We start from the raw sequence: 60,948 nt of genomic DNA on the forward strand, positions 1-60,948 counted from the left end.
CCAGCAGGACAATAATCCAAAGCATATGTCCAAATCAACACAAAAATGGTTTGCTGACCACAAAATCAAGCTTCTGCCATGGTCATCTCAGTCCCCTGACCTGAACCCCACTGAAAACCTGTGGGGTGAGCTGAAGAGAGTGCACAAGAGGGCTCAGGACCCTAGATGATCTGGAGAGATTGTGTAAAGAGAAAGGGTCCTCAGGTGCCCTGCTCTGTTTTCTCCAACCTTATAAAATGTTACGGGAGAAGCCTCAGTGTTTTTTTTACTGGCAAAGGGAGGGTGTACAAAGTATTAGATGCAGGGGTGCCAATAATAGTGGCACATGTTTGTTTTTATTGAAAATAATAATTTCTTGATTAGGGATTTGTTTTTCTCTGAATACGTTTATTTCAGTTAAAGCTTGGATTTTTCTCATTTATTCAGTGTGAGATGAAGCTACTTCACCAATAGGTGGATTTTTTCTCACCCTTTTTTTACTAATCTTTACAAGGGGTGCCAATAATCATGGAAGGCACTGTATAGATAACTTTACCTTCATGTCAATACTGTAAGTTTGCTTTGGTGTTGGGTTCTATAAAAAAACTGCTTGGTGCAGAAATTCACATCAAATCTGCACATTTCATGGTCTAGTTTCCCATCTCAAACAAGGCGATGAAGTCATGCTATAAATCCTGCAGAAGGGAAATTCTGCTGTTGTGAATTTCATTCTGACCAGTGCTACAGTTGAGGGATACCCCCCCCCCCCCCCATCAACCATCTCCATCAACCATCTCCATGTCAAGATGTTGTTGGGTTTTTTTTGTTTGTTTTTTTTCCCCTGGTAAGTAATAAAATTTCAGGCTTTGTGGACTGATATGGCCGAAGCTCAGGCTGTCTCAACCCACAATCTACAGAGAAAAGATGTGATCCAGGGAAAACCCCCAAAAGCAAGCTTGTGAACTGACCTAGCTGAGAGATTAACATTTCTTTTAAAGGAAAACTCCAGGATTTTTTTTTAACCTGGCCCATATTTTCCCATCTCTTTTGGGCCATATATTTACTTGGGACAATAACAACTGAAACCGGTCCAGTAATGAGTTGGAATGCTATAACTGGCAACTGGAAAAAGGCTATACAATATAATCCAACTGGGCAAACATCCGTGTCAAAGTAAACTACTTGTTTTCAAAAGGGATCCTTTGCATGTTGTCAGACACTCATTCATATTGTCATAATTAGCTAAATATTGGAGCATTACTTTGGAAATAGATTTCTTCACAAATTCTGTGTGATGACTTTTGTAAACATCAGCAAATGGTCTCTGTACAATAACTGACTACATGTAGGCACTGAATGAGGCACTGTGTCAGAGACCAGAAGAAAAGTAAAATAATGACTGTTGTATCACTGTAGGGATCCTTTCCATGTTGTCAGACACTTATTATAACATTATGAGCCTGTCAGTGGTGAAAACAAGTGGTTTACTTTGACATGGCTGTTTGCCTGGTAGGATTACATTTATATGGCCATATTGCAGTTATCGGTCATAGTGTTCTAACTAAATAATGGACTGATTTTCAATTATTTTTGTGCCTAGTAAATATTTGGATGTAAAGAGATGGAAAAATAGGGCCCAGGTTGAAAAAAAAATCCCCAGAGTTTTCTTCTAATGGCCAAGGGTTATTATGACCTGCTGAATCTATGAACAAAAACATGCATATTAATACAAGTTCATCTGGGACTTTTCATTGATCATATGACATTGTGTTTTATTCTGAATCAGCTTTACAGTAAAATGTTGAAATCCTAGAGTTTTTGGCCTGACTTGTGTGTGTGACTGCAGGTTAGATCCAAGAACAAAATCACACACTTTTTTTTCTTTCTTTTTTTCCTCATAGCTCCACCTCTGAAAAAGTTATTGCCATATACAAGAGGTAAATAGGCCATATATAATTTATATTCAACTAAAATTTTTAAAGGCACAATTACATAAAATTACTTCTTTTCAAATATCCAGAAAAGCAACTGACAAGGTTGATTTGTTTATGACTATAAAAAAAGACAATTCAAAGTAGTTATATTTTGTTTTGTTGTGATGCTCTATTGTACCACTTTTGACAAGCACCATCCCTTTATTTGAGGGAGGGAGAATAAACATTTACACAATATGGCCAAATGTTTGTGGACACCTGACAATCACTTCCCAGATATAAGTTTGTGTTTAGGCCCCTTAGTTCCAGTGAAGAGAATTTGTAATATTACAGCATACTAAAATATCCTATAGAATGTTTTGCTTCAAACTTTAGGTTCCACAAACTTTTAGTCATATATTGTAATTCTTTACACAGTTGCCTTTAAACTGTCTGTTTTTAACGTTTAACTGTCATCATCATCATCATCATTTTTTATGATGTCAGTTCACTAATGAGACAAAATAATGTAAATAAAATGAAAAATTCTTGAAAATATATGAAGACTTTCCTCTTTCTGAGCAGTAGCTCGCCTCTTGTCCGATGAATTGCCTGCAGATAATTGCATGTGATTGGATAAACTACAAAATCTAAGCTGGTTTATGTTTAAAAATTTGAATTGCTGGATTACAACCAGTTTTACACCAATACACACACACACACACACACACACACACACACACACACACACACACACACACACAAATTTACTGGTTCTCCTGTAGTATTTTTCAAGTAATTGGTATGGTCTATTGAAATACTCTGCTTGGTCTGCATCTGGATCATGATCTCTGAGTTGATGACTCCTGCCAAATATATATTTAAGTCTTTATACAACGTGTTTCTGGTTAATGGCAGGGAGTCTTTTTTTTTCTGGATAAAGTTAGCCAATTTGCATTCTCATCACCAGGTATCAAAAAGGATATTTTAGATTTTTAGGTATAATGATTTGATATTTACACTGGTTATCACGTACATAATATTCATTGAATAAATATTGCAAATGTAGGTCTGGACAGTTTTAAGCTCTTACTGAACCATCTATATCTATTCCCCAGGTAAGTAAAATACACACAACCGGCCATCCACATGATGCAAAAACGTGATTCATCAGGCAAGGCCACCTTCTTTTGTTGCTCCATGGTCCAGTTCTGATACTCATGTGCCCATTGTAGGCACTTTTGGTAGCCCCATATATAGCAAGCTGCATTGCACTGTTTTCTGACACCATAACCAGCATTAACTTTTTCAGCAATTTGTGCAACAGTTGCTTTTATGTGGGATTAGACCAGATGGGCTAGCCTTTGGTCCCCATATGCATCAATGAGCCTTAGGCACCCATGACCCTGTCACTGGTTCACCAGTTGTCCTTCCTTGGACCATTTTTGGTAGGTACTGTACTAACCACTGCATATTGGGAACATCCCTCAAGACCTGCTGTTGGAGATGTACTAAACCAGATGTCTAGGTATCACAATTTGGCCATCATCAAAGTTGCTCAGATCATTATGCTTGCCCATTTTTCCTGCATCCAACATATTTTTTTTCCACAACTCTGAGGACTGACTGTTCACTTGCTGCCTAATATATCCCACCCCCATAGGCGGAGTTTGACTTTTGCGTCGGGGGGGCAAAAATTGTCACGCGCTCTCACACGAATGGGCGTGCGCACACACACACATAAAGCAAACCCACAAAGCGCATTACACATGATGGCACACAAGTGACACTCACTGCCGGCAACCATAAAGTTAAACTTTTATCACGATTAGATGATGTTCAAAACCAGTTGTTACAATAGTGTATACAGTACACAGTAGCTGCTAGGCCTATATCTATTTATTTAAAGAAAGTGTCTTACCTAGTGCAGAAGTAAACGTCTTTTTGCGTCCTGCGTAAATATCCACAATCATCTCGGGTGACAGCTTGGCAGTTATGTCGCCCTCGATGTGAAGAACAGCAAGAGCTGAAAACTTTGCAGCTCCCATTGTTAACCGTAGCCAGTTCCAAATCCTTCTCATTGCAGAAAAATTTCTCTCGGATGTGGCAGATCCAACAGGTAGAGTCAGTGCCAACTGCAGCATCTTGTATAGATTTGGGTAGATGGCTTTTGTCACAGTTTTTTGAAGATGTTCACGTGACACATCTCCAACAGTAGAGGCTTTAACAAGGTCCATCTCTGCCCCAACAAGGCGATGGTTAATTTTCAGAGGCTGTGCATACTTTTGTATGAGAGGTTCGATTCCATTTTTGTCACATCTTAACACTGCTGCACAGGCCTGTGCGAGTTCAACAGCCTCTCCCGTGAATCGTCTGTCCAGTTTGCAAATGATGGTATCCAGCACTGGGAAATACAGGTGCTGTTGGAATCCAGGGGTCTCACTCTGGGACATTTGCACGGCATTTACATCAGTTTCTTCTCTGTGGCCCAAAGTCGTTGTTATCAGGAAACTGTCGAGGGAAGTGGGGGGTTGTGTGGCCCGTTTACTGAGAGGGAAACCACCACATAGCCAACGGAAACAGTCAACGTCACTATGTCACATGACTGCTGAAAAATAATTTTATCTCATCTCAGCTCATTATCTCTAGCCACTTTATCCTGTTCTACAGGGTCGCAGGCAAGCTGGAGCCTATCCCAGCTGACTACAGGAGAAAGGCGGGGTACACCCTAGACAAGTCGCCAGGTCATCACAGGGCTGACACATAGACACAGACAACCATTCACACTCACATTCACACCTACGGTCAATTTAGAGTCACCAGTTAACCTAACCTGCATGTCTTTGGACTGTGGGGGAAACCGGAGCACCCGGAGGAAACCCACACGGACACGGGGAGAACATGCAAACTCTGCACAGAAAGGCCCTCGCCGGCCACGGGGCTCGAACCCAGACCTTCTTGCTGTGAGGTGACAGCGCTAACCACTACACCACCGTGCCGCCCAAATAAATTTATTACAAAACAAAATATAATAGGATTCATATTAATTTCATACTAGCATGTAGTTTAATTGAAACATTTAAAATATCAGTACATTTAAAAACATTTATATTTTGCCATTTCCTTGACTTAATGTCGTTACATATTTCAGCCACCAGGGGGAGCAGTGCCCCCCCGCCCCCCCCACAAACTCCACCCGTGCCCACCCCATTGACAGGTGCTATTCCATCCATTCATCCATTATCTTTATCACTTATCCATCACTCTGGGAATGTCGCCAGTCTATCACAGGGCTAAGACCAAGACAACCAACCATTCACACTCGCATTCACACCTATGGGAAATTTAGAATAGCCAGTTGGTCTAATCTGCATGTCTTTGGACTGTGGGAGGAAACCAGATATGCCTGGAGGAAATCCAGCCAGGCATGGGGAGAACATACAAATGCCACACAGAAAGGCCCCAGTCAGCCACAAGTTTTGACCTCAGTGCGACCACTGCATCACCGTGCTGCCCACAGTGTGCTACCGGTATATACTGTACCTATGTGATCATGAACTCCATGCAAATCACATAGAGAAAGTGACTTTTTTTATTTAAAGCAATGTGACATGTGTTCCTGAGCTAGAACTCCCTCACACCCTCTGTGCAGCAGATCCGCAGCATGCTGGGGAGTATACAGTGTGGAGGTGGAGGCATGGTTAATTGTTAATGAAGAGTGAGGCCACTGGAGGGAAGTCAAGATCCAGCACAGAGCTGTATGTGTGTGCCTGTTTGTGTTCATGTGTGTCTCAGAGTGAGACTGTGAAGCAATAAAACACCTGAAAAGCAAAAGTTGAAAGCAAAAGTTGAAAGTAAAGTGAATAATCATTAAGTCGTCCTCAGACAAGCTTGACAGCGGAGTCTCCAATCGTCTCGATCCTCCATACATCTGGCCAGTTCCCCAGAACTCTCCACTCCTGCGTCTCTCCTCAGCACATCCATGTATGTTGGGGTGGGACGTCCTCGTGCCCGCCGCCCATGTGTTGGCTCCCATAGCACCAGTCTACTGGCTGGAAGCTCTCGATGTCTATGGCAGTGGCCAGCGAGCTTCATCCTCCTTGATGCCACTTTCTCACTGAGCTTTGGTAGCCCTCCATACAGCTGCTTGTTGGTGATATGCTGGTTCTGGTCGATGTTTAGCACTGCATGCAGCATTCTGGTGTAGCACCCATCCAGAGACTTCTGCCTGGAGGGCTTCAGGGTCCAGCTCTCATCCCGTACAGGAGGACAGACTCAACAGTCGCCTGGAAGAAGCTCAGCTTGATGTGTCGGGGGAGTTTGGAGTTCCACACACTGTTCATGCAATTCAGGGCCCTCTACGTCAGTGCCTTTCTCACCTTAAGGTCCTGTTCAGAGGAATTAACCCAGGAGCCCAGGTACTTGAAGTCACCAACTTCTGCCAGTGCACTGCCCCCTGCTGTCTCGAGAGGCGGGTGGTCCAGGGGGATGTTGTAGGTGATAACCTCTGTCTTTTTGGCATTCAGCCTGAGGCCCACCCTGGCACACTTCGCCTTCACTCTACTCAGGAGCTCCTGTGCCTGCTCCACGTGGTCAGACATCAGACAGATATCATCTGCGTAATCCAGGTCTGTCAGGACAACAGCAGGGTTTCTTCTAGACTTCTTAGGTGTAATCGTGAAGCCAAGCTCCTGCTGTCCACTGATGGCTTTCCTCAGCATGTAGTCCAGAGCTATGATGAAGAGGAAGGAGGCAAGGGTGTCTCCCTGCAGCACCCCTGCCAGGATGTTGAACTCCTTGCTTTCACCATCCGGGGTGACTACTTTGGCTCTTGTGCCCATGTACATGGCCTCTATGGCCAAGAGTACATTGGGGAGGGGGACTCCATAGGCCTTAAGGATTTTCATCATCATGCCTCTGTGTATTGAGTCAAATGCTTTTTTGAAATCAATGAAGCACAGGACTGCTGTGAGGTTGTTCTTTTTCACCTCCGCGATGATTCTCCTTAGGGCCAGGATCTGAGATATGGTGGACCTTCCCTTTCTAAACCTGTTCTGGTTGTCCCTCAGGTGGAGGTCAATGGCCTCCCAGATCCGGTTTAGTATCATGCGGTTGTACATTTTCGCTATGACACAGTTCAGGCTAATGCCACGATAGTTGTCTGGCTTAGACAGATCTCCAGACTTGGGCACCGGGATGATGTTGGAGATGGACCATATATCAGGCTTGATGTTCTCTATCAGAGCCTAGTTGCAGATCTCCAATATGATGTTGTCGAGATCACAGTTCTTGAGGACCTCTGGGGGGATGCCGTCCGGCCCAGCACTTTTCCCCTGCTTCAGAGTGGACTTCACTGTGGCAAACTCTGTAGTTGTGAAGGGGCCATCATCAATTTCAAGATTTGCAAGGACTGCAGGCATCTCTTCCTCATCTCCTGCCATTGTTGGGGGTGTGCCGAGGAGATCCCGGAAGTAGGTAAACCAGCAGGTCACTCTCTCCACTGGACTGCAGCCTGCGAGTTGTCCCTCCCTCAACCTCTTGTGCCCGCTTGTCTCATTGATGACCTTCCATGTATTGCCACTCACCATGCACAGCCTCCACTTTCTGCACTTTCTCCATCAGTTCCTCCCCTTTGATCTTGTCGTAGGTGCTGAACAGTTGTTGTTTGGCCTCATTCAACACCTCCCAGCTCTCTGTGGTCCCCTCTCTCAAAGTTCCTATGTGCCGCCTCCACCCTTGCCCATGCCCTCGTGACCTCCAGGTGCTTGGATCTGGGGGAAGCTCTGTTTCTCTCCTTCGTTGGCACCCACCTCCTTGTTGCCTCCTCGACTGTGGTGAGAAACTGCCCATAAGTTGTATGAGGCTCATCCTCCTCGGCCAGCAGGTGTAAGCGGTCTCTCATCTCCGCTGTGTAACTGGCCTGGAGGTCGGGGCTTCTTGCGAAGGCCTCCCAATCAGGCCGGGCCCTCAGAGTGTGTTTGGGGACCCTCAGACTCAGGTGCACCCTCATAGAGACCATACAGTGATCAGAGCCCACAGAGTCGAACATGCTGTATGCCTCTGCATTCAGGATGGATGTCCTCCACTTCCTCCTTACCAGTATGTAGTCCAGCTGATGTAGCAAACTGATACCTCGGTCCTGGAACGTCCATCTCGTGCCCATTTTCTTATGGAACATGGTGTTGGTGGCTAGAAGCTCGTGTTCCATGAGCATGGTGGCTAGGTGTCCTCCGTTGCAGTTGGTATTGTTGTGGTATGTGAAAGATGCATCTTCTGGTCCGAGTCTCGCATTGAAGTCCCCCAGGATTGTCAGGAAATTGTGAGCCGGCACGTGGTGGATAGCTGTTCTCAGGTTGTCATAGAACATCTCCACTTCCTCGACTGGTGCTGCGTTGGTGGGAGAGTACACACTCATGACAGTTGTTACTGGATTCCCCTCAAAATCAGTGACAAGGATCCTGTTGGTGTGCTGGTGTACCGAACGGAGAGCCTTTCACGCTTGAGGGCTCACCATTATCCCCACGCCGCCTGTCACAGCCTGGGCGTCATTGCGCCATGCAGATGAGGTGATGAACTCTGTGGTAGACAATTGGCTGGTCGTCATGCACTCTCTTGTGCTCCTGGACCCCCAGGATCTGTACTCCTCTTTCCTCAGCACAGTGTGCCAGTTTGCCCAGCCTTGCCAGTCCAGTCAAAGTAACCCACCTGTCTCCATCGCTTCAGTCTCACAACCCCCTGAAGTGTTTCACTTTTGCTGAAACCTGGGACATGAAGCTGAAGTGCCATCATGGATTCCTCGCCTTCACAGACTTCACCCATGCCCTCACCACTACCCACCAACGCCAAGACAAAGTGCTTATCACCATGCACATGAAGCAGGGGCAGCACTTCCAAGTGTTGTTCCAGGCCCAGTAGGAAGATCAGCAAGCGCTCCAGAGCCTGGTTGCAATGGTAGGTACCCCAGCAGCAGTTCCGGCTTCTTCCATGTTAACCTCACCAAGATGGGGCTTCAAGAATGATCACGTGTCACGGAGGCGAGCTCATGGCCAACCTCACAGTGGGTGGCTCACCTTTTGCCCTATCGGGAGAAGCACAGCTCGTGGGTCAGCAGCTCCAGACCACCAGCATGCTGGCATATCCAGACCTGAAGTGGGCTGTACTGCAACGGGTCAACTGCGGCCTTCTTGGAGCTGTTTGATCAAGCCACAGAGGCATGGGGTTGGCCAGAGTGGCTCAAGTAGCTTGGCTACTGCACATCCTATCTGGGGAGGCCCAGCTTGCAGCACAGCAGCTGCCCACTGCCAACATGCTGGAGTACCTGGACCTGAAATGAGCCATCCTATAGTGGGTCACCCATATATCAGAGCAGCACCATCAGTGGTTCTATACACTGACCATGAAGGTGGTCAGCCAGCCATTCACATTTGCCCAGCAGCTCTGTGGTGTGCTGGCACTGCAGGGAGCCTGGAAACTCCTGAGACCAGTGCCACATGATGGAGGTGGGGGTATACCACATACCTGTGAATATCCAAGGTAGTACATACCATGTTGTGGCAGCAAGGGTGTGGTCAAGCATCCGCTATAAACGGTGAGAAGTCAGGTTGAATCAGCAAGTAATGTGACAAGTTACACATGTGTCTAATTACTGGCTGTCTATTAATGTGTCTGTGTGTTTTTCAGGTGGCCAGTAACAAGAGAGAGAGCACTGTGTTCCAAGTGTGTGTGTGTATGTGTGTGTGTGTGTGTGTGTCATAGTATTCACTGAAAAGTGAAAGTGAGAATAAAGTGCACTTTGAATTGTCATGCCTGTCTCCAATCACTCATTGTTCAAACATAAAAAATTGTTACACTGGAGCCGAAACCAAGGACCTGAGGAACAAATGCCAGCATGGAGTCCAAACCAGTCAGGGAGCTCCTCCAGACCCTCACCATTGACCTTCAATGCCAGCACCAAGAGGTTCACACACTGTCCATCAAACAGGGGCAGTGCTTCCAGGCCCTGTGCAAGGCCCAGGTAAAGGATCGGCAGGTGGTGCAGAGCTTGGTCCAGTCAAGGGGTACTCCAGTGGGTGCTCCTGTGGCCAGTGTTCCTGTTCAGCTGGTGAAGATGGGGCCACAGGACAACCCAGAAGCCTTCCTCGAGCTGCTCAAGCATGTCGTGGACAGGGACGGACTGGGACCAAAAAACGGCCCTGGACTTTCCCCCCAAATAGGCCCACTATACTATAGTATACTATACTATAGTGCTATAGTAAAGTGCTATAGTGGTATATTGTCTGTCATAACAAAACCCACAGAGATGAACTATTTATGATTGTTTATTCAAGAAGTCAAGAACACCTAATATTCAAGAACGACTAAACATCACTTGCATCTCCTAAACAAAAATGAACATAGACATTGTCTTTTACACTGCTATTTTACAGTCACTTCTATGCTTACATTTTAAAGAGAGAAAAAAATCTGTATCACTGATATTTGTAACTGACTTTGCCAACAATAATTACACTGAGCAGTCATTCTGAATGTTGGCTATTAAAGGTTGGCACAATTAGTGCTGAGGGAGAAGAAGTTTCCTCAGAAGGTCACTGTTTTCTGCCACTCTGTCAATGATACAGTCACTATCCAGGCTGTAACTGTCTCCAGCCTGTAACTGTCTGAACTGGGGCGGCTGAAATATTGGGGCACTGATCCCTCATTCTGGCACTTTCCTGGACTCTCCCTGTCATCTTTTGAGCTGCCACTATCTTCAACCTGAATAAACAATTGAAAAGATGAAGTTGGATGCTAATGCTATTGTTGATTATATCTAAACTATGCAATGGCATCTAGGAAAACCCTTCACACTGTGCACTGACATATGCTTGATTAACATTTGTTTAATAGTATTATTTGGAATGACAGCCTTTAAACCTGTACTTATACCTCAAAATTCTATTTTTAAAAAACAGCCAAAACTTTGGATAAACATAGCATTTGATACCTAGGCTACAGACAAGAAGAATAAAACAGATTTGGAGGGTTTTCCTAAATCCCAATTACATTTTTAGCCTTTTAGGTCTATTCTGTGTAAGAATTAGCCTGCTTGACACATTTTATAGTTTTAATATTATGCTGATATTTTGGTAGGTAAGCCTGACAAACAGATCTAAAATTAGGCTATTAACAAATTGCACAATGCAATGCTGCTGTGATTAGTTATGATACCATTCAACCAATCATCCTTCAAACAACATTTGTAGCCTATTCCACAGACATTCCACCACGCACCACAAAAGATAAGACAAAGATAAATAGTGCCAAAATGGAAAACACTTCTCCTCCTCAAACTTTTGGTTAATGATAGGCTAGAGCTTTGGTTCTCTTGAACGTAAAGAGCCTAATCTGCATGAATTATGCAGAGGTGAACATATGAAATCGCGGCCATTTGTGCTTGCCTATCTATTTATAATTGGCTTGCTTGGTAGTTATGTGTTTGTTTTGACAGCAATAAACCACATATTTCTCATCATCACACCGCAAATCCAGTCAATAGAAGATTGGCCTACTATGAGAGGGGTCTATGAGTGGCCTTTACGTAACCTGTTTTATGCTATGGTTTTATGTTGTTGTCACTTACCGGTACCTCCTCCTCTGGTGAAATTCCCTCAGCTGCCTGCCCCTCATCATGACTATCATCATCAGCATGTGGTTGGTCAGGTTGGATGTCCACCTGGTTCTCAGTATTGCTCAGTGATAACGTGACATGAACGTTACTGCTGCTGCTTGCAGTTGCACTGCTGCCAAAAAGCTCTGTGAGCTTTCTACATTTTGAAGCATCTTCTTCAAGTGACTTCACTTTCTTTTGTTTTAACTTTTCCCATCCACCTTTCTCCTTACGTTTTCTGCTTGCCATCTTTTTGTTGACAGACACTAACGTTACTCTTCTTTGTTGGCTTTTAGGCCTATGGAATAATGATTGACGGATAAATTATCATCTTAGCGCCACCTGTTGTTAGTTGATAGACTGAAAATTTTGGTTATTGAACAGGGCTGATGGCCATAGACCAGACAGCTGTTCTGGACTTTTCCAGAATGCACAGATTGCCAGTCCGCCCCTGGTCATGGAGGCAAGTTCTTGGCCAACCTCACAGTGGGTGGCTCACATTTTGCCCTGTTGGGAGAAGCACAGCTTGTGGCTTGGCAGCTCTAGGCCACGAGCATGCTGGCACATCCGGACATGAAGTGGACTATACTGCAATGGGTCAGCTGCAACCCTGAAGAAAATTATCAGCGGTTCTGCACGCTGGCCAACAGCAAAGTAAGGAATGTACTGAACCTCTGTGACTATTCAAAGCAGTACACATCAGGCTTTGGTGGATTCTGGTTGCAATCAGACCTCCATGCATCAGAACCTGATTCAGTACAGGGCAATGGGAAATGCACAACTGGTGAAGATGAGGTGTATACACAGGGATGTTCACAAATATCTGCTAATGCCCATATTTCTTCATTTCTGGGGAGAAAAGCATAGTGTGGAGGTGGTGGTTAGCCCAAGCCTCACCCATCCACTTATCCTGGGGTCAGGACAAAACACTAAATCATCTCATGGCTCATTTCTATTGGCCAGGGATTTGCGCCAATGTCTGCAGGTGATGTGCAGCTTGTTACAAATGCCAGTTGGTAAACCCAGCAGCCACACCAAAAGTGCCATTGCACCCATTACCATTAATTGAGATCCCCTTCAAAAGAATTGGCATGGATCTTGTCAGGCCATTAGATTGATCTGCACACAGATACTGCTTTGTGTTAGTCATAGTGGATTATGTATCGTGATACCCAGAAGCAGTGCTTCTCCGCAGTATCTAAGCACATAGTGTTGCAGAGGCACTCTTCCACATTACCTCCCGAGTCAGGATTCTGAAAGAAATCCTGACTGATCAAGGCACTACTTTTATGTATAAACTGTACAAATTATTGGGAATTAAATCAATTCATACCAGTGTTTACTATCCACAGGCTGGTCAACACTGGTATTTAATCAAACACTTATAGCATGATTTGCAAGTTCATTCATGGGGACAGAGCCAGCCCGTGGCATAGGCAATATAGGCAAATGCTAAGGGCGCTGCGTCCATCCAGGGGCGCAGAAACTGGGGGAGAAAAATTATGACTTCCACTATTCTGAAAATGAGTCAGCATTATAATGTCTTAGCCTAATTTAATTGTACAGCAAAGCATGTAGTCAGGGTGCGATTTGTCAAAAAAAAAGCGGGGTGGGGTGGGGTGTGGTGGTGGTTGTTAATCATGAAACAATAAGCGCTCAACAGTGGTTCGCCCTGTCTATAGTGTGTCTTCGGGCGTGCAAGTATGCATCTGTGGCTATTCTCTGTTTTGGACATGTAATCATAGCCGGCGATTGCTATAGGCGACCTAGGCAATTGTCTAGAGCTCAAAGTGTGCCCAGGGGCGCCAAGGGCGACCAAAACCCCACCAAAAAGGAGGGATGGAGTTATTGAATGGAGATGTTACCAAGTGCATCAGTGGTATACAGTGTTTTCAACCACTGTGCTGCCGAACTCTAGTACCGCGGAACACTAGTGTGCCGTAGAGATCACCAAGTGTACCGTGGAAAATTATAGAATGACTGTATATTGTAAATATTGGCAACAGCGTTTTAGTTTCAGTCAACATTTTCTATTGGTGATGTGCCTTGAGATTTTTTCATTGAAAAAAGTGCGCCCTGGCTCAAAAAGGTTGAAAAACAAGTGTAGCCTATGCAGTAGTGGTCGGTGATTTCCTTATGCCTACTAAAAATGCACAATGATAGGTTATAAGGGGGGCGGGGGGAGCGGTGTTCATCAGGGAATGAGAATGGCTATCCACTGCAAAAAGTAGCCCAGACTACAAGTGCTTAAATGAAGAAATCCAAACTCTCGGGTGCGCAAGGGCGCAAACGAAGGCTACAGGAAGAAACAAATAGAGCCAAGTATAGAGGTAAGTCTGATCTAATCTCTCATATCAACCATTATAGTGGCAAAATTAATATTTTAGACGCCTGAATCAATGTCTGCCTAGCTAACTAGACGCAAACAGCAATAGACTTCAATAACAAAGTACCCATAATAGCACTTTTGTTTGAAAATACAGCCCATTGATGTCCTAACAGGGTGCTCAAGTTTGCACAATTTAGAATTGTAGAATTTTTTTATTCATTTAATTTGTTAATTCTTCAGAGATGACTTAACTTTTAATAGCAAAAAAGAAACTAAAAATAATTTCTTGTTTATTGTCCATGCACTACACTTTGAACAGGGTGCGGAAGAGTTTTTGCCCATTATATGGAGATATGTATTGAATTTGTGTGGTCATTTTACTTTGTGACACTTTGTTAATAATGATAACAATAATAACAATAATGAAAAAGATAAAAATGACTTCTTGTTTATTGTCCATACACCATACATTGTTTAACAGTAATAGAATAGAGTGATTAGATTAAAGTGTTATTTAGATGTTATTAGAGGGTTTTTTTTCTTGGGGGGGCACCAAAACTCAATCTCGCCTAGGTCAGCCAAAGACCTAGAGCCGGCCCTGCATGGGAACACTAGAAACTGGTATAAGTAACTAGACCCTCTGTTGTTTTCAGTGTGTGAGGTCCCACAAGCCTCCATTGGGTCTTCCCTGTTTGAATTGCTATATGGGTGTAAGCCCTGTGGCATCTTAGACATCATTAAAGAAAACTGGGAGGAGGAACCTTCACAAAGCAAAAATGAAATTCAGTACATTCTTGACGTGAGAGCAAGACTCCATGCACTGAGTCACATAACCCAGGAGAATTTGCTACAGGCACAAGAATGTCAATCCCACCTGTACAACAGAGGGGCACAGCTAAGAGAATTAACACCAGGAGATAAAGTGTTCATTTTACTGTCCATGTTGAGCTCAAAATTACTCACCAAGCGGCAAGGACCCTTTTTTGTTTTACAGACCAGAGGCCTAGGGGCCATTTTGTCCCAGGTGGTGGAGGGGGAGGAGCATCCAGTGCTGTACATCAGCTGCAAGCTCTAAATGTGAGAGCTGAAGTACAGCACCATAGAGAAGGAGTGTTTGGCCATCAAGTGGGTGGTCCTCACTCTCCAGTACTACCTGCTAGGACACCTTTTCACCCTCTGTTCCGACCATGCCCCACTCCAGCGGCTCCATTGCATGAAGGATGCCAATGTGCGGGTCACCCTTTGGTATCTGGCCCTTCAGCTCTTCAAATTCAAGGTGGTCCACAGGCTGGGGGTGCAGATGGTGGTGGTGGATTACCTCTCCCACTGGGAAGGGGGTCAGCTGCAGGCCAGATGGCTCCCCAGCCTGAGTCAGGCAGTGGGGTTGTGTGGTGGTGTGGTCGAACATTGGCTGTGAAAGGCGAGGAGTAAGATTGAACTAGCAAGTAATATGTGACAAGTTACACCTGTGTCTAATTACTGGCTGTCTATTAACACGTCTCTGTGTGTCTTTCAGGTGGCCAGTAACGAGAGAGAGAGAGAGAGAGAGAGAGAGAGCTGCATTCCCAGAGCGCGCACGCGTGTGTTAGTATTCACTGAAAAGTGAATGTGAGAATAAAGTGCACCTTGAATTGTCATGCCTGTCTCCAGTTCCTCATAGACCAAACATAAAATTTGTTACATGCATGTTGGTGGATTAAAGCTTTAATCACTCCTCCATCCACCAAAGCCAAGTTCAAGGTAAGCTATTGGGGGAACCACATGTGGTGAAGGTGTGGCGTATGAACATGATGTTCACGAATACCCACTGGTGTCTGTCAAGCTCCAGTACATCAACCCAGGTTGAATCAATTCGTACGAGAAGTTATCACCCACAGACAGACGGGTTGGTTGAACGGTTTGACCAAATATTTAAAAACATGATTCATATGTTTGTACAGGAAGACACACAGAATTGGGATAAATTGCTTGAGCTCCTTTTATTTGCAGTATGAGAGGCCCCACATTACTCTATGCATTATTGTAATATTGTATGGTCGCAAACTTCATGGCATCCTGGACATCATTTGGGAAAATTGGAAGGATGGACCTTCTGATAGTAAAAACAAAATTAAGTATGTTCTCGGCCTGCAAGAACAGTGAGTCTCATAACCCAGGAGAACTTGCTACAGGCAAAAGAATGTCAATCCCAGTTATATATGAGGAATGCATGGCTACATGAATTTGTACCAGACACCACATCAAGCTCAAAATTACTTGTCAAGTGGCAAGGGCCCTTTGGCATTGCATGGCAAGTTGGGTACATTGAATGTTAATATGAATAACAGATAGAGGTGGGGCGTGGCAGATATACCACTTCGATCTGCTTAAATTATGGAACAAGGTTGCACTGATGACAGTGGTCCCTACGAGAGAGGAGCTAGGACTGGAGGTAAGTCCAAAAATAGCCACTCATCCACCCCAGTCCCCTGTGGAGACCACCTTTCATCGTCCAAAATCACAGAGGTTGCCAAGTTGCAAGCAGAATTTTCCAACATGTTCTCACCTCTCCCCAGTTATACGCATATCATAGAATGCCACATCAGGATGTCTCCGGGGCAGTGATGGGCAGCTGTCCCTATTGCCTACCCAAGCACAAGAAAAATGTAGTTCGGGATAAGCTTCAGGCCATGCTTGACATGGGAATAATTGAGGAGTTCCACAGAGACTGAAGCAGCCCAGTGGTCTTAGTACCTAAGGCAGTCAGGATGGTCCATTTCTGTGTGGACTTCAGAAAAGTCAACATGGTGTCTAAATTGGATGCATACCCGATGCCTTGTATTGACAAATTCCTCAATCAGTTAGGTGCAGCACACTTTTATTCGACACTGGATTTGACGAAGGGATATTGGCAGATCCCCTTGACTCCACTATCCCATGAAATAAACAACCTTTTACACTCTGATCAGTTTACACTAATTTGTTATACTTCCGTTTGGGTTATTCAGGGTCTCTGCAACATTTCAGTGGCTCATGGATAGAATCCTCCATTCACATACTGCCTATACCAGCGTTTCTCAACCTTTTTTCAGTCACGGCACCCTTCAGAAGTATGGAAATTCTCAAGGCACCCCCATATAAAATATACGCAGTCACGCTGACCATACGCTGACCCCGGCAGTGACGTTGTGACATGGGAAAGGGGGCCATGAGACAAATTTTGATGATGCATGAGGCGGCAATGGTCTGCATTAGTGTAACTATCGTTTTTGGGAATTTTAATTCATTTTATTTATTTCAATGTTAGAATATATAATTTTTTGACGGCACCCCGGGGTGCCGCGGCACACCAGTTGAGAAGGGCTGGCCTATACCACAGCCTATCTAGATGACATTATTATTTATAGCAATGATTGGCAGTGGCACATGCAACATCTGAGGACAGTTCTGAAGTCCTTGAGATGTGCAGAGCTCACAGCAAACCCAAACAAGTGTGTGATTGGGCAGGTGGAAGTATGGTATCTGGGTTTCCACTTGGGTTATGTGCAGGTGCGTCCCCAAATTGATGAGACAGCTGCAACTGCAACATGTCCAAGAGCCAAGACCAAAAATGAGATGAGACAATTTCTGGGGCTGGCTAGTTATAATCGTAAGTTCATGCCTAACTATTCAGATGTCACCAGCCGACTGGCTGACCTCACTGAAAAGCTGCACTGTGTGGCAGGGTACTATTACACTCCCCTGACTTTTTGCTTCCATTTATTTTGCAGACTGATGCATTGTACAGAGGGCTTGGGGTCATTTTGTCCCAGATGGTGGAGGGGAGGAGTGCCCAGTGCCAGAAGCTCTCAGTGTAAGGGATGAAATATAGGATCATCAAAAAATTGTGGTTAGCCATCAAGTGAGCGGTCCTCACCATCCGGTACTACCTGCTGAATGCCCTTTCTTTCTTTGCTTGAATCAACACCCGGCTCCATTGGCTCCACCACATGAAGGATGCCAATGTGTGGATCACTTGTTGGTATCTGGCTCTTCAGCCCTTTAACTTCAAAGTGGTCAATGGGCCAGAGGCACAGAGGGCTGTGGCAGATTTATTCTCCCATCAGGGGTGTGGGGGTCGCAGTATCCAACTGTAGATGGGCAGTAGGGGTATGTGGAGGTGGAGATGTGATTGAACATTGGTTTGTGAATGGAGAACAAGGCCACGGAAGGTGAGTGGCAAAGTGATTACACCTGGGACTGATTAACAGGTGTGTGTGTGTTCTATCGCAGTGATGATTGAAAGCTTAAAAGAGGGGAGAAAGAGCCAAAAGGGGAGGTGTGTGTGTGTGTGTGTGTGAGTGAGAGAGAGAGACTTTGAAGTAATAAAACAACTGAAAAGCAAAAGTTGAAATTAAAGTGAATAAAGCAACAAAATAACCCATCTGTCTCCATTCCTCCATCTCCCAACTTCCTGAAGTGTCACATATGGCACATTGCAGCTTAAGACTTACCAGATCAGTCACTTATCAGTTACCTACAGCTGGTTGTAATAAAGTGTTGCACATCATTAAAAGATTGCCATTTTTTAAAAACTGTGCCATTGCTTGTCCTACTTTCTCATCATTTCTTCTTAACTGAATGACTGACTTTGCTTTACTTATGGATTTTAGTTTAGTAGTTTGATTCGTCACATATGTTACATAAAAAAGACAAAAGAATAAGTTAAGATATAACAAAATGACATGAAAAAAAGAAAAAAAAGAAAAGCGGTTTGTGACGGGGTAGAATACAGGACAAGGCCCAATTGATTTCCAACTCCTACATGTTACCAAAGAGTTAAAAATAAATAAATAAATAAATAAATAAATAAATCCTTACAATACAGAAGTGTAAAAATGTAAAAGAAAACCTAAATAAAAAGAAACAAACAAAAACATTTTTTTACAATAACCATTGGTTATGGGAGCTGGTATAACTGCAAGCTTCGCTTTATAGTGATTAGAGAGCAGGCTTTTTAATTGAGACAGATGAGTTGCATATTTTACAAAATGAGGGAGACTATTCCAGAGCTTAATGGTTCTAGGAAAATATGTGTATTGGAAATACTTAATTTTTAATAATTAGATAATTAATAGATTAGATAGATTAGCTAACAATTAGAATTTTTTGTTGCCATGCTTTATTTTATTTTACATTCAGTGTTTTTTTATTTAATGACATTCATATGAAATGATTGTGTTTCACAAAAGTATTAATTCACTTTGTGTGTTAACTGAAATAACTACACAAACTATTTAATCTTGATAGTATAACAAACTATTTAATCTTGATAGTATAACCTGTATATAAAAGTGCAGTTACTCAGTGCAAATTGTATGATTTGAAGCAAATCAAGTAGAGATCTTTCTTCTTAAATTCATGCACACTCAGGAGTATGAGCAGGAAAGAAAAATGTTCCTAAATGATGGGATTTTCATTAATACCGTATTTCTTGTGTAAAAGCTCATACAAATGATTTATGAATAAATCCATTTGTATCTGATAAATGAGGCCCAATGAGACTAAGTCAAAAAGAATTACATAATATTTTTTTTTTAAATGAAAAGAAACACAATACAGTTTTGTGAAATTTATTGAAAGATTTGTTTTAATGTTACCTTGAAGGTAATAATTTGGTTTGGAAGAGTTCAACTGACAAAAAAATTTGGGAACCCATGTGGTAGAACATCAGTCACCACCCAGCTCCAGATGATTCAGTCATTAGCTGTGTGTTCCTTCAGTGCTACACTGTAATTCCAAATATGGCAAGTCTTCATTTTATCATATACACAGTTCCACAGTGGTCTCTTCAAATGTTTTAATAGGAGTAAGGCAAACTCTCTCTCTCTCTCTCTCTCTCTCTCTCTCTCTCTCTAAGGCTATCTTCTCTTCAATTCTTCTGTTCTCTCTGTCCAACATTCTCTCAGCTCTGAAAGACTTTGATTATCACACACACATGCACACAAACTTACCACATTTCCTGTTTCTCTCTCCATCTCTCTAGTTCTTTTACCTCTTGCTCTTTTCTCTGAAACTATCTTTATTCTGTGGGTACTGACCAATTTCACAGGCCTTCTTTTTCCTCTCTGACCCTATTTTCTCTGTAGACTTGTTAAAGTGCAACAACATCATCCTCATTCTCCTTCTTTCCCTGACCTGTATGACATTAAGCTTTCTTTACTGCACTCTTTTTTCCAAAGCACATTGAGTGAGTAAACTGGATTTAAGGCTGTAAGACAACACCATTTACGATAAGCAACAGGAACACAAAGGACAGCAAATCTACGATTAAGTCATGGTTTACTTTAGCTATCTCTTTTTGTAAAGCATGGAAACTCAGCCTGTGTGTGTGTATATGTATGCATGATTTTCCATTTTCATATACCTACAGTACACTGAACATTATAAAAGACTGCTCCTCATGTTTTATTAGTCTCCTCCATGTTTTATGTAGAGTAAGGAAAAACAGAAAGGGGGGGTAGCACTTCAACTTTTCTTCATTTAAGATCTGTTTTTTTTAATGTCTTTATTGTGTAATGATCAACGAAAGGCTTACAGTAACAATACAAAGAAGATTTGTGAGAATTTTGTGTCTTCAAAGAACTGTAAGAAATGCACATCGAGCTCATGCACTTATTGAGCATGACTGTGACGCATGATGTCATTATTGTGGTGTTATGGATACCACACACTAGAGTACAAATGAAAGTCTGAAGCAAGACAGAACATACTGTTGTTAATGAAAAAGAACAGCTCACAATAAACCACAGTGTTTTATTTGGCATTGTTTTACAGAATGTCATTTTTGGTGGCATTCATATGTGTATCAGAAGTACACTGGAGGTCTGTCAGTTCTCTGTCATTGTTAGCCAATGTTATGGTTTTACAGATTATTCAAACATTGTAAAATGCAGGATTATTTGCTTTCTCTCTTAGATATATACTCTGCCATACAGGAAGAGATTTAAACAGAAAGATTTACACAATCATGGTGTAATGTAATATACTATGTAGTATAATACTGTATATAAACGCTATGTTAGCATAACAATAGCAGAAAGCTACATTATCACCTGCAGCATGCTGCTTTTATACTGGATAGTAACGTTTTACAAGGCCAAATCATTTCTCCAAAGTTCCTTACAAATCTAATTCTCTCCCACATTAAAGACATCTCATTCTCATTATCTCTAGCCACTTTATCCTGTTCTACAGGATCGCAGGCAAGCTGGAGCCTATCCCAGCTGACTACGGGTGAAAGGCGGGGTACACCCTGGACATTTATAAATAAATAAATAAAACACTTCAACTTTTTTTGAATACACTGGAAAGGCCCACAGTCATACTGTGTGATGTGCACATTCTGATCCCTCAAATGACCAATATTAACAGGAAATCTTACAGTCCTAGTTTTGTTATGATGGAGAATTAGAAAAAAGAAGGTTTTTACCATTTTTATCTTCATTAAAAAATTACTCCTGGGCTTCCTTTCATGATTTTAGCATCTCACAAAACACTGCACAAGTTTTATATTCTTTATTAGGCCAGAAAGAATTCATGTGAAACCAAACCTAGGGCCATTAATACAGGTTGATGATTATAGAGACTCCATAGTGAATTATTATATGCTTCATTTAATAACTTGCCAATGCTAACATGTTATTATGGGTATACACAGGGCAGAACCAGAATTACAAAAACCATGTGACAAACCAAAGCATAATTGCAAATGGAGTGTACTTTTCCTAAACAGATCCTCTGCCCAAGCCATGGTCATAAACACTCACAGAACAGAAAATAATTATAGTACCAGTCAGCCATGAACCAAGTAGCTCATTGAAACCATGCCTGGTAAATGAAAAACACTGCTGAAGATTTAGTACTCCCACTAAGATTTTCAGCATGCCCATGTAGGCACAATGTATGCACATTTGTACAAGCAAGATAGATATCAACTATAGTACCTTGAAACAATTAAACCTGGATTATGTATTTAAAATAATTTTCCTAAACCATGCACTGCATTTTCTGTAGACCACCATTCACTTGCAGACCACTTTTGCACTGGAGCCTTGGAAACAATTGCATCCCATTGTTTTGCAGTATAATTCAGAACCAGATGTAGATACTGTGGATGATGTGCATGGTACAGTACACCATTTTTGGCTTTGTGTGGATTCCCCCTTTTGCCTGTGGACCACACATTTGAAATTTCAAAATTAGGTTGTGACTCTGTGCCAAGGGATTTTCCTGCTGGTCAGCTATGTTGTGAAGCCAAGGGGAAACATAAAGCTGGAAATCCCAAGCACAGAGTAGAAGACAGCCAGAGAAACTGAGCTGGACCTTCTGGTGCCTACTGAATTGTTTCAGTTTGTGTTGAGGTTTCTTTATTGGATGTGAATAATTCTCATCAAAATGGAACATTCGTCAATGCCAAGAAAGGATGAGGTGTTTAAGAGGTTAAATCAATGATATTGCGAAAACAAATCTTTTTCGGAAAGGTGGAGCATTTCTTATGTATGTGAGTCATGCCTTTCCATCAAACCAAGTGAGCAAGTGAGTCAAGCTTACTTCCACTGTTTTGCATCAAACTTACTTCCGCTGTCCATGGTGCACTAATTTCCAAGTAAAATTGTACCAAAATAGAGCTTCATTAGTCTCTTATTTAATTTATTTTATTCTAATATTTTATACTCCAGTGGTATTATGACAAAAGAGGGTTATTAAACCAAATCAAGTGAGGAGCTGGACTGCATGAAAATGTCACTTGTGTTTGGCCACCCACATATTCATATCACACTCTTTTAATTCTGGTCTTATACATTGAAACAGTTCTTTTCTATTTTTTATTCCTTTGTTAGAGTCCCTGGATGAATTTCAGTAAAAAAATAGAAATACACTGCTTTTTGGAAGGTTTACATGCAATGCTACGCTGGCCATCAGAACAATAAGGCTCACCATAGTGTAATGCTCACCATTCCTCTATCTCTGCTAGCTGGTCCTGCGGTCAGTGGTTATATTGGATACAGATCAATCATTTGTGGTGTGACACAGACAGGCTGGGAGATTCAATCCCTTGAGGACCTCCAAACTGAACTGAGGATATGGAGCTATACCAGTGGCGGCTGCTGGTTTTTAAAACAGGGGAAGCCCATTTTACGCATTCATCGTAAAACCTGTAGGCCGGATATCAAAGCATAGAAAGGTGTGCCCCATTAGCATAGTGAACTAGACAACCCTACCTAGTGGCAGAAAGTATTTTTGCTTGTACATTTCATGTTATAGTCTGGCTTGCCAGGCTAGTGCCTCATATCCTTAATCAAAAATATCAAACATCCAAAAATCACTGGCTATTCAACGAAGAGCCTTGAACATCATACCCTGATATGCAACACAGAGTCTTTAACACAACACCCAACTGTGCAACACATCCTTGAACATCTTCTGCAACACAGTCTGGAAATTCATAACCAGGTAGGCTATGCAACACACAGAACCTTGAATATTATACCCAGGTATAACCTATAACACAGAGCCCTCCATTCTCTTAACATTACTGAACAATATACACACTTCAGATTCATGAACATGAACACTATTTATACACAAATTCTGCCCTCCACTCCTTTTCCAGAAAATGGTCTGTGACCCTGTCATACCAGCTGGTTGTGCTTTCCAGAGACTTCACCAATTTCTGTTAGCAGCTAGCACTGCAGATCCCAATAAGGCTCAAGCTAGCCTACAACCAGATTGAACTATAAATGAAATAAACGAGTGAATTCACGAATGATCAAACTGATAGAATGGATGAAAGTTAACGGAGCACAACGAGTAATATTTACATTTATTTACAGAGTAATGTACAGAGACATCAATGAGAAGAACCGTTTATATGAAAAGAAATTCGGACAGCACTTTGGCACACGACTACACTTTCTCGACATCCGCTAGGGACTGATCATGCTTCCGTGTTCCTCGCCGAAGTACCACCCTCCTCATGTCTTTCAAACACTACCTCCAATAATCCTATATCAGCCCGGCTTCTTGTCCCTCCCACTGTCTCATTTAGTCCCAGAGAAGCCCGGCTTCCCTGGAAGTGACGGTTTTGTTGCTTTTAACCAATAACAACTAGCCGAAATTGGCTGTTCATAGCCGTCTCATAGACTGCAACGGATACCCGGCTGCCAGTCAGTGTTGCCAGATACTGCTGACGTTTTCCATCCCAAAATATGTTCAAAACCCGCCAAAATGCACTTAAAACCGCCCAATCTGGCAACACTGCTGCCAGTCCATAGAGCCCATTGAAATAAGAAAGGTTACAGCCTGGCAGCAAAGGTGATTCTCGTAGCGAACTGCAAGTTCGTCAGACATCACTCAAATAAGTTACAGGATAGTTATGAACATAAATACAATCTTGGGCATATATTATGTTATGCAAGTTATTGTTTTAATGAGAATTCAACATCGTAGATGCCGCAGTTTGGGGAGAGAATTTTAGGGGAAGCTCGGCTTCCCTTGCTGTCTCTGAGAAATCGCCCCTGAGCTATACCTATTATCCAGTATTTTCTTTGTTCTGTTTCTTCCTGGGCATATTGTTCAGTCTCTGTTGTAGTAGGAGAACTGCAAGTCTGTGGAGCAGATCCTGAGAACCCAGAGGAACTGAATATGATGGTTTTAACTGATTGGAAGTATAGATTAATATTGTATCTGATCTGCTATTCCTGTCCATAGAGGTTTTTCTTTTGTCTCACTTCTCACCATAAACTTTAAAACTGAGGAGGATGACATGATATATGAGTAAAGATGATGAGTAAAGAGGAAATATGACACAAACCAGCAAGAGTGAGCTTGTATTTCCCCTTTTTCCCCTCCAGTGACTCTCCTCCACCTCCACTCCCCCACCCCTTCTTCCATCCTGTCATCCCTGGCAGGCACATTGACCTTTTCCCCTCATTTCCCATTGTCTCCGGATATGAGTAACATGGCAGGTCATGAAGAAAAGGATGTTATGAGGAAGAAGTGGAGCAAAGAATGGAGTAAAAAGCACCACCGCCCTTACCGTTCATCTTCCCAAGGGAGCTCACTGATGCAAATGACTTACCTGGCTTGTAGCTCCGAGTCACTAGCATTGTTCCTAGTAATTGCAGCCTCTAAAACTAGATACAGCTGTGAAACTGTGTTCTGTGGGGGGGTCTGTTTTATACTAGTTTTATGGTTTAAAGATTTCTGTTGGAATGCTTCACAGAGGGGGCAGTGCACTGGGTAGCATTGTTGTGTCACAGCAAGTTTAACCCTGACATTGGGTTACAGTCTGTGTGGAGCTTCACATGTCATTCCTTTGTCTGTGGTTTCCTTTAGGTTCTCCAGTTTCCTCCATGCTCCCGAAAACATGGATTGGCTATTTGCAGTGGACCAATATACTATTCAGAGCATGTTTCTACTTCAAACCCAGTGTTCCTGGAACAGGCCCTGGATCCATGGTGGCCCTGACTAGGATAAAGCAGATAATTAAGATGAGTGAATGAATGGTTCACAGAGAATATCTGCATTTTAATCAGTGTGATGTTTATATCGTTGGGTAATCCTAGAACTTATAGAACTGCAACTTTAAAGCAAGCACATATTAATGTTAGTACTAGCAAGAAAAGCACAGAGAAAGTGAGATATTGTGTTAAAAAAGAGAGAGAAAATGACAGGTAATGTTCAGAGAAAGAAATCCAGCATCTGGTCTAGCTGTGCTTTTTTGATATTCCAATCCCCTCTTAAGTGAGTCTGCTGATATAAAACATTTTTGGCAACTGACATGACAGTGCTTTCTGGTTGATGTAATACTCCAATCCAACTCACCACGCATAATGTTCAGGCCTGACACTGTTTTTCCCCAGTTATATATACAACCCCGATTCCAAAAAAGTTGGGACAAACTATAAATTGTAAATAAAAAAATTAGGAGGAGGGACACTGGACGCCTGGACAGATTGGTGAGGAAGGCAGGTTCGGTGGTGGGCATGGAGCTAGAGACCCTCACCTCAACAGCAGAGAACAGAACTCTGAACAGACTGGATTCTGTAATGGACAATCCAAACCACCCCCTTCACACCATTTTCACCAACCAAATGAGTCTCTTTAGCCAAAGATTCCGTGCCCCCTCATGTAGGACAGACAGGCTACGGAGGTCCTTTGTCCTACGGGCCATTCAACTGTTCAATAGCACACAGAAGGACAACAAGGACATCATCACTGGGGACTGGACTGCCTAACACCCATGTCCTCCATTTATTCCAGGCTTCTTTGCTTGTGTGTGTGTGTGTGTGTGTGTGTGCGCGCGTGTGTGCCTGAGCTGGCGTGTGTGTGTGTGTGTGTGTGTGTGTGTGTGTGTGTGTGTGTGTGTGTGTGTGTGTGTGTGTGTATTGTGCAATACATTTTTCACCGGATTTCTCACTGTGAAAATTGATGTCTGTTTTTGTTCACTGTAATCCGTGTGTGTGTGTGTGTGTGAGTGTGTGTGTGTGTGTGCATGTGTGTGTGTGTGCGTGCGTGTGCATGTGTGTGTGTGTGTGTGCATGTGTGGTGTGTATGTATGTGGGCGTGTGTGTGTGGGTGGGTGGGTTTTTTGACTGTGTAATACTTTCTTCACTGGACTTTTTACTGTGACAATTGAGAAGCATCCCCTCTATCATGGCTGACACTTGCTATTTGTTCACTTGTTATTTGTTCACTTAATGTTTCACTTTAATATCTCTTTTTGCACTATACCAGAAGTTTTTGCTCTTGGTTGAATTAGTGTAATTTAGTGTAATGTTGATCTAGTGTAATTTCTTCCCTCTCTGTATCTTAATATGTGTTTTTTGTACATTTGTGTAAGCTACTTGACACTTTAATTTCCCTCTGGGGATCAATAAAGTTACTCTACTCTACTCTACTCTACTCTACTCTACTCTACTCTACTCTACTCTACTCTACTCTACTCTACTCTACTCTACTCTACTAAAAACGGAATGCAATAATTTACAAATCCCAAAAACTGATATTGTATTCACAATAGAACATAGACAACATATCAAATGTCGAAAGTGAGACATTTTGAAATTTCATGCCAAATATTGGCTCATTTGAAATTTCATGACAGCAACACATCTCAAAAAAGTTGGGACAGGGGCAATAAGAGGCTGGAAAAGTTAAAGATACAAAAAAGGAACAGCTGGAGGACCAAATTGCAACTCATTAGGTCAATTGGCAATAGGTCATTAACATGACTGGGTATAAAAAGAGCATCTTGGAGTGGCAGCGGCTCTCAGAAGTAAAGATGGGAAGAGGATCACCAATCCCCCTAATTCTGCGCCGACAAATAGTGGAGCAATATCAGAAAGGAGTTCGACAGTGTAAAATTGCAAAGAGTTTGAACATATCATCATCTACAGTGCATAATATCATCAAAAGATTCAGAGAATCTGGAAGAATCTCTGTGCGTAAGGGTCAAGGCCAGAAAACCATACTGGGTGCCCATGACCTTCGGGCCCTTAAACGGCACTGCATTGCATACAGGCATGCTTCTGTATTGGAAATCACAAAATGGGCTCAGGAATATTTCAAGAGAACATTATCTGTGAACACAATTCACCGTGCCATCTGCCGTTGCCAGCTAAAACTCTAAAAAATAGTTCAAAGAAGAAGCCGTATCTAAACATGATCCAGAAGCGCAGACGTCTTCTCTGGGCCAAGGCTCATTTAAAATGGATTGTGGCAAAGTGGAAAACTGTTCTGTGGTCAGATGAATCAAAATTTGAAGTTATTTATGGAAATCAGGGACGCCGTGTCATTCGGACTAAAGAGGAGAAGAACGACCCAAGTTGTTATCAGCGCTCAGTTCAGAAGCCTGCATCTCTGATGGTATGGGGTTGCATTAGTGCGTGTGGCATGGGCAGCTTACACACCTGGAAAGACACCATCAATGCTGAAAGGTATATCCAGGTTCTAGAGCAACATATGCTCCCATCCAGATGACGTCTCTTTCAGGGAAGACCTTGCATTTTCCAACATGACAATGCCAAACCACATACTGCATCAATTACAGCATCATGGCTGCGTAGAAGAAGGGTCCGGGTACTGAACTGGCCAGCCTGCAGTCCAGATCTTTCACCCATAGAAAACATTTGGCGCATCATAAAATGGAAGATACGACAAAAAAGACCTAAGACAGTTGAGCAACTAGAATCCTACATTAGAAAAGAATGGGTTAACATTCCTATCCCTAAACTTGAGCAACTTGTCTCCTCAGTCCTCAGACGTTTACAGACTGTTGTAAAGAGAAAAGGGGATGTCTCACAGTGGCAAACATGGCCTTGTCCCAACTTTTTTGAGATGTGTTGTTGTCATGAAATTTAAAATCACCTAATTTTTCTCTTTAAATGATACATTTCCTCAGTTTAAACATTTGATATGTCATCTATGTTCTATTCTGACTAAAATATGGAATTTTGAAACTTCCACATCATTGCATTCTGTTTTTATTTACAATTTGTCCCAACTTTTTTGGAATCGGGGTTGTGTGTGTGTATATATATATATATATATATATATATATATATATATATACTGTATATATATATATATATATATATATATATATATATATATATATATATATATATATATATATAATATATATATATATAAACACCCATAATAAAGCCTCACTGCCTTATAAGGCCTTGGATAGTGAGCAAAGAGCTGCTGCATTCTATGGTTTGAAATTTGGACCACATTATCTTTCTCTCACTTTCTATCACTCCCTCCCTTCCTCTTTCCTTCCAGTCAAGGAGTAGCCTTTGAATACTCTCAGTTCCTGAGCCATGGGAATGTTGATGGGAAATAAATGGAAAATGATACAGAAAAAGCACAGTGTGTCCTAAACAGGGAACCTTAAAGAGAATAGTCATGATGTGAGTTTTTCCAGTACGTGGCACACGAACTGTGTAACATGAAACAAAAGTGTATTGTTCATGGTGCAGGAAAAGCCTCCATGCTTTGATACAATTGTGTCAAGATGTTAAGCTGAAGGCTCATCGTCCAATAATAGCTTCTGGTTTTAAGCCCACCGAAAGTCTTGAAGTATATTTCACCAAGACAATGAAAAAACACATGGGATGCAGAGTGATAAAGCATCTCGTTAGTACATGTTTTATTTGGAATAAATACCTTGAAGTCATGACAATTCAAAATGCCAGAGTAAAAAAATACATCAAATAGAAAGGTATTTACAGGATTTATTTGTGCACAGCTAGATGGATGTATACATGGTATACAAGGCAGCCCATGCAGGACGTTGAACTCTTTTGCTGTACTAAAGTGCAAAAGAAAAAAAAATGGATAAAACATTCCAAGTCATATTGGAACCATCTTTTAGATGGACGATATGGTCGCTCCAAAGAACCACACACACATATCTTTTTAATGTATTATGCATTACATGAATTTACACTGTGTACAAAAGACAGTTTACCAGGTTGGCATCCGGCACAAAACCATGCCTCATGGCGTAAGCCATCAAAAGACATTGCTATAATATGTAATAACTTAGTTACTGTACCAGACAGGGCTTGATTATAGCAGCTGCACCTCTGTCTCACTGGAAAGAGAGGATAAAATAAAAACAAATGAGATGTTGGATGATTAATTGAGAAAAAGAACCTGTCTCGGAGGCACAGTTTTCAGAATGAGCAGGGCCGGACTCTAACGACTAACTGTCTCACCCTGAACTACAGATAAATAGATGACCTGTTGAGATTCAGGAGCAAGATTAATATCCTAATATTAAGATCATTAACTCAGCTGGAGTCCTTTTCTTCAGCCTTTATATATGTCTATGTGACATTTGGTGCGTAGACTGGTGATGCCGCACCTTGCTTTAAAAGGCATGAAAGTTCTAGTCACTAAAAAATAGCAAATTGACAGAAATTTTCTCCTACAAAATAAGATTTTGGAGGGAATCAATAAAATCTTGCTGCTCTGGCATTCTCTCAATGTTTATTATGCCAGAAATATTCAAGTAGACAACAAGACTAATTCATGTTTTCAAATGAGAATGGAAAATGCACAAACCATTACACCATACTCTGTTTATATAACACTTAACCCCTTAACCCCAGACACTCTGGACCCTTTTGAGGCATTAACACAAGAGGGAATTAAGGAGGCCATGCAGTACAAGGGCAATTTCTGTGCTATATTTTCGACTCTGTGGAACGTTTCTTTTTAGCCCAAAAGATAATCTGCATTTAAGTTAGCCGACATGGCAATATTGGTATTGCTTCTCTCTGTTTTATAGCAGTTTTTTTTCTTCTTCATATTACTTCCCCTTTGCAGGCAAGACAAAAAAACAAGATGCACCAGAACAAATAAAGTTCTGGATCGTTTAACTTTTAAGTGTTCTTTGTTTGTTGAGTATATCGTTTAACAAAGTGACAAGTCCATAAAAGGAGATAACATGGAAGGTGAAGTGTGGGAAAAGGTGTCATTAGCAGGGTTTTAATGAACAAAAGTCTAGCTCCTGTGGCTTCTTCATGCTCATACAGTGATCCCTGGGAAGAACCATGCCTGTCTTGGTGGCACAGCGGAGTGGGCGCCGTTTGAAGCCTTTGCCACAGGTCTTGGAACAGGAAGACCACTCACCTATATGCCATACTGGGCATGGATCACCACAAGCCCGCAATGCACTGGGCCTGTTGGCTGGATCACAGTCCGTCCCAGGAGTGCCGTCTCCTCTTAGGCACTGTACCAATCTCCTCTGGAGGCCATTCCCACAGGTCACTGAGCACTCCTCCCACCCAGTAGTCACCCATTTCCCAGGGGGTGGAGTCTCTTTGACATAGGGAGGTGAAATTTTTTTATTTGGGGGATCAGCTCCTTTCCCAAGCACTCCTTCGTCAACAAGGACACTGTTTTCAGCCAAAGTCCTGCCCTCCTTCTTTAACACCTTGTCCTCCTTGGTTTCTCGTTTGATATAGAAGGAATAGCGGATGCGTGGAGGCGTTAAGTGGCCCACAGACAGCACCTCCACTGTCAGAGCTTCTCCCAGTGGCCTTACAGCCTGCAGTGTCTCTGATTGGCCACTGGTGCCGCTGTAGCGCAAGAGGCTGCCCCGCACTAGGATGTCCCGCTCCACCGCCGACACTATATAGTTGCCATTAAGAAGGTATTCGCCTTGGCTGTTCTTGACAGCCAGGTAGTTATCATCATTTACCATTCCCTTATAGCCACGCTGGCGGATGTCAATGTTGGACGCACCCACTGGAAGCATGACGACAAAGTTGTAGCCGTGACTATGGGAAAAAAAGGTAGAAGAAAGTAAGGTTAGGGTTTTAATACTGAAGTGAATTTATAGATACCACTTATCAAAGTATCTGAATATGTGTCTTTGGTTACCGAATGCAGGATGGTGAAGTTTCATATTAGATATTCACTGCATGTTTGCACCTCCAATGCCAGTCAGTAGCGTTAAAAAAAGAGCGTGTGAGAAGGTTTTCTTTCATATCTACCTATCTATTGAGATATATATATATATATATATATATATATATATATATATATATATATATATATATAAATTTTTTTTTTTTGAGTAGTTGTTGACAACAGTACATTGTTGTCGATTTTGCTTTCAATTTCAACATACTGTACTATCCCAACTTTTCTGATTTGGGGTTGTATTTACAGCCTAAAAAACAGTTTTCATTGGGACATAATGGGGTAACAATAAAGGAATGATTAAACTGCTTCTTGCTCAATCCAATATCATGCAAGGAAAATGCGATTAAGTCCAAGGTCAAGCTCCCACATAGCTGAAATGAACAGCACATTCTGTTCCACACATGGAAATTTCGTGCAAATGTTGTGTTAGCATGCAACTGCATAGTTATGTCTGAAGTCTGAATACCCCTGTCTACAATTGTGATATTTAAATCCTCACTATATTCACTAACTACACTCTGAATACTGCCTCATGTCTCTATCAATAATCCACAACATAGCTGCTGATTTTGCACACAATTTATAAGACTGCACACACACAAATTAGCGCTCTTTAGTTTGTTGAGAAATAGGAAATTACTTTGAAGCAACCAAGAAGGAATGTGATTTGCCTGTGATTTCAATGTGAATAGCATTTCGGACAGTTTGACCTATTTTGCATGAACATCTCTGTCTAAAATAGTCTCACTGTATAAATTATGTGAAGGCATGATCATGATCCGAGCCCATAAAAATCTACAAGATGATTTTATGAAATACAGTGTCACATGACATCTGATTTCTCGGGAATATCAACTATTATTACATCCACATTCACTGGATATGAGCAATCGCACGCTCTGATTGGCTACTCTACTACTAGGATATCAGGTCATATACCGTGAGTAGAGAAAAACAAAATGGTGGCGTGTGTTGCTGGACCAACCGAGGATGAAATAAAAACTCTACTCAAAAACAAAATCCCTAAAAATACAAAAAAGCAACAAAATATGGAATAAAAGTATTTGATGGTAAGAACGTATCTTTTTTATTTTTCAAGAATTATTATTATAGCATTTTCCACAAATTGCTCCTGTCATTTCGCTAGTTTGTTTACATTCTAAGTGGAAATGATTTTGTTGGACATTTTGTATAAAGTTTTTATTTATCAAATTTTCAAAATAAAAATAAAAGTGCTCTGTTTCTCAAGATCCAGTGAATGTGGATATAATAAAACAGTTATTTCACTCAATCTTGTCATACATGGCTTATAGCCAACTCAGCGCTACATGCCTTGTTGACTATCAGCTCACGTATGACTCGATTTCATGGAATAACTATTAAATATGATCGGAATGCAGGCCACAACGATAATTTTACATTCCCTTCTTACAGGAACTTACATGGGTTTCGTGAAGAGGCCAGAAATCTTCTTGCAGCTCTTATTGTCTCCTCCACAGACTCCACACTTGTCAAACTTCTTGCTGGAGCCCAGTTTACCGTCACAGCCCGCCTTGCTACATTTGCCCTGAACACAGACTCCTGAAGAGTCCGGAGAACATGGAGTCCCATCCACAACCTGTGAAAGACAGGAGAAAAGATTGCAAAAGGCTATTCTGACAGCTGAGACATGACAGTGAATTGGTCATGCACCTCAAGAAGATAACTATTACTATGACTTAGTGCTGCTCATTACATTTATAACTGTAGAATGCCAACTGCTTACAGTTCCTAAATCTGTAAGGACCAGTATTCTCTCTCAAATCATCATGACTTTAAAGATGGAACATGCCTTTTGCTTCAATAAATTACTTATTTTCTTACTTATTAAATAAGTCAATGAATTACTTATTAAATTACTTATTCTTTCTTGCTTGCCATATTTTCCATTCACCCACGCTCTATTTCCTCCACAGTAGGTGTGCAAGTCTTTTCAACTGATTCAAAATCAGTGGTAGCTGCTTGTGAATGAGTGCCTATTCCTGATATGCCTCATGATTCTGTGGAGGCTCAAGCCACACCTCTGTATCTCGCCCCAGATTAACCCCTTGTTCTTTACTATCTCTCCACAATTTTTTTTCTCCATCCACCCTGACAGCTATGAGAATATAAAGGCAATCATGGGATGGTCAGAACCTTCACCAACTGTTTCATATCACTTGTCCACATTATAGGTTTATATAATATTCTTGTATTATTTGTTTCAATTCTTTTTTTACAAAAATGGCTATAGCTCTGAGTTTTATATAGCCAATTCTTAATCCTCTACTGCATGAATTATTACCTATACTTTAAAAAAAGAATGTATTATTCTTAGTTAATATGGCTTAAACACGAGAAAGATATGATATAGTTGGTAGTTGGTAAATTGTTGCCATATGGCAACAATGTGCAATGTTGGAAAGTGCTGTAAAATCTATTTTTTTCCTTGAAATATTAAGGCGACTCATTTTAGATTTTTCAGATCACGGATCCGCCGACGGCAGTTAAATACTACCGCTGAAAAAATAAAAAGTCTGTGTGTATTTTTATTTGAACCGCCGAAACGTACAAAAAGAAATGACAAAATTTTGGGGTCACATATTTTTCTTGTAACAGCATTGTATCCCCAGTACTAGATCCTATTTGTCACAAGTAAAAAGGAAAAATGGTAAATACAAATGACAACGTGTGTTGTATATATCCACTTCAGCCAAGTCAGAAAACGAAACTATTTATGGCATTGTGTATTCACTTGAATGTTAGGTTCGAATGTTGTAAATTCTATGGGGTGATTTACGACCGCTTTATGACAGTATAAACCTTGTGCTGATCATGGCTGATGCTGACAGCATGGCTTCCGAGCCATCGACTCAACTCTATGTAAGCATAACATGTGGTAAACAAAAATCTTTTCATTGTCTCACTGACCAAAACGTGAGCGATTTCGTCTCTCAAGCATTGAAGATAAACAATGAAATGATCAAAACGATCTTTGGTTAACAGAGAGAAGGTAGCGATTTAACCAGGGCCATGCTGAACATGCCTGCAGTAACGTTAGTTTGAGATTTTGGCTGCAGGTATCTGACTGTAGAATTAGAAGAGGAAGGTGCCAGAGAGAGTCCTATCGAACTGAGTATCACGAAGGTATCAGCCCTCGATGTGCTAATAAGAGCTCAACAGTCATATGACCACACACCTTCAGAGAAGTAAGTACTGGAATACTAGTCCAGTTTTATATTAGAACACACACACACACACACATATATATATACACACACACACGCGCACACACACACATATATATACATACACACAAACGTGTTGTGTGCCTACTTAGGATTTGCGCATTCTTAAGAATTGTCATTGGGAATGCCAGGCTAGCACTAGGATTTCAAATTGATTAACCACATTACAGTAAATCAAAAGAAGAAATATATTTTTGGCTAATTTGTATTATATTTTTCAAGATTTTCTTTAAGTGGCTGATGGCTAGCGATAGCCTCATGAGCATATGCATGGTACTTGTACAGGTATGAATTGATGGTGTATAGAAAAATAGCTCTGATATATGTGGATCAATGTTTTTGAGATCAGACAAGTACATGTATCTGTGGTACAAAATATCTCTTGCTGTGTGCTGTGTGATTTTAAGAAATGTTGAAACTAATTTTTTGAAGGTGTTCGTTTAAAAAAATACTATTCATGATAAATATTGATATGTAGGAAAACAGAAATTGGACAATATGGTCAGGTAGGTTTATTTTTTCTTGTATTGGTGATGGTAGCATTTCTATTTTGTGCTGGTAGCATGTAAGCTTGCCTGTAGATAGAATGAACTGATGATTTTGATTTTTTTATTTCCATATAGAATTATGTGAACACATATTTTATTCAAACAAATACATCTGATATAACGATAGGGCCATAAATGATAATAGTATATATATATATATATATATATATATATATATATATATATATATAAAGGGAGTCTCTTGAATTTAAATTATTTTATCATCTTAATCTGACATTGAAATTTTGCCATGCGAAAAAAAAGAAAAAATAGACAAGGACACTTTTCTTTTTATTTCAATCGACATTATCAGAAATATGTTGAAAAAATCCGTGAACCTAAAAATAAAAGATGGGTGGCCTAACTCTTCCTTAAAAGTCTTAATTGTCTCATCTCATCTCATTATCTCTAGCCGCTTTATCCTTCTACAGGGTCGCAGGCAAGCTGGAGCCTATCCCAGCTGACTATGGGCGAAAGGCGGGGTACACCCTGGACAAGTCGCCAGGTCATCACAGGGCTGACACATAGACACAGACAACCATTCACACTCACATTCACACCTACGGTCAATTTAGAGTCACCAGTTAACCTAACCTGCATGTCTTTGGACTGTGGGGGAAACCGGAGCACCCGGAGGAAACCCACGCGGACACGGGGAGAACATGCAAACTCCACACAGAAAGGCCCTCGCCGGCCCCGGGGCTCGAACCCAGGACCTTCTTGCTGTGAGGCGACAGTGTTAACCACTACACCACCGTGCCACCCAGTCTTAATTGTACTTAATGAAATTCATAATCAAATATTTACATTCCTGAATAAAATAATATAAATTTCACTGTAATTTGGGTAATGTTAATAATAACATTTGTAATAACACAGTTTCAATGAAAATATTATCAGGCCCATATTTTAGAGTTGATTTGACATCCAAAATTCCAAACACAAAATTACAAATGTCTGGTGGTGTAGTGGTTAACACTGTCGCCTCACAGCAAGAAGGTTCCGGGTTCGAACCCAGCGGCCGGTGAGGGCCTTTCTGTGTGGAGTTTGCATGTTCTCCCCGTGTCTGTGTGGGTTTCCTCCGGGTGCTCCGGTTTCCCCCACAGTCCAAAGACATGCAGTTAGGTTGACGTGGGGCGGCCTTGGGCTGAGGTGCCCTTGAGCAAGGTACCTGACCCCTGACTGCTCCCCGGGCGCTCTGGTGTGGCTGCCCACTGCTCTGAGTGTGTGCGTGTGTTCACTGCTTCAGATGGATTAAATGCAGAGGATGAATTTCACTGTGCTTGAAGTGTGCATGTGACGAATAAAGGTTTCTTTCTAAAATGTTTTATTTTTACTTCAAAATATTATCAAAAGTTGTAAATATATTCTTTGAGCATCCCACCTTTATATAAGCCTCTTACATTCCAATCAGTTCAATGGACAAACTTCAGTTACATATTTGCATGTTGTTGCCATATGGCAACAATTACATTTTACCATTTTACAAATGACTCATGACATGTAAACTTGTTTTAATGATAAAAACTAAATGTTTATTTACCACAGAGTAATTTATTTATTTATTTATTCATATTGAATGACTTTTGTCTAAATACTGAAAAATATGTCAGTATTGACAGCCCTCAGGAGAGTCAAGCGTCTGCTGAAAAGGGAAGTGCTACCAGTATTTCCTGGTCATGTGACCTGACTACTATATTATGTTTCATAACAAAAGAAAGGTCCCCTTTTCACAAATAAATGGTAAAACATAAGTTTTCTGGTACTACCTATGAGAAAAAAATAGATAAATTAATTGTTGCCATATGGCTACACCATGCAGCAGAGGGTTAAAAGCTCATTTAAAACATATAAGAGAAGAACATAGATGTGGTTTCTTTTTGTTCTTCCATTCACTGTAGTTCATCTATTTTAGGCCTCCAGACTTGATCATCAAAATCGATGAAATGTGTTTGAAATAACATAAGCCCCGTATTTCTCACCTTGGAAGCGAGGACGTAGAAGTAGCCTGTTCCATTAGCCCTGCATATCAGCTTACACTGATCTTTAGGGGAGACGCCTGAGTACTTAGGCACCCACACCACAGAGGGTGTGAGGCGGTTGGTGTTCAGACTGAAGCCATTGAAAGCCTCACACTGCTCCTCTCTGTAACTCTTCCCTGTGTCAAAGGCACACAAGAAAAGAAGAGAGGTATACAAGAGCTCTTTCTAAAACCAGCCTTCTAAAAGCAAACTAATGCAGGTTCCTAAGTGCAATTCCAATGGCTTAAATTTAAGCCCAGGATCCTATCTAATATTTCTAATTATATCTAATTTATATTGAATGTCTTGTCTCAAATGGCTAAACAGTTGTCTTTGCACCTGCACAGAATCAAAGCAAAGTAAATATAAATGTAGGTTACTGCTAGACAGATAGATTTTTGTCATTCTCAAGACAGGGATAAAAATAAGTGAGGGATGTTAAAGCATTTAGAAGATTGGTCTGAAGCTGCTTGAAATTCACTGAAAAGTCCTTACCAGTATCTGGGCATGGTGTGAGGCTGCAGGACCGGTATTTGACCCTCACTCCTTGGCAGTATTTGCCCCCATTGTCTGGCACTGGATTATTGCACTCTCTCTTTGCCAACTGCACTCCACCACCACATGTCCTGGAGCAAGGCCCGAAGGTCCCCCATTTACCCCATTTTCCATCCACCTAGAGAGAGAGAGAGCAAGAGAGAGAGAAATTTTCAGTGAGAGTCAAACTGTCAGTTGATCAGAGTGAGGTATAAGATAAGACATCTGCAGCTTTGTATCATAAAAGATGTACCATAAAAGTGTATCTACTCTGTATGTAAAGAAGTGGCCAATTTGTATCTAAAGTGTGTCTAAGTGTGGCTTCTAGATTCAAACAGTTTGAAATACAGCCTCTCTGAAGAACACAACATATGTACTTTATATTCTCAATAAACTCTAAAACTAAGGTCACACATAGCTGGTTGATCCGTGAGAACTGTGGCTGGGGTTACCATGGCCATTCACATATGGTTCTTCCCCAAACTATTGTATAGTATGCTGTTGTATACTGCAGCTTTATAAATTCCCTTCCCTGGAACCAAGCGGCTCAAATCTGTTTCAGCATGACAAGACCTTTGTGCACAAAATGAACTACATGAAGACATGGTTTGCCAAGTGGACGAACTTGAGTGACCTGCACAGAGCCCTGACCTCAACCTCACTGAACACATCTGGAATGAACTGGAACTACAAATGTGGCCAGACCCCCTCTCTGACATCAAATTTTAAAAAGTTAATGCTGACACCTTTCCATTTTAGCCAGCATTAATGTTTTCAGCAGTTTGTGTTACGGTACCATAGCTCCTCTGTGGGATTGGACCATATGGGCTAGGCCTTTGTGCCCCATGCGAATCAATGAGCCTTTGACACCCATGATCCTGTCACTGGTTGGACCACTTTTGGTAGGAACTAACCAATGCATATTGGGAACACCCTACAAGATGTGCCATTTTGGAGATGCTCAGATCCAGTCATCTAGCCATCATAATTTGTCCCTTGTCAAAGTCGCTCAGATCCTTACACTTGCCCATTTTTCCTGCTTCCAACACATCAACTTCAAGTACTTGCTGCCTAATATATCCCACCCCTTGATAGGTGCCACTGTAATGAGATAATCAATATTATTCATATATATATATATATATATATATATATATATATATATATATATATATATATATATATATATATGTATAAGGGTATGCACACTTTGTCACCTTGCTATTTTCCATTTTGTTTTACACCAACAGTAGCTTGTCAGCTGTTTCATAATACCTAAGGTAATCACAACCTGCCTGTCATGTTTCATTGCAGCATCTGATTCATCTCATCTCATCTCATCTCATCTCATCTCATCTCATCTCATCTCATCTCATCTCATTATCTCTAGCCACTTTATCCTGTTTTACAGGGTCACAGGCAAGATGGAGCCTATCCCAGCTGACTACGGGCGAAAGGCAGGGTACACCCTGGACAAGTCGCCAGGTCAGCAGCATCTGATTTTTAAAAACATTTTCTTATGTTTTTTGTTATTAGTACTCTGTCAGGTTCCATCACTGTTTTGTGTAGCCTTTTCCTATTTCTTATATGTAGTTACATGAGGCCAGATAACCCCTAGCTATGTGGCCGGTACATTAGTAGAACTGCTCACCAGGGTCAAATGTTACCCATATTTGGTAGTGTTAATTTCAAAGCTGTAAAGCATTAGGAAAAAATAATCCTACTGTCCTCATATAAGGATGTCCTTTTCATTAAAAAATAAAGACCTTGCTTTATTTTCATAATTAATGAGTTAAAAATAGCACAGAGAAATAAAATTTACACAAACATGCTACCCTATGTGTTTATATAGTGGTTCTGTTATGCTGTGGGTGGCATTTTGCTGGCATGGCTTGGGTCCACTGATCTTGTTCAGCGTGAAACATTTCTATCCTGATTGGAGTGGCATCTTCCAGGATGACCTCACATCCATCCATAGTGCATGAAGGCTCACTGAATGAGTTAATGAGGATGAAAATAATGTAAATCATATGCTATATCCATCTAAGTCACCAGATCTCAACCCAGTTGAACACCTATGGGAGATTTTGGACTGACGTATTAGACAGCACTCTCCACCACCATTATCAAAACACCAATAGATGGAATATATTTTCGATGAATGGTGTTCATCCCTCCAGTACAGTTCCAGAGGTATGTAGAATCTATTTCATGGTGTACTGAAGCTGATTTGGTGGCCCATGTTGACCAAACACCTTACTAAGAGACTTTATGGGTGGCATGGTAGTGTAGTGGTTAGCACTGTCTCCTCACAGCAAGAAGGTTCTGGGTTCGAGCCCAGCATTACGGGGGCATTTCTGTGTGGAGTTTGCACATTCTCCCCGTGTCTGCATGGGTTTCCTCCAGGTGCTCCGGTTTCCCCCACAGTTCAAAGACATGCGGTTGGGTTAACATGAGGTGGCCTTGAGCTGATGTGCCCCTTGATGTGCACCTAACCCCCAACTGCTCCCCAGGTGCTGTAGCAGTGGCTGCCCACTGCTCTGGGTATGTGTGTGCGTTCATTGCTCACGTATGTGTGTTCACTGCTTCAGATGGGTTAAATGCAGAAAGGAATTTCACTGTGCTTAAGTGTATGTGTGATAAAATAAAAGTTGTTGTTCTTCTTATGTTGTTTTTTTTCTAAAAAAAATGTTCAATGTTGTTTCAGATTGTTGTCACTCATCTGTATATTAGTGTTTTTATGTGCAGTATACAGTGCATTAGCATGTTTATGTACAGCACACAATATATTAGCATGTTTATGTATGGTATACAGTGCATTAGTGTGTGCTGTCACTTGACTCACCTTTGGCCTGGTGACCTCGTGTGTCGCTATGCAAACTCCGCGCATACACATCATGCCATCTCCACACGCTGTGCCATCTGCCCAGGGAAAGTGGCGTGTCTGACAGACAGGCTGACCACGGGTCTTGCCTGTGCACCACAGCCGCTGGCATGGTGCCTGCATGAGTGGGCATGGCTTCGAACCAGTGCCAAATGACAGCTCACACTGCCTTTCCAGACCATATGACACTCCAGGGAGAACGTCAGGTAGCGCCAAGGGTTTCTCAGGCTGATCCAATAAGCAATCACCTGTAGGATTTAATGAGAATATTGAGACATTTTTTCTTTTGATTCCTGGAAACTTTATACTGTTGAGTTACATAACTTTGAGTTGAGTTATATTGTTGAGTTACATAACTTTTTAACCTTCATGTTCTATTCATGTTTGTTTAACACTTCTAAATTATGTATGGTTTTTTAATTGTTCTTACATTATTGAGGTTGAAAAATCCTGTTAAGTATTGTTTCCCTTTTTATTACAAAACCTTAATAGGTTACTTTGACTAGGGCACTACAATAGAGTTAAACAAATCAGATATGCACATGTTATTATAAACCAGAATGTTAATTTAAAGTTAATTCAAAGATTATTTTGTCCTATAAATATTTAATGGAAAAAAAGTGAAGCTTATATATGCCCCATGTTATATATGCCCCAAATTAACATAAACATCATACTGATTTTTTTTTTATCATACCAGACATTATTCACTAATGGTGTTGATATTATGTAAGAGAGAAATTTGACCACATCTTTCGATTCTTCACATCTGTATGTGTTTATTTAAATGATGAAGTCTGAGAGATTGTATTTATCTCTGAGAGTCTGGGGAACCCAAAGGCTCAACTGTAAACTGTCTAATCAGGAAAGCATACAAACACTTCACCAATGTTTGTGATTTCCTTTTCTACAGTTGTAGACTGTGTGCGTGTGTGTGTGTGTACTCCACAGTGACATCTGTATCTTTCAGAGACATTGGCTCTCTCTCTTTGATGAAGCTCATGCGATCAGAGACTAAACATGCACACACACTGATCAGCACAACATACTGGATGCCCAAATTCTTTGCAGGCGTAAGTGTAATTGACTATATAATAAAGGGTATTATGTCCTGGCCCATTTCTTACATTGCTATCACAGAAATGAGTAATTATGCAATACAATGCTATATTCACACACACAAAAAAAACAATAAGAAATCTGTAAATCAAACTCAAATCATACTGTATATTATTACCAAAATGTCACAGAATAGATTTGTATTTAAGGCCACACCAATTTAATTAGTTGGTTCTCGGATTTTTTCAGGAAAAATATGAAGCGAGCGCGCGAAATAAAATTAAAAATAAAATTAAAAAAATGCTCTGATGGTAAAATTAGCGGTGGAAATAGAGGGCTTTCATAATAGAGAAACAAAACAAAGACAATACATTATTGTTACACATTTCATACGGCTCCTTTAATATCTTATCTTATTTCCACCCATATGCATTAAGGGCTAGCTCTGGCTGCACGTCTTTTATCAGGCAAACCAGTAAACAGATAGGCTAAATAAACGATTGAATTACAGTCAGTTGAGCATCTACAATGCACAGAAAAAAGATTTGACCAGGAGTAGGATACTTCTGATGGCTAAATACTTCGAATGATTTTTTTGTTTGCCCCTCACATCAATCAATGAAATATATAAATCAAACCCACCTCCACAGAGTTGTAGTCCGAGTTAGCACATCGCAGAGTAACAAGCTCACGGCATCTTGAGTACAACTGTGCAAAGTTTTCCCCCTCTTGAATTTCGACACACCTGTCAAAGATTTTACGCTTTTGTTCGCTGAATATCCTAACAATCACAAACTGGCTTTGCAGAATTCCCCTCCACAGGCATGTTTCTTCCACAAGTCTTTATCTAAAGTGAAAGGGGCGATTTGATTGGTTTTCGACATCACGTGACCTCAACCTGCAGTCGATTTCGATTTTATTTTATTTTTTTTCATTTTGCATTTTCTTCAAGCAGCGATCCCGAGAACCAACTAATCGAATTGGTGTGGCCTAAGAGAGAATGAGCAAAACTGATCTAAGGGGTCATCCATAATTTTCATCATTATCACGAGCGTACAAACCGTACACGGGGGGAGGGGGTTAATGACCAGGCGTACACTTTTTAAAAATGAAAAAATGATGATCCGTCAATATGCGAATCGGCGGCCGCCATGTTAAAAATTTCACGCCACATCGGTGTTGCCAGCTAGCTCTACACGCTTTCTTTCTTCAATACAACAACAATGGCTGACCCAGATCTTGACCGCATTTACAAATTTGTGAATAGCAGAAATACCGCTATTCACAAGACTCCTTCAAACGAGTACGAGCAGTTTTTAAACATTTATTGTTTCCTGCATTCATCTGAGAAGCGGCAAGAGGCAGTTAGGGCAGGACAGGCTGCTTGGAAAGAATCAAAAACGAACGTTTCAAAGCCAAAAGGCAACAGCTCCCCTTAAAAAGACAGTCCCTAATTTTCAAAAATGAATCGCCTGCTTTCTATGAAAACTTCTGGACCCGTCTTGTGTCTTCTTTTCAGTGTTGGGCAAGTTACTTCAAAACTGTTTTGCGTTATTACTTGTTACTGTCATTTTAAAGTAATTCGTTACATTACAATATTACTGTATTTAAAATGTAAGGCATTACATTACTATTGCATTACTTTTCAGTTACTCTCACCAAAATAACTGGAAGTATGGATTTGGCAATCTAAATGTAGCTCAAGACGCTCAATTAGCTCATCACACATCCAGTGGAAGGTGATGTGGTATCTGACTGAGCTAGGCTTATGGTTAAAAACAGTAGAATATAATAGCCACAGTGATGGCTCATGGCGCAATACAAGGAACAATCATCGCAAGAACAGACAAAAGGTCAAAGTCTGGCAAATTGTGATAGAAATACTGTAACTTTAGGCCTATTCATATTAACATTAATTGAACTGTATTGTAATGTCTAAAGATATGACAGGATACAAAATTAGCATTTCTATGCCTTTATTGTTTTCAAGTTTACAGCATTAAGCATAGTTTATGCTTCATTTAAAAAAAATAGCCCTAAGGGATATGACTCCATTTTAGAAATTTAACAAAAATGAACATATTATGGCAACTCGTAGCCTACAATAAAACTGGCCTGAAAAAAAAAAACAAGCCTTTTAAATCACGGCTAGACAATGACTATTAGCTATATGAGGCTACCCAGTCACATTTCGAAAAACGGAATTAGAAATAAAATCAAAGTGCTTTTAATGATATTGAAGTGCTTAGGCATATTAGCCCTCGAAGGAAAGGCAGCTCAATCACTTTAGTCTGACTTCCGACCAGAAAAAAACCTCAGTTATACAGGACAAAAATGTAAACAAACTGTCAGCATATATTCAACAACATACTCCACCACAAGTCTCCTAACCTCTTGAGGCTGAAGTAGCATCTCAGAGCGGCAGAATGTTAATTTTGGCTGCTTTGTGATTTTATTGCCACTCTCATCCTCCGCTTGCTTCCTTGCTAACTTCATGTTACTATAGCACTTCTGTAAATGTTTAGTTAAATTACTGGTGCTATTTTGGGAAGTGGACAGTTCTTTAGGTTTAGCATACAAAGTGCATTTGACTATGATGTTCTTCACATCCTTATTTTTCACAAACTTAAAGTAATGGGCGTGTGCCCATCTGGAGAATGTGCTATCCGACGTTAGATCAGCTGCAGGTTCACTCATCTCTCTCTTCTGTCTGACTAGCCTAAAGGAAAAGGAAGTGAAACATTTTGCGCGGACGTTTCACCTCTGTTGATCTCGCGGTGATTTTGGTGAATTTGTATGAAGGAAAAAAAAACACCACTTCATTCCAGGTTAAAAATGCATTGTAATGCGCATTACTGACATTTGTACCGAGTAAAATGTTACCAGATTTTTTTCTGTAATGCCTTTCATTACCGCGTTACCGCAAAAAGCAATACATTACAGTAATTCGTTACTTTTGTAACGCGTTACTCCCAACACTGCTTCTTTTCTTCTCTTGTGAATCTTTGCACTGTCCTGTCATTCGATTTTAATAAAACGTAATACAAGACATGGTTTTATTTTGAATTCCTATTCCACGTAGATCCATCATCATTTTTTTGTCCGCTAATGTACACTTTTGGGGGGGGGGGGTTGCTCAAAAGTCTACTCTTTGTAGACTCATGATAATGATGAAAATTATGGATGACCCCTAACTGGATGTTATTTACATGTGCCTCTTAACGATAGTTATAATAACGTATGACCCAACCACTTTTTACAATGCTGCTTCTCTCTGCCAGGTTAAAAAGAATATGCCACACCTTCACATGCTAGCACCATGAACTTATGTCTTATTTTGTGCTTGTGTTATGAACTGTACATTTATGTCTTTGCACCAGGATGTTTTTCATTCATTTATTCATCTACAGTACCCACTATATCCCTGTCAGGATCACAATGGATCCAGAGCCTATCCTAGGAACACTGGACATGAGGTGGAAATACACACTGTATGGAACACAATGCACACACATTCACACTAATTCACACCTAGAGACAATTTACTGTAGCCATTTCACCTACTGGCATGTTTTTAGGAGGTGAGAGGATGCCTAAGAGAACCTGGAGGAAACTCGTGCACACACTTATGCCCCTTTCTGACCAACAGGGAATGGGGTCCGTTCTGATTCACGCACCAAATTTTGAAATGTTCAGAGCATTTTGACCATAAATAAATTGGTTCGGAACCTAAAAAGTTGGTTCCCAGCTGAAAGTGACGTATCACTGGTTATTCCAGTGCAAACCATGATGACATCAGTGGGCATGTCATTAGTTTGGACAGGAAGCTGAGCACAGCATGGAGACGCAATGGAAAAGGATACATCTTCAGAAAAAATGGAATGAAAACAAATATCTGCAATAACTAAACAAAAGTTTGCAGGTAATCAATGCCCTCTGCCATCTTGCTACTACTGTTTACTCCTGTTGTGAACTGTGCAACACGCTCTGTTCATGATGCATCCTTGATTACAATGGTTCCATTCAAAACTGGCGAAATGTAGGCCGGTTCATTAGCTAGCACCAAGGTTTAAAGAATCCTGAACGGAACCGGCTCAAGAACCCGCTCCCTGTTGGTCAAAAGGGGGTAAACAGTAAACTGAGCTCATGATTGAACCAGAGACCCTGGAGCTGTAAGGCAGCTGTGCTACATGTTGCATCACCATGCCAGCCAAGATATTTTGTATGAGATGGAATTAGAATAAAGGGGCAGTTCCTTTACTGCGTGTAAGGCAATTTGCTATTGCAAAGAACAATCTAAAGTCTTCCATTTACCTCTCTGTTAAAACTAAATGTTCCCTCTAAATTCTAAACATTGCCCATTGGAGGAGGGTATGCAGGATACCCTGCAATAGAATACAGTGTCTTGCAAAAGTATTCATCCCCCTTGGTGTTTGTCCTGTTTTGTTGCATTGCAAGATAGAATTAAAATGGATTTTTGGGGGTTTAGTACCATTTGATTTACACAACATGCCTACTACTTTAAATGTGAAAATTGTTGTTTTATTGTGACACAAACAATAATTAAGATGAAAAAACAGAAATCTGGAGTGTGCATAGGTATTCACCACCCCAAAGTCAATACTTTGTAGAGCCACCTTTTGCTGCAATTACAGATGCAAATCTCTTGGGGTATGTCTCAATTAGCTTAGCATATCTAGCCACTGGGTAGTGGTTAGCGCTGTCGCCTCACAGCAAGAAGGTCTGGGTTCGAGCCCCGTGGCCGGCGAGGGCCTTTCTGTGTGGAGTTTACATGTTCTCCCCGTGTCTGCGTGGGTTTCCTCCGGGTTCTCCGGTTTCCCCCACAGTCCAAAGACATGCAGGTTAGGTTAACTGGTGACTCTAAATTGACCGTAGGTGTGAGTGTGAATGGTTGTCTGTGTCTATGTGTCAGCCCTGTGATGACCTGGTGACTTGTCCAGGGTGTACCTCGCCTTTCGCCCGTAGTCAGCTGGGATAGGCTCCAGCTTGCCTGCGACCCTGTAGAACAGGATAAAGCGGCTAGAGATAATGAGATGAGATGAGATGAGATCTAGCCACTGGGATTTTTGCCCATTCCTCAAGGCAAAACTGCTCCAACTCCAAGTTAGATGGGTTGCGTTGGTGTACAGCAGTCTTCAAGTTATGCCACAGATTCTCAATTAGATTGAGGTCAGGGCTTTGATTAGGCCATTCTAAGACATTTAAATGTTTCCCTTTAAACCACTCCAGTGTAGCTTTAGCAGTATGTTTAGGGTCATTGTCCTGCTGGAATGTGAACCTTCATCCCAGTCTCAAACCTCTGGCCGACTCAAACAGGTTTTCCTCCAGAATTGCCCTGTACTTAGTGCCATCCATCTTTCCTTCAGTCCTGACCAGCTTTCCTGTTCCTGCAGATGAAAAATATCCCCACAGCATGATGCTGCCACCACCATGCTTCACTTTAGGAATGGTTTTCTCAGGGTGTTGGGCTTGTGCCACACATGGCATTTCCCATGATGGGCAAAAAGATCAATTTTAGTCTCATTTGACCAGAGAAACTTCCTCCATGTGTTTGGGGAGTCCGCCACATGCTATTGGGCAAATTCCAGTGTTTTCTTCAGGAATTACTTTTTTTTGGCCACTCTTCCATAAAGCCCCACTCTGTGGAGTGTATGGCTTAAAGTGGTCCTATGGACAGATACTTCCATTTCCGCTGTGGATCTTTGCAGCTACATCAGTGTTACCTTTGGTGTTTTTGTTGCATCTCTGATTAATGCCTTCCTTGCCCGGTCTGTGAGTTTTGGTGGGCAGCCTTCTCTTGTCAGGTTTATAGTGTTGCCATATTCTTTCCTTTTTGCTATAATGGTTTTAATGATGCGCCATGATATATTCAAAGTTTGGGATATTTCTATAACCCAAACCTGATCCATACTTCTCCACAACTTTGTCTCTGACATGTTTGAAGTGCTCCTTGGTTTTCATGTTGCTTGTTTAGTAGTGTTGCAGAGTCAGGGTCCTTCCAGAACAGGCTGATTTATACAGACATCATGTGACAGATCATGTGACACTTTGATTGCACACAGGTGGCTCTTAATCAACTAATTATATGACTTATGAAGTGAACTGGTTGGATCAGCTCTTATTGAGGGCTTTCATACGAAAGAGGGTAAATACCTATGCACACTCCAGATTTCTGTTTTTTCATCTTAATTATTGGTTGGGTCACAATAAAACAACAATTTTCACTTTTAAAGTGGTATGCATGTTGTGTAAATCAAATGGTGCTAACCCCCCAAAAAATCCATTTTAATTTCATCTTGCAACGTGACAAAACAGGACAAACACAAGGGAGGATGAATACTTTTGCAAGACATTGTAGATTCATGTTAAACAGGATAAATTGGTTACTGGAAATGAATGAATGAATGAATGAAAATTGCCCTTTAAAGAAAAGTAGCAGAGCTGAGCAGCTTGGTACTAGCTGGGGAGAGATTAAATTTCTGTGCTGGAAAAAAAATACAAAATTACTGCTTAAATTATTTATTTTTCTAAGGTACCTGGTATATTACGGTAAATTGCTTTTAAAGATCATTTAAAGACTACATATTACTCCTTCAAAAGACTGCTCCTAATATCCAGCACAGTACTCCAAAATGACATCAGAAGCCTGTATAGTTATGTCATATAATGTTTTTGCTGGTATGGGAGTGAAATCTGACCCAAACTTCTGTCTGAACTTGCTTGGGAAAACAGGATCTTGTTTTACCTATAATCCAATGACAGCCAGACCACATCGGGCTGTGTACTCTAAAGCCTGTCTAATCTCAGTGAAGTGGTCTGGATGTCTGCCTGTAGAGCACTGCAATGACTTTGTGGAACATCAACTGCAATTGCTCCAGAGGCAAATGTGGTGGCTTGCCTTGGTTAGCATGGCATACATTTGCAGCCCTGAACACATGCTGTATGCATTAAGGAACACTTTAATGCATATTTCAGTATGATGTGAGTATGTGTACTTTACCAATTTTGAACACACCTAACGTAGTCATCACCCATCAATATTAATCATATTATTCATCTTAAACTCACTGTAAACGTGGCTGCAAATAGCTATTAGGACATGAGCTTTGAATTTTTTTCCCATGTATATATGGTTTTATGGTAACCACCAGGCATACGGAGCTCTAATATATTGTGAACTTTCCTACTTCAGGAGCAATTTCAAAAGTAGTTGCAGTAGTCTTAGTTACAGCCCTAACTAGAAATGGCGAGAGTGGAAACGCTTGTCGTTCTTGCATATTTAAAGTAGTTGTTCTTGTTAAATAGTTATTGATTTGTATCTAGCTTCAATTATTACATGTCTATCAGATTAAAAAAAGGTGTGGTTCACCATTAGCAATAGCCAGATTCACAGTCTGATTGATAAAGGTTTACACCCCAGATATACCACCACAGAAAGGCATATATCAATAAGATTAATAAAACCTAAAACATAATATGTTAGGCTCCTGGAACTCAATCTTGAAACAGTCAACCTGTGTTGCTTTGACTTACCATGTCCGCTGTCCAGGAAGTCTGTGATGATAGCGGCACTACACGGTGACCATGGGCTGGTGCGGTTTATCCGTATCAGTGTTGGTGACATCATATGATTGTCCTGCAGCTTTCCAAATACATCCTCACATGCCTTCACATTATCGTGGGGCATGTTGAATACGTGTCCTGTGAAGAAAAGAGAATTTTGCGTTCCTTTTCCTGTGCCAGTTGTGTCTGAATCATCTGGAAACCTCAAATAAACTAGTTCTGATTTTTTACACTTAAAATCACCAACACTGCTGCTTTCAGGTAATTATCATGTCAGCAATCAAGCCACAGCTATGTGAATCATGCCTCTAGTACCTCCAGCACTTCTAGCAACCCTCCCTCATTTCCTCCACTGGCCTTGTAAATGTACTTTACCAAAACCAGAGATGGAGCTTCCTGCATGGAAATAAGCAACTCCAAATGGGGCTCATCATCTTACCTCGGCTGTTTCTCAAATATCTACAGATGAGCCTTAGGGAGCTTACGTGCTCTTTGGATTTCAGCATGCTTTTGCAAACAGTGGATTTCAACAGATTTTCAGTGCAATTATCAAGTGCCCCCCCCAGTATGAACAATGGAAACTAATTTGTCATAATTGACTACTGATAACATGGTGACTTGGTGTGTATACTAACCAAGCTCATGAGCAGTGGTGAATGCAGATGGCAAGCCATCATCCTCGATCACTGAGCAGCTCCTCTTTGGGTCACACATTGTGCCAACGTCTGCCATTCCCAGTGTGTCACATGTAGAAGCTCCACACAGATCCTGGATCAAATAATAAGAATTAAGTCCAGTTGAGAAATCAGATTGGAACTAGCCAAAATCCCTTGAGTAAGGGAACATTTCTATGGGAAAGATTAATTGATAATTGGAGGACTGGATGTAAATCTGATAGCCAAGTTATAGAAAACTTCTCATAAGCCAAGTTCTAGAAAATGTCCATACACTTGCACCAGCCACTTTATTAGGAACAGCCTACTAGTACTGGGTAGGACCCCCATTTGCCATCAGAACAGCCTCAATTCTTTGTGACATGGATTCTTCAAGGTGTTGGATATATTCCTTTGAGATTCTGGTTCATTCTTAGAAGCACATTCACGCTATGAATCTTCCATCCTGCTCTATTAAATTCAATTCTGGTGGCTAGGGAGGCCACTGAAGTACACTGAACTCACTGTCATGTTCATGGAACCAGTTTGAGAATACTTATGTGTTGTGACATTGCACAATATGATGCTGGAAGTAGCCATTATAAGATGGGTAAATTGCAGCCTCAAAAGGATGCACATGGTCAGCAACAATACTCAGATAGGCTGTACAGTAGCATTCAAACGATACTCGGTTGGTATTGGTAGGGGGCACAAAATATGCCAAGAAAACATTCTCCACACCATTACATCACCAACAGTCTGAACTGACCAATGCAAGTTGGGTCCATGGATTAATGCTGTTGATGCCAAATTCTGACCCTATCACCTGCATGTTGTAGCAGAAATCAAGACTGATCAGACCGGGAAACATTTTTCCAATCTGTAACTGTCCAGTTTCAGTGAGCCTGTGCTCATGCTCCCAGATTCCTGTTCTTGGCTGACAGGAGAGAACCTGCTATAGTCTTCTGTTGTAGTAGCCCATTCACCTCAAAGTTCAATATGTTGTGCTTTCCAAGATGTGTTTCTGCTTTGAGATGTGGTATAATTGGAAATTCACAGCATGAATATGCAGCTGAAATATCTGCAGCAGTTACAGTATATGAGGCAATCATGAATTCACCAGAATTTCAAATGAACATTTCCAACACCTTGTGCAATTCGGATTACTGTATGTACAACTGAGCCTGTTCTGATAACAAAGGCGGGTCCTACCCAGTATTAGTACAGCGTTCCCTTTAGGGAGCAGTGAGTGTATATTCAGATATGGAATTAATTAGGATTAACATGGTTCCAATGAAAGGATATTAAAATATGCACTTTTTATTACATTGAAAATGTGACTTAGTTTTCTCTTGAATGTTAAAGAAGAATGAAACATTGGTTAAAGGAAAACACACATAAAGGTAAATAGATTTAAGTGGGAAAAATTGCAAACTCCAATTCAAGTTAAATTACTCTCTTGTTGTGACTTGCTACCAATAAAACAGTTCATTATTTAAGCAATATTGCAATCGCAATCATGTGGTTATACTGAATATTGGGATGGCTGTTATTTGCCACAGACACGAGTCAGTAGGGCGAGTGCTGTAGCTAATTGGTGTTCCCTCTTTCCATTTCATATTCAACTAACAAGCTTTCATAATTTACGCCAAAAGTTATATCCGTGAAAAGTATTGTTTGCCATGCCCACGGATGATGTCGCTAACACTACTGTAACTTGGAATTGGAATTTTACATGGTGAACACAGACAAGTGGACTGATACACACAGTGAAACATTCCAGTGCAGTTACAGTAAATATAGACACTCTTGGAACACTGCTCAACCAGTCAAATTAATGAACAGAACTAACTGTTGTATAAAGTGTAATAATCACAAACACAAAAAGAATGTACTCAAGAAAGATGATTTTGTATTCCAGTCTGCAGAAAGGCTCCACTCACATGAGATTATTAAAACTATGACACTACCAGAAAGGTCATCCTTAATAAATGAGTAGCACAACATGCTGATGCAATGACCATTAAGCAGTCCTCCCAATAACTGCCGGCAACCGGCGATTTTGCCGCCTACAAACGCTCCATTGCCGGCTACTCACAGTGGTTTTTCAAAGAATTGAAATTCATAAGTTTTTACTTCATAATTTATACGTCACAAAAATACAATTTTGCATTCAGGATCACTCAGAATTCACCATTTAACATCTACATTTTCAAAATTTTCCAGGGGAGGACCCGCCTCTTTTTTATACATCGCGGCGGCAGCTAACGCAGCCTCCACTCAGCATGGATCCCAGACGTCCGCTATTTAGCGGAATTCCGCTATTTTTCTAGCCAAAGTGTTGTTTTTTTTAAATCTCTTGTATAGCCGTTAAAAATATGTTTGTTTAAATAAAATGACTAGCAGAATACATTCTGATTTGGTTTGCTTGTTTAGCGATGTTTTCGTTGGCTTCGTTTGTTCTCGTTGACATTTGGGAACACTCGGAAGTTAAATTGATGTAAATACCGCGAGACTGTACGCGATAGAACGAGAAAACAATATGGCTGCGCCCATTTGCTAGAAAACGTGTTTTAACTCCGTTCGTGCTTTTGTTTCTAATGCGTTGAACTTAATTCAATATGTTGTGGAAAGCGTAGTTGCGCTTATCCAGAGAGGAAGTTGAATCCAAGAAGAGATTAATGAATGTGGTGAATACAGAACTTGAAACAAAAGCTCATGCGAACAGAGTAGCCAAGAAACTATCCAAAAGAGCACTGCAGGTACATCAGAAAAAGCAGAAGAGAAGATCAGAGAAACAAAAGCAGAGAAAACTGGAGGAAAGATCACAGAATGCGCCCCAGAAAAGAGCATTAAACTCCTCTGCAGTGAAACCTTTCAAAAAGAGAAAGGTTTAAATCAAATATCTCCAATATTTGCTGTACATATGTATATATCTAATATTACTGAATCATTGATTTCTGCTCATATTCATGATTTTTGAAAAATGAATGTGGCTTATATTAGACTAGTATTGACATTAACTCGAAACAAAAAAAAAAAAAAAAAAATGAGATGAACTATGGATACTATTGTTATATTATAACAAAATCAGTGGAATATTTAGGCAAGTATATTCTTCAAAGCTACATTTTCGTCTAATTTTTATAAATAATTTTTTTGCCACTTATGTCATAGATTACAAAATATGGCATCAAACAGATACACATCATTGTTAAATTCTGTTGCTTTTCTATATTAAATCTATGTAAAAAAAATGTGTTCTATAGCATCTTTAAATGTTAAAATCTCAACGGCTTCAGGGGGCTTTGCCCCCATACCCCCAGCAGGGGCGCTGCCCCTGCACCCCGCAAAGGACTTGCAGCCCCCTTGACCCATGCTGATAGTTTCTTACATTCCTCTATTTTTTTCAATTACTGCTGGGATCCCTGGCTTAACCTCTGCCTACTACTCTTTCTTACTTGCCCCTTTCTCAGAAATATATTGAGAGGGCTGATTAAGAATCTTAAAAAGGCAAACATTTGTTTGTGGAATCTCTTAAGTGCTTTTGATTCACCAAGAGATATTCCAGATGCCCAGTTAAAAATTCTCTTGAGTTTTGGGGCTATATGAGGTAATAGTTGCAATAAAATGCACTGCTGTTGGCCAAAGAAAAGAAGTTTCCAGCTGACCTACGGTATATTTTGCTACACTTCTTAAAACATATTTGAAAGTATTCACTATACCACCCTGATTGTATATCTGGTATTGATATTCCAAAATAAAACAAACTTTAAGGAAAAGGACTGATTTGAAACATGATAATATAGACTGCATTAAATATATATATATATTTCGTGCAGGCAACAATGCATCCAACCAACAGCAGAAGTCCTAATTCATAGAAAGTTTGGCTTCACAGTATGTGCTAAATTAAAGAATTACAGCTGGACAGAAATTTATTTTCACATGAGTGCTGATATGTTGCTGGATCAGTATTCCTAAGATGGTTTGTAAAACAACAACAACAACACACTGTATTTGTTTAATGACTCATTTTGGCCTCCAAGTCTTAAGCCAAATACACTGACAGGTATAGTCAGACATTATAAGTTCAGGTCCCAAATCAGTGTGACAAATTGTTTGTGAGCTGCAGTTGTTGACCGTTGAAAACCCGAACCAGATGTGGGTATGTGAGAGGGAGGATGGTTATTACCAAAAGCTCAGGACAGACATGTTTTAAGGAAGGAAAGAAGAAAAGCTCTTTTTTTTCTTTTATGTAACAAGCTTTTTTTGTAACAGTAACCCAATTCTTCCATCTATAAACCTATTAGAATGTGAATCATTAGGAGCTGCACTGTTAGCTGTTAACAAAGCATCAGCAGCATTTGGTGCTATTTTTTTTTATTAGTATAATGCCTTGAAGAAACATTCGTTATCAAGTAAAAGGCCAATGAAATCCTTCTGCCACCACTTGGGAATCAGTGATCAAAGGTTTTGGGAAACTTTGTAGAAGTTCCACAAGAAATATGGTACAGTAGATAATTCACATTATGTTAAAATGTGCTATTGGAGTACACCAACAGGGAAAAACATTTAAGAGCTATATCACAAAATGGGCTTCTTGGTCACAGTATCACAAAGTGGGCTTCTTTTATGAGGATTTGGATTACAGAAATATTCATTATTTCTTGAAATTTTCAGTTTAGAATTATGATATCCTGAACTGTCTCAGTAGGTAAAAGCATGGCTAGATACCCTTAGAAGGAAGGGTGTGAGAGTCTCTGTGATTCCTCTCTGTTTCTGCTGCCCATGAGTCACCTTGAGCCTGGTAACAAGAAGTATATACAAAACAATACAAAATAGGTACTTAATTAGATTACGAAAGCACATGACGCCTTGTGGTTGTGCGTGGTTAGGGAAGCTGTCAATGCCATTGAGAAATACGATATTTTCTGAGAGAACAGGCTAGCCAGCTGCGTAAATTTACATTCACTTCAGACAAGTGCTTGATGACATATAACACTTATAAAATAAACTCTAGACCTTCCTATTTAGGGGTGGATGTCAGTCTAGATTTAACAGGATGCACTCGAGCTTGACATGAAGTTCATGTAACAAGTTGTGATTGAGTGCTCCTTTAACCTGAGTGGTTAGGGGCCAATGAGAAGCACTATACTGAGGTCACTTGATTTCTCATGCTTCTCTAATACCTCTCTCCCTCCAACACTTCTTCAAAAGGTCTGGCAAAAGCTCTCCATCACTGTTAAAACTGAACAGGAGGGATGACACTTTTCCTTCCTGACCTTATTTGTACCCAATAGTTAAAACATACCAATTTAATTAGGCCTTTTAAATCTATCCCATATTTCCCTCTCTGTCTCAAACATCCATCCATTATCTGTAACCACTTATCCTGTGCAGGGTCACGGGCAAGCTGGAGCCTATCCCAGCTGACTATGGGTGAGAGGCAGGGTACACCCTGGACAAGTCACCAGATCATCACAGGGCTGACACAGAGACAAACAACCATTCACACCTACAGTCAATTTAGAGCCACCAATTAGCCTAACCTGCATGTCTTTGGGGGAAACCAGAAGAAACCCAAACAGACAACATGCAAACTCCACAGAGAAAGGCCCCCATCGGCAACTGGGCTCGAACCCAGAACCTTCTTGCTGTGAGGCAACAGTGCTAACCACTACACCACCATGCCGCCCCTGTCTCAAACACTCTATTTCTTTTACTTACTCCTGTGATCTATGTAAATGCCACCCCAATTTTTTCAAACACCTCTCAAAAATAATACCCCTATTACTATAATGCTAATAAAAGGACTGAGGTCCTTGTGTAGACACTGCTTATACATAAACCTACTGCTGCAAATATGACATAAATTGAGTCCTCTGAGCTCATTGCCTTCTAGTTAAATGGGATTTGGAGCTTAATAAATCTGTTGTGAGTCACCACTGAAATGGCAAGATGACTTATTCCGTTCTGCCTTTGCATGTTCATTACAATGCGCTCCAAAAAGCCTCAAAGAATCTCTATGGAAGTCCCCCTTTACATGTTTGTATAACAAGGTCTGTAAGGGATTTTATGAAGAATGCTGATGAATTTATGAGAAAGTGAGTTCTGTGATGTGGTTCAATGTGCCAGCTAAGCTTATTTTACCTTGTGCTAATTGCTTAGCACTCAGAGATTTTACAAACTTTATAAATATGTGTTCTTCCTAGGCTATGGAAAAACACTGCCTCTGGAAAATAAACAGTCATTTTCATAAGTCGTAACTGCTCCAAGTGCACTAGATGCACTTGGAGAAGTGACTTATGTATGAATTATATAACAAAAAGAAGCATCCAGTTTCTATAGCAGTAATTACTACTCTGTTTCTGGAGCGGTACCAGCCTAAAGAATTCAGTTTCACCCATAATCTAAGATTCCTTTTTCAGATCATCAATCTTCATTATTAGCCACATCAGTTCTGTTTGCTTTTTAAGTGGAACTGAATTCTGTATATGCGTAGACCTCGATTAACAGCGATGGTGATCTGTGCTCTGTAGGATTCTTCCTTCACCATAGTTTCAGCTGAGAATGATCATTAGGCCTTCATTCCAGCTACAAACTTCAAAACATTCAGTTCAGTAATTAGCTTTGTCACAGCTCAGTAATACTGTCAAGATGTCCTTTTACTCAGTTGCTTTGATATGCAGAAGTTGCAGTGCTTGTCTGTTTACTCAGTCCAGTGAAAGAAAATCACACTTCACACTGGTTTAAAGGGTACAACTTAGAGACAACAGAGTAGATGAGTCTGAGGAAGGAGGTTGTGCTAAAAGTGCTGGTGGAAAAATGGGAACAACTTGGAAGAAATGTTGTGGAGCCCCAGAGTGACTTTCCCCATGCTGCAGCTGGAAAGGGCTTCTATAGCAGGTGGGCCTTGACAAGGTGGGATTTAGGGGTCTCTCCCTCTTTCTTTGGAAATGGAAAACACGCTCTTTCTGACGAGATGGGTGGATGGGGAGAGCAGATATGGGAGAGAAAGTATCAGATCATTCCCAGCTGGAAGTGTGGTTAAAAGAATATCCCCTAGCAATGGGATTGTTCTTCTTGTTTCATATGATACAGTCCTGCACAAAAGCCCCATTTCCCTACTTGTACATGGATACCACAGCTGCAATTAGCCAGTGAAGTTCTTTGGTTATGTGGTTGACTGTATTATGATCAATATGCTTGCACTGAATTCTAGGTAAAAATAATAATTAAAAAAAAAACCTTAAAACATGACAAGAATATAACATAAACTTTCCTTTAACATCACTGGAATGACATAAGGCGTTAGCCGGAGTGTGAGAAATGCTGTATATCAGATTGCATGTTGGAGTTCTCAGAGGAGCCAAGGCTTGGCTCTCGTCACTGTCTGTTTAAGTCGTTCATGGAGTAATGTCGAACCAGATTTGTACAGTTCTGAATGCTTGAACTAGTTAGACTATCCACTGAACTCTGGATCCATGTTTATGTACATATGCTTACACTACTGAATCCCCTCTCCTATGTACCACAAACAACTCCTGTAGTCCAAAATGTCTTTGTCTTTAGACAGCAATGATTGCAGTAACTACAAAAAAAATGCAAAAAGGAATAATCTGCACTTGGGCTCTAACACTTTGCTGTCTCTCAGCAGAGAAGAAATGCTAAATCTTCAAGATCACTCGCTCAGGCCACGTGTGACTCAGGCGCTTAGTTAGGGGAAAAAGACTTTGTTTGGTGTGTGAAGGAATGGCTGAGTGCCTGCACATGTGGGTGTTCCTGAGCAACAGCTGACAGTGAATGCTGACTTCAGTGTGGGTTTATTAGGGGTGACTCGGTGCAAAGCATGACTCTTCTGCACGTGTTTGCTTAAACTCAAACTGTTGAGGTTGAAATCTTGGACCCTGCTGCTGTGAATGTAAATAGGCACAGATATGAATGCGCAACCAAACGAAGATATGTATAATCTCGGTCCCATCCAGATGATATTCTGCATATGCGCATGCTCCTTCAATTTAATCATGACTAAAGGGTTGTCTGCTGATATTTGTGTACTACTCTACAAAATTTAACGTAAATTCTCTAAAGCTGACTGCCATTAGTGTGTTGTGTATCTCTGTTTGTGCACAAGCACATTCAGTTGCAGCAGCAGGAACCTGGAACCTGTACTCATAACTGACCCTTTAGTGTCCCTATAACCCAAAGCAGTTACCCTGGGGGTCCAGAGGTTAACTCAGGTCGATGCTCTATTTGTACCTTGTACATTGTGCAACAAAGAAAATAGCTACTCGGGTAATCAGACTGGATTTTAGGTGGGTTTTTTTTCCTTTATTTATTGATTGAGACTTGATAACCCAATGTAGATGAAATACCACACTGATTGGGCATACATTTGAAAGTTTTACATCACGTAATTCAGGTACATGAATGATACTTAAATATTTATATTACGTCACATAAAGGAAGCAAATTCACAAATGATTATAAACCAGTTGACATGATGGCTGCTAGTATTTATTCAGTACTGATATCATGCGGATTGTCCTCACCTCTTTGGTGAACAGGATGGCGGTGTCCCAATACTCCGGGTGCTTGTCGCTGTTCTTGTTCATCTTCTTTTGCCATGTGCAGAAATTGCGCAGGGTCATGGCTGCGTTCCCGGTCACCTTGGGCCCTTTATCCTCGTCTGTAATCACCAGGAACTTGACCACTACGATGTTAATGGGGTTCAGGATGCTTGGGTGTTTGTAGAGTCGAGCCGCCACTGCCATGAGTGTAAGCAGGTAATGCCTCAGATCATCACCATGGAAATTGGCCATGGACTCATCGGCTACCACGAGCGTCTCCACGAACCGAGGCACCGACGCAAATCGTTTGAGCCGACTCTTCTGTGCGGTTCTTTTATCGGCAGCTTTGGTTTCTTCGGAGCGTTTAAACTTCTCCAAGGAGTGTGCGATATCGGGTGTCGGGCTGCTGTCCACGCCACATCGCATCGTGCTGTTGCCTCCAAGCTCGGCGTTGGCGCGTCGCCGCAGAAGGTGCGCGCTCTTTGCGCTCCGACGCGCACCCGAAGCCACCGAGTCGTCGCTTGTCGGACTGACAAAATACTCCCAGCCGTCGTAGCCAAACGCGCCGTGTAGGCCGTTGCACAGACTGACAGCCGCGTATGAGAGTGGATCCGAATTCACGGTACCCGCGTAGAAACAGCGCCGTAAGTCCGCGCGCTCGGACCCAAGACGCATGCCCAACCCCGAGAGCACGGGTGCGATGAAGCTAGAATCCGCGTGCAGGTCGAGCACAAAATCCTGCCCAAACGCACTTATTCGGAAAGCCACTTTATTCGGCGGTGCGCTCATTTCAGAGCCAACGAAGTTGTTATTTGCATAGTCATGATTATCCACTCTGACAGGTTCGCACAGCTGACTCTGCATGGATCGGGCTACTTTACAAATCACAAATAAAACGTACACAAAACGCACAGCCCTTGCCAAGAAAAACATGATTGCATGCAGAATGCTCTAAGATTTCTATAAACCAGGCGGGACAGAACGCAATGTTTATTAAAAAAAAAAAAGTAACCTGATTAATCAAAAAGGTGCGTTTAAGAATAATCCGAATAATGGAGACGCACTAAAATGTCGCCTGAAAGAGTTCGATCCATTCCCTTCTTGCACCTGGATGCTCAAGCGTGCGCCGGCTTTATGCGCGCAGGTCATGTGTAAATAGCGAGCGCCTGTCTCCGGAGCTTTTGAGGAAGGTCTTCGGTTGAGCTGATTGGCCAGCGCTTCTCTGCCCGCGACATCACTGCGGCGCGCACCGCGTGATGTATGATGGGGTTTCCCTCCCACCGCGTGCGCTCCTGCAACCATGTGAAGGATGGTGAGAATGAAGGAACACTTATTAGGTACACTTATTAATTTTACTTGGATCGTAAGTAAAGTTAATGTCACAGCATATATGGAGACTGTATTTGGTTCTTAAATGTTTTCGATTGGTGAAACATATTCTCCCAAGAAGTTTGGGGTTGGGTTTGATAGAAGAAGAAGAAGAATCGCTTCTTTCATCACACGCTTGTGAAATTCCTCTCTGCATTTAATCCATCTGAACCAGTGAACGAACACACACACACACACACACACACACACACACACACACACACAGAGCAGTGGGCAGCCATGCTAACAGCACCCAGGGAGCAGTTGGGAGTTTGGTGCCTCGCTCAAGGGCACCTCAGTCCAAGGCTGTCCCATATTAACCTAACTGCATGTCTTTGGACTGTGGGGAAAACCCACGCAGACACGGGGAGAACATGCAAACGCCACACAGAAAGGCCCCCACCGGCCACTGGGCTCGAACCCAGAACCTTCTTGCTGTGAGGCAACCGTGCTAACCACCATGCCGTGCCCATTTACAGTATTTACTGGGTAAATACTGTACACTACTGTGACACGAGAAGTTGAGGCACCTTTACAATAAAAACGTGGAGAGAGATGATTCCCAGCTTCAGTTTTCCAAATAGTCAAGGGCAGACTGGGTTTGTAGACCCTGTTTACACACACACAGAGACACATAGATAGATATAGCTATATATGGACACAAATGTTTTACGGGGAATATATGCCACTCATATTTTTCATATGAGTAACATCCTGGACATGGAGAACCAAAACTGTGACATAAATAAAGGATATTACATGGTTTTGCGAAGATATGAAGTTTATCTTCGAATGGTGAACATATTCACTGTGAGCTGGCCTAGTGGTTAGCATGTCTGCCTCTCGATCGCAAGTTCTACTCATGCTCGGATCATACCAAAGACCATCATAAAAATGGTACCTACTGCCTGGCAAGGCACACTGCAATACAGATGCAAGTGTGGAGTCAAACTCTCGCGGTTACCAGAGGACTAGCCCCCCACTGTAACCCTAGCTGTATAATAGGTGAGAGGCCGAGGGCTATAGAAGCGGAGATTGGCGCCACCCAATGTGCCTTCAGGGCCTGGTCCATACCGGGACGGGAGACTGCCTGGGAAGCCCAGATCCTGGCATGGGAGGGAC

The 60,948-nt window shown here is 41.2% G+C and overlaps 1 protein-coding gene and 1 pseudogene across 1 annotated transcript; both read right to left on the minus strand.

The window, feature by feature from the left end:
* Window positions 1-7,563: 7,563 nt before the first annotated feature.
* On the minus strand, window positions 7,564-9,230 carry LOC132875435 (craniofacial development protein 2-like; annotated as a pseudogene).
* Window positions 9,231-29,031: 19,801 nt separating this feature from the next.
* adamts15a (ADAM metallopeptidase with thrombospondin type 1 motif, 15a) lies at window positions 29,032-59,621 on the minus strand. Its single transcript, XM_060913471.1, has 8 exons — window positions 58,441-59,621; window positions 49,868-50,000; window positions 49,203-49,370; window positions 40,551-40,837; window positions 37,667-37,844; window positions 37,133-37,308; window positions 32,779-32,954; window positions 29,032-31,188 (listed from the first exon to the last, which is right to left on the minus strand). The coding sequence occupies exons 1-8, from the start codon at window positions 59,389-59,391 to the stop codon at window positions 30,384-30,386; spliced, it is 2,874 nt and encodes a 957-aa protein (XP_060769454.1). The 5' UTR covers window positions 59,392-59,621; the 3' UTR covers window positions 29,032-30,383.
* Window positions 59,622-60,948: the final 1,327 nt, after the last annotated feature.

The sequence above is a fragment of the Neoarius graeffei genome, chromosome 28, assembly GCF_027579695.1.
Source record: "Neoarius graeffei isolate fNeoGra1 chromosome 28, fNeoGra1.pri, whole genome shotgun sequence".
Classification (NCBI taxonomy): domain Eukaryota; kingdom Metazoa; phylum Chordata; class Actinopteri; order Siluriformes; family Ariidae; genus Neoarius; species Neoarius graeffei.

Coding starts and splice junctions, on each gene's coding strand:
- adamts15a (XM_060913471.1), bottom strand. CDS start 59,391: ATGTTTTTCTTGGCAAGGGCTGTGCGTTTTGTGTACGTTTTATTTGTG. Junction 50,001..58,440: donor CCATCCTGTTCACCAAAGAG/GTGAGGACAATC, acceptor TATTTGATCCAG/GATCTGTGTGGAGCTTCTAC. Junction 32,955..37,132: donor TCTACGTCCTCGCTTCCAAG/GTGAGAAATACG, acceptor TGTCTTTCACAG/GTTGTGGATGGGACTCCATG.